The sequence below is a fragment of the Arachis hypogaea genome, chromosome 16, assembly GCF_003086295.3.
Source record: "Arachis hypogaea cultivar Tifrunner chromosome 16, arahy.Tifrunner.gnm2.J5K5, whole genome shotgun sequence".
In the NCBI taxonomy this organism is placed as follows: Eukaryota; Viridiplantae; Streptophyta; class Magnoliopsida; order Fabales; family Fabaceae; genus Arachis; species Arachis hypogaea.
In genome coordinates, this window is record NC_092051.1 from 39,619,204 (window position 1) to 39,691,292 (window position 72,089).

The 72,089-nt window shown below is 34.9% G+C and overlaps 1 protein-coding gene, 1 long non-coding RNA gene and 1 other non-coding gene across 5 annotated transcripts; 2 read left to right on the forward strand and 1 right to left on the reverse strand.

The window, feature by feature from the left end:
• Positions 1-10,508: 10,508 nt before the first annotated feature.
• Positions 10,509-12,998, reverse strand: LOC112759136 (uncharacterized). 3 transcript variants are annotated; one of them, XR_003179964.2, is made up of 8 exons: positions 12,537-12,998; positions 12,348-12,444; positions 12,032-12,059; positions 11,768-11,943; positions 11,414-11,511; positions 11,146-11,260; positions 10,885-10,986; positions 10,509-10,763 (listed from the first exon to the last, which is right to left on the reverse strand). It is a non-coding gene; the product is annotated as an uncharacterized lncRNA (long non-coding RNA). The 3 variants fall into 3 exon arrangements; XR_011873610.1 differs by having other exon boundaries at positions 11,711-11,943; XR_011873611.1 differs by lacking the exon at positions 12,032-12,059 and having other exon boundaries at positions 11,711-11,892.
• A 14,100-nt stretch (positions 12,999-27,098) lies between these two features.
• Positions 27,099-27,179, forward strand: TRNAL-CAA (transfer RNA leucine (anticodon CAA)). The gene has a single exon. It is a non-coding gene; the product is annotated as a tRNA-Leu (tRNA).
• Positions 27,180-61,765: 34,586 nt separating this feature from the next.
• LOC112759138 (zinc finger protein JACKDAW) lies at positions 61,766-64,253 on the forward strand. The gene is made up of 3 exons (XM_025807959.3): positions 61,766-62,505; positions 62,596-62,992; positions 63,073-64,253. The coding sequence occupies exons 1-3, from the start codon at positions 62,340-62,342 to the stop codon at positions 63,971-63,973; spliced, it is 1,464 nt and encodes a 487-aa protein (XP_025663744.1). The 5' UTR covers positions 61,766-62,339; the 3' UTR covers positions 63,974-64,253.
• Positions 64,254-72,089: the final 7,836 nt, after the last annotated feature.

Below are 72,089 nucleotides of genomic sequence, written 5' to 3' on the forward strand. Positions count from 1 at the left end.
GGGCACCCTACCAATTTGAAAAAAAAAATTTGTGTTGAACTTGCTTGAAGAATGTATTTTGGAACATGGTTTTTGAGCTAAGAACACAAGCATGTGAGTTTTGAGCCCAATTGTGTGGTTACATCTTTTAACCACTTATTTTCCATTCTTGTGTGCATCATTCTCTTTCTATGATTGTAATCTTTGATTTGTTTGATTCTATATGTCCATTATTCCATGTATATATGCATTTGTATGATTGAGGCCATCATTTCATTTAGCTCACTTACCCAAATAGCCTACCTTTCATCAACCATTGTTAGCCAATTTGAGCCTATTTAATCCCTTTTGTTCTTAATTTTAGTACATCACTACCCCTAAGTGAAAAACAATAAATGTCTTTAATTTGGATCTTTGATTAGCTTAGGCTAGTGAGGGTGTGTATCATTTGAATATGGGAAACTTGGGATATTGGTTGAGGTAAAAGTATAATTTTTATTTTTGTTGAAAATATTGGGAATTGGGTACATATTCACGCATTATATGTAAAACCATAAGCATTGATACGTTTGTATATACTTTAGAAAAAAAAACATATATATATACAAAAAAAAATAAAAGAAACAAAAATATAGAAAAAGAAAGCAATAAAAAGGGGACAAAAATGCCACAAAGTAAAGTTCAATAAAAATCAATGCATATGGGATGTTAATTAAAGAGAATGCATGAGTATGTGAAAAAAAGTGGGAATCATGGGTAGCTAGGTTGTGTATTAGAATTGTATAGGTTGTTATATGTATTTAGTGAGAGCTTAGGCTAATCAAAGATTCAAATTCCAAGCTCACTTGACCATATGCATCCCCACCTTGACCCTAGCCCCATTACAACCTATGAATAAGTCCTCATGATGAATGTATGCATGCATTGAATAATTGTTGATTGTTAGATGAAAAACAAATCTTGGAAAGCATGATTAGAGGAGAATTGAGTGAATCGACCCTATACACTCGAGCAACTAGAGCGGATACACTTCCGGTGAGGGTTCGATGCTCAATTCCTTGTTCCCGGCTTTCATGAGCGTTCTTCTTGCAAGTCTATTTGTACTTTATTTTGATATTCAAATTGGTAGGATTCATGAATCATCATACTACTTAGCCCTATATGTGCATATGTGTTCTTGGGGATTGATTTACGTTTAACCAAGTAGGTAGAATCATATTGCATTTAGTTGCATGCATATAGATAGGTGCATATAGTTTATTTGCATTGAATAAATGTTCATACCCGTTCCTTGTCCTTCTTTATTCTTAGCATGAGGACATGCTTGGTTTAAGTGTGGGGAGATTTGATAAACCCCGATTTTGTGGTTTATCTTGTGCTTATTTTGGGGGATTTTATCACCTTTTCTCACATTTATTCAATGAAATAGCATGGTTTTGTAATTCTCCCTTGATTTGTGCTTAAATGTGAAAACATGCTTTTTAGGCCCTAAAATTGATGATTTTAATTCACTTTAATTCCATTTTATGCCTTGATATGTTTGTTGAGTAATTTCATGTTCATAAGGTAAGTATCGGATGGAAAAAGTGAGGAGAAAAGCATGTAAAGTGGGAGAACTCATGAAGAAATGAAGGAACCGTAAAGCTGTCAAGCCCGACCTCTTCGCACTCAAACGACCATAACTTGAGATACAGAAGTCCAATTGAGATGGTTCCAGTTGCGTTGGAAAGCTAACATCCAGGGCTTTGAAATGATATAAATTTCGATATATTTTGCTTTGTGTTCAGGGGCACGCATGCGTACTTTGTGCGCGCGCGCCGATGCTGTCCGTGGCCCACTTTTATGAAATCGACCCCAGCGATTTTGTAACTCATTTTGGGCACAATCCAACCCATTTCTGATGATATTGAATCCAAGGATTGAAGGGAGAATAAAAAAAGTAGTCATAATTTATTTTTCATCATGTTGTAGGTTAGAATTCTAGAGAGATAAGCTCTCTCTTCTCTCTAGAATTTAGGGTAGTTTAGGTTTAATTTTCTTAAATCCAACTTTTAATTCTTGTTTTGATTTAGTTTTCTCTTTTAATTTCTTGTTGTTACACCTTTGTTCTTCTTAGTTTTCTTGTTAATTTCCCTTTTATGCTCTCTTTTATGTTCATGGATGCTCTTGTTGGATTTGATTTTTCTTTAATGAGATTTAATGTTTGATATTCTTTTAATTGTTGAATTGAGTTGTGAATTTACTTTTCTTGCAATTATAGTTGGTAGATTTTACTATTCTTGCTCTTTTATTATGCTTACCTTTATTACCCACCAAGTGTTTGACAAAATTCTTGGTTGGGCTTTAGAGTAGATTTTGAGCATTCTTGGCTTGGAAAGAGTGATTGGGTAATCTTGAGTCATAAAAACCCAACTTATGTTGGTGATCTAGAGTTGTTAGCTAATATTATTTCCATTGACGCTAATCTTTTGCTAATTTCATTAGTAAGTCAATTAGGACTTTTGGATTGAGATTAGCTAGTCTCATTAGACTTTCTCCCTATTTGTTGGAGTTGACGTAATGAGATAGATTCTTGTTTATAATTGTGGTATGATTGATTAATCTTGTTTGACTTTCTCCCTATTTGTTGGAGTTGACTAAATAAGATGAATTAATCATTGCATGACTATGATAGAAAGCCTATGATCTCAACCCTTGCCATGAATGTCTCTCTTTATTACTTGCTTTCTTTAGTTGTTTACTTGATTTACTTTTCTTGCCCAATTTACTTTTCTTGCCCTCTCATAAATCAAAACCCCCTTGTCCCCTCATAGCCAATAATTGACCACTTCATTGCAATTCCTCGTGAGACGACCCGGATTCTAAATACTCCGGTTAATTCTTATTTGGGGTTTGTACATGTGACAACTCAAATTTTTGATGTGGAAATTGTTTGTTGGTTTAGAACTATGCTTACAACGAAGTTCTTATTTCTAGAAAAGAAATTCTAGACCGACACGACAAATTCTTAAATCAGTACTCATAATATTCAGATTGGTTTTCCCCTTTTTTGCTTTCAATGGGCTTAGGGAGTGGTATCTTTTCAGTGTAGTAAATTTCTCTGTAGACATCAACCAGGAAGACTCATAGAAGAGTGTAAGAATGGTATCACCTAGGCTTGTTGTAATTATACTCTTGGGCTCCTTCTCTTTTTTCTAAGGTTGATACTAACTACTTTGTTTGGAGGTAGGTCTTCTTAACTGTGCAGTTTTCTCCATATTGATATACTTTTCAGCTCGCTCTTGAACCTCGTATAGAGAGGTCAAGTGCCTCTTTGAAATGGATTGTAAGAACAAACCTTCTTTGAGGCCGTTAAAGAGCCCTATGATTGCCGATTTAGTAGGTATGTTTTGAATTTCTAAGCATACTTTGTTGAACATTTTCATGTAGGCTCTTAGAGATTCGCCGACCTCTTGTTTGACTCAAAAGAGGCTTGGAACGTATTTGACTTTGTCCTTCTGGATCGAAAATCTTGTGAGAGGACCTCTCGCTAGATCGTCGAAACAAATGACTGACTTTGGAGGGAGATTGATTTCATGGTTGACTTAGTTAAAGTAGTTGGAAAGGCTTTGCACAGTGTTGCGTTAGAGATGTCAGCCAAATACATTCGACTTTTAAAATTACTTAGGTGGTGATGTGGGTCGGTCGTCCTATCATAGAAGTCTATGTCCGGACTTTTAAAATTTCTAGGGACTTTTTCTCATGATTTCTTCTGTGAATGGATCTTCACTCCACAATGATGTAGTTTCTCGATCAGCTCGGGATCTTCTCCCTTTAAGGTCGGATTCCAATCTTTCCAGGTTTTCCTCCAACTTCTTATGTCATCAAACTTCTCTTCATAGGGCATGCTCAGATTCACGTTGTCGTTCTAACTCAATTTCGAGCTGTTCCGAGCGACCTTGGTATCCATGAACCAATCCCATGAGTTATATAAGGTTTATTTTGATCCTTTAATTCTCTGGGTTGGTGGACTTCTGATTTTATTCTCCGTCCTCCTGAGTTTCTTTGATTCCTATTTCATTGAGGTATGTCGTTCTCTCAAGACGTGGAGGTATGAGGATTGCTCAATCATCATTGTTCTGACTTGGTTTTGAATCTAATGTATTATGTTTGTCTTTAAGATGGTCATCCGCCATGGTATGTTGTGAACTTCTAGATTCCCGACAACGGTGCCAATATTCTGAGACTTACCTAGAACCAATGTAGTTTGGGCTTGTACATGAGGTTTAGACTCCTTTAAATGAGATGCTCATTTGACTCCTCTGGCGAAGTGATGACGTCCGAGCACTTTGTAGAGGATGGGGGCTAGTACCTATAAAGAACTCTAATGCTTAAGTTAGTAAGAGTTTTAGGCAAATTTTTAGTGTAAATTGGGGTTCAAAGAATACCTGAGGGTGTTAGGATATTTATAGTTGTAGGTGATGAGCTAGTAACCACTTCTGAAGTGGTCCCACCTTTGGTGGTGATTAGTTACTCCCTTTTGTTAGAGAGGTTATTGAGATCTCCTTTCTATATTAGTATGAGAGATTGTAGGAGTTAGTTATTAAAACAAGTCAAGTTCAATCCATGTTGCTATGTCCGACCTCCATGAGGTTGGGTAGGGCGTAGTGGAGACCTGGACTCTTTCCTATGTAGATGGTTGATTGGGCTTTTCATCTTTTTTGGGCCTGGCCCTAGCAACGGGCCATGTATGAACACCTACCCTTCTCACTTTTCTTACATTAACAAGAGAGTGGAAAGTCTAAATAAGTCTACCAAAAAATCATCAGTACGTCTATTAGAGTTTGTTAGCTGGATTAACAAAGTCCAATCCTGTTAACCATTGGTATGGTAGAAGATCGATAGCATTATGTTAATATAGTCAATTAAATTCACTCAAGCCTATCAACATACATACAATTAAGGTGAAGTTGTCTTAATATATAAGTATACAAAAAAAATCAATGATACGCATATCAGAGTTTCTCAACCTAATTAACAAGGTTTTATCCTATCAATCACTGGTATTGTGGAAAGTTGGGTAGAGTTGTGTTCATTAGATTTATTCAACAACCTCAAACACAATCAATTAAAATCAATTATGTGACTCAAAACTCTTCTAGGACATAACCTTTAAGCCAAGACAAGAAAACTACTCTATATCAACTAAAGACATTTTATCAAATATTTAGTGCGCATAAACAAAACATAAAATTGCACATTAACTAAAATCTACTTCTAAAATCACTAAAATTACAACAAAACATATAAATTCAACTGAAAGAAGCATAAATTAAAAATATAAAAAAATCATTAATTTTACATTAAAAATTCATAATAGCAAGTATTCATATCATGAGATGAAATTAAGCATGAAAAGAGAGTGCAAACTAAAGATGAAATAAAGAAGTTGAACTATGAGCTTGATTCTTGAAAGTCTCAACAAATATTTAGAACAAAATCTAACCTGAACTATTAATACTAATTATAGAGAGATGAGAGCTTCCTTCCCTAAAAATTAGGGGTGTTCATGGATCGGATCGTATCCGCAGATCCGCGGTAAATATCCGCATCCGATCCGCACATTGATCGGATCGGATAGGATTCGATCTGCACTCTTTACGGATCGGATCGCGGATATCTGCTCTACATCCACATATCCGATCCGCGGATCCGCAGATCCGCATAATAATAATTAAAAATAAATATATATATATGTTTGGTATTATATTTACTTGTTTGTATGTTTTAGTTAGTAATTATTATTCATATATTGTATTATTTTATTTTTGTTAGTTAGGAAAAGTTTGTTTAAAAATATTTTAGGAATAAATAAGTTTAAAACTGTGAAAGAAATATTTTTATTGAATTTTTTACATAGAAATATAATTAAAAAGAGAAGGTTCAATTATGCGGATATATCCGATATCCGATTCGATCCGATCCGCACATTTGCGGATCGGATCAGATCGGATCTAACACTAAAAAACACGGATATCATATCCGATCTGATCTGATGGGAATTGTGCGGATCGGATCGAATTTTCGGCCATATCCGATCCGATCCAATCCGCGTACACCCCTACTAAAAATTCTATCATAAAACTATAAAATTTAAACCTAATAAAAATCTAATACCCATCCCCTTTGATTTGTCATCTTTTTTCCTTCAAAATTTAATGCAATTGGGGCCTTTTAGAGGTCCAATATGTTTTATTAATGTGACACATGAATGTATTACTGTGTACACAATATTACATCACTTGTGCAAACACCCACCTGCACGGCCTCCTTTCACATGTATGGTGCTTCATCGTGCGCATGCCTTAACTGGTCTGAGTTTCGTATTTTGTGATCCTTCTCTCCTTTTAGCATTTTTCTTTGCCTCTACTTGTCCCTAATTTATCCTGAAATACTAACAAACACATTAAGACACCAAATAGATGATTAAAGATTCAAATATATTCAAATTAAGGCAAGAATTGATATAATTTGTTACTAAGTACAATTGAAAAGAGAATCACAAATATAGGCAATTTAATACAATAACATAAATTTAATTAATATTGATAAGATTACTTGAAGTTTCACTTGGAGTGGTAGTCATAATAATCGTGGTCTTCATTTAGCCTCTTGGAGAGTTTTGACAATTCCAAAGAAGTTTGGAGGTCTTGCCCTACGAGAGTTTCCGATTGGTCAATTTTTCTTTGTTAGGCAAGCTAGTTTGGCAAATTTTGATTAATCAAGATAAGTTTTGAGTCAAAATTATGCTTTAGAAATATCTTCAGAAAAGAAATCTGTTTGCAATTAAAGCAATGGATTTCTCATCTTATATATGAAAGTCTATTGTACATATAACTTTTGTTTTAAAAGAAGGGTTCGTTTGGGAAGTGGGGCCTCTCTCAAAGAATTTATGGTTTGACTCTTGGTTGCATTCTAAGCCAGTAGGAGCGAGAATTGAGTTTCTTGATATTTATGAGTATGCATTGACTATTGAGGATGTATACTGAGATGGAATTTGGTATTTAGAGAGGATCTACTCTATTATTCATGGTGACTTAAAGGAAGGTATCCTTAGTTTAGTCTATATTTTTGCATCTGAAAGTGATTTGGGTTGGAGTTGGGAACATTCTTATTACTCTGCTAAATAAGGATACTTAATGCGCGTGTTCAAGAAAAGTTGAGGCTCCTAGTGTGGCTTTACCTTCATAATGCTGTTCCAACTCAATATCTACGTTTTCAGAGACATCTCTCCTCCTCATCCTTATGTACTCGTTGCAATCAACTGCCAGAGACAATATTTCATTGTTTTAGAGACTGTGGAGTGATGAGATCAGTTTGGGTTTCGATGGTTTTTTCTGATGTGAGATTTTTTATTTTCAAGAGGTGCATGATTGGTTCAAGCATGGCCTTCTCCTTGGAGATTGTTCCAAATTTGCAGCTATAGTATGGTCAATTTTTCAAGATATAAATAATGGTAATTTTCAAGGAGTTTTTGGATCCTCTAGGTTAATTGCTTACGAGGCTTGCTCATGGATAGTTGATTTTGACTGTGCATCTCAAATTCAAATGTGTTGTATCCAGGGTTTAAAATCCCTTTCGTGGTCTACCCAAACTTGGTGCTTGAAAGTTAAATTGTGATGGAAGTATGAACTCGGGGGATGATTGTGTAAGTTTTGGGTAGGTAATTTGCTATAGCTCCAGTCACTATGTAATGGGTAGCTCAGGAAAATCCTCTGAATCAAGTGTGATCAAGATGGAGTTGTGGAGTATATAAAAAGGATTGGCTTGGGTTTTGGAGACAAGTCTTAGGCTTCTTGTTTGTGAGATGGATTGCCCAAGAGTTTTTGAGCTGGTGAGTGGCTAGCAGGTTCTGCTCTGGCATCTTGATAAAGATGTGATACAATTGATCTTTGAGTTGAAAATGAGAAGGGATTGGGATGTTCATTTCGAGCTTATCTCAAGAGAAGCTAATGTCGTGACAGATTGGTTGGTAAAGATGAAATCTAGAAAAAATAATGCTGATGAAGTTTACCTTTAGAGCCTGCCGCCATAAGTAGTTCATCCTTTAATTTGTTGTTTCTAGAGACTTTTTTTTTTTACTTTTCTCTTTTTTTTCTTTTTTTCTCTTTCTTTTTTATTTTTTTTTTCTCATTGTTGTTCACCAAAAAAAATACAATAATGTAAAAAAATTTAATAAAAAATCTCCTAAAATGTTAACAATTAATCATTCAAAAATTGGATTTCTATCAGAATATATTCCCTCGATTTTAACTCCAACTACAATTATTAAAAAAATTCCAGAAAAAATTTTTCAACTAAATTATTGGTTGGAATCACCCCCTTGTTTCAGCTACATATTTTACGAAAAAAGTTTCAGACGACTAATATCACCACATTCTCAATAATCTATATGTCGGAGAAATATTTCTATACTAGAACTTGTTGAATTCTGTAGCATTTAGGTGACAAAAACATGTTACGTTTGTTTTAGACGACTCTAGTTTAATTATATCATCTAATATCTTAGCTTAATAAGAACTGTAATGTGGCTTTATTTAATTTGCCTTACTAGTCACCAAAAAAAAAAATTTAATTTGCCTTACTATCGTAATTTGCCTTACTAACTTAATGACTAAACGAGCACAACACATTAATGTCATCACTCGTTAATTTAATTAATATACTTATATAAGACACTTTTTACTTCTCAACTAAGAAATCTATCAAGTAATAAGATTAAGTTATTCTAGCTTTGTACACTCTATAGCTTCAATTTTCTATATATAGCGCATATATACATGATATTTTATAATCTCAAAGGTTGTGTTTGGTTGCTGTCTCAATTTAATAGAGACATGAACATAAATATACAAGATTACATAGAATACATTGATATTTTATATTTTGTTTAATAAATTAAAATATTAAACAGAACAGAATACATAATTTATAATTATAATAAAATATCAACTTTATTCACATTATTTCAATAGCACCACCATTTTCACTTTTTTCAGTCTTCTTTTAGAAGTATAAAAATCACCAATATCTTCAAATTAAATCTAAAAGCAACAAAATCCAAATCCAAACTAAATTTAATATGTAAAATTAAAAAAAAAACAAATCAATCTCATCCCAAAGGAAAAATAGTAGAAATGCAAAGGAAACAAGAAATCATAGGTTTACTATCACACTCTTCAATCTCTATGCATCAATTTCTATTTCACTCCAAAAACATCAATTTTTTTTACACAAATCCAAATCAAATTCAATCTTATCTCAAATGAAAAAAAATACAAAAATTCAATTTTTTAATAAAAAAATCAAACAAATGTAAAGTAAATCAAGTGACAGAGACGAAATCGGAGAAAAAAACAAAGGATGGAAGGAAGGAGACAACAAAGACACAGAGAGGATAGGAGAGGCAGAATCATAGATCTATGGTCGTTCCTTGGCGTTGAATCAGTGGTTATTCTCATCATTGCCATGATCTTGAAGAGGAATGAGAAGAAGAACAAGACACAAATCACACTACAAGAAAACAGCTCTATTGCCACGCTTTTAAAGCATGGCGAAAAGCTGAAAAAAGCGTAGCGATAATTTTTTGCCACGTTTTTTGAGCTATCGGCACGTTTTTTAAAGGGTCACATCTGCAAGCATGGTGGTTTCTCTATTGCCACGCTTTTGGTGACCTATCGCCACGCTTTATTTTTTGCCACGCTTTTGCAGATTGCCCCCCACTTAAAAAGCGTGGCAATAGCGAGAGATACGGCCATGCTTTTAAAGCGTGGCGATAGCGAGAGATACAGCTACGCTTTTAAAGCGTGGCGATAGCCTTATCAAATTTAAAAAAATCTTTTTTTCTGACTTTACCTTCATCACTGCACAATATAAATTTTCAGTCTTTTTTATTACCAAACCTATAAATATAGTATGCAATTTTTATTACAAGACAAATCAAACAGTAATTAGTGACATATATAATTTTTGCTATAATTATTTTATACATTAATACTCAAATACAAGATAAAAAAGATACTGGTATGCCAAGAAAAAGAAGATACAAGAGAAAAAAAAAGGAAAATAGAAGGACTTTTTGTTCATTTCCAGTTTACATTTACTATATCACGTCTTCATAATTTTGTGAAGAAAAACTGATAACAGGAAACAAGAAAGGTAGAATAAAAAGAAGAATGATAAATAACAACCAAATAGACCCAATATGTGAAAACAGGAAATAACACAATTTTAGACATAGAAAAATTGTAACCAATTAAGATTATAAAAGTGACCATAGAGAGCAATGCCTTTTAAAGAAATAATGAATTATTTGTTATTAATGTTTATTAAAAACCATACGGTATGAGAGGCAACATTTGCCTCTAGGTTGAATCCAATTCTTACTCTTTTAGAGAATATGACAAAATGTCCTAAAGAAACTCCAAATGTGAATAGTATCTGAACCATAAAATATAAGTGGCAACAAATAAAATAAGATGACAAGCAAATTAAAACAAAAATGCATGTATATATGTATCTAAAGAGTAAAAATATAAATTAATTGATAAATATGATTCAAGTAATAACTAACATGCCTAAAGATGAAACATACAATCAGGAACATCTGTCCTAGTTGGTACAGCAATTCGCAACAAGGCAATTTTATCACGCTAGCGTCAGTTCTCCTCAAGGAACTTTTCAAATGCCAATATCTTCTGTGGAATTCCTTTTATCATATCAAAATGATCAACGCCCAACATTACCTGATTATTAGATTATAACATAAAGTTATTCAAATTATGCACAATTATCAGCAAAGCAAACATGGAAATCAAGGAATGGTTGCAACAACTCCAAACTATTTTTGGCATATAAAGCTCTCACCTTTCTGCCTGAAAATCTTTCTTTCAGTTCTTTCATGTGCTCCTGGACTTCAGGGAGTTTAAGGAATCGAATAAACCGATCAGAATCAATCCCAAAAGGAAACTGAATTTTCAAACTCCCAAAAAATAAGAAAGTTGATCATGAGAAGGAAATTAGTGAGTAAATATTCATTTCTATTTATTTAATACAGGTGAACATTCTACAGAATAGATGATATTCTAGCTATGCTGTGAGATGTATAGAAAACATAAGAATTTTTACCGCAGCCACACGAGTTAGCTTTCCTTGATCTTCTATTCCTTCAGGTGTCCCTTCAAGCCCAAGAATGCGACTACAAGCACTTACAAAATGTCTAGCATAATCATAAGTATGGAATCTGGGATGCAGGAAGATGCAAATATTAAAATCACAATCCATTAAGTATGGAAGGATGACACATTAAGATATCGTGTATTTTCTCATCCTCGAGAATTATAAATTTAAGAAAAATTCAAAGTGTGTATGTGTGAGAGAGAGAAAAATTCATTACCATTTCAGCTAAAGCTTTAGTTAATGCTTTCTGCCCAACGCCGTCAGATACATTCACACCGGCCCACCCAATCCATCTAGTTTCATACTCCTTTACACCTTCAATAGAGAAAAAGACAAAAGGCTTCATATATAACCTTCACATTGACAATAGAAAGTTAGAAAGAATCTTATCATTTTTATGACCTGTACGAGATCATCAACAAAGGCAATTAAGTTGTAGGAAGTAAATACATAATAAAAGAATTAATTAACCATACTAAAATAACTAACGCAGATATGACAAACTTTTTCTTGCCTAAAAGTGCACTGACTAGGCTGCCAACACTGATCTCAAGGTGGAATGAGTCCTCACCCTCCCTAACAGCTGAGACAGGCAACCTATTAGCTACCACCAACAACCATTGTCTGCGTGGCCGTTCGTCCGGCCTTTGACTTCTACTGGAAATACTCTCGCAACAGCAAGTGCTTCAGAAATGTCTTCCTCATTGAGAGAATTAAAATTGTCACTCTCTATTAACGAGTCACTAACTGCTAGAGCATTAACAACTTCTCATATTAGATTATATTGTTCTAGTATGATTTTCAAATGAAAAAAAATATGGAATCCATGAATTACCTTTTTCAATGATTTGGAGTGCTTAGAACTAAAGAACCACACTCAGCAACGATTTTGTTTTGCATAAACACAAAAAAAGAGAGCAAAACTTAGTTGCGCAAATGAACCAATAAACCTTCTTAGATTTAACTACTATAATGACAGCAAAAGAACCACGTTCGACATTATCATATGAGGCTCAAACAATTATCATTTAAACTTCTCTAACTACTTACGAACTGAAGAATCAAAGAACTAAGAAAGCACAAATGAATCAGAGAATAAACAACATAAATAAAGAAGCACAAATGAATTTTGTTCAGATGAGAAGTAAAACCTTGCTAGTAACCATGTTCTTCGGGAACTTGACGGTACCTGCAGTTCTCTCCTTCCACCGGTTCCCCTCCTTGTCGAATCGGTAAAACTTCGTTTTCCTAAAATCAATTGGAAAAGAGTAATAACAAATAAAAGCACAGATTTATTGTAATATTCAACATAAATGATTAAATGGTGATCGAAGGTTTACTGAAAAAGCATGAGTTAGGGATTATAGATCGAGGATGGCATCTTCGTCCTCTTCGCTGGTTGTGATAGCAACCCCCTCGAGCTTGACAATGGAAGGGAGCGGCCCTGAACAACAAACCTTCTCCAATGCTCCGACGGAAGGGAGCGGCGGCGGAAGGGGTTAGAGGTTTGCAGTGACAGAAGGGAGCAGCAACGGAGGGAGCATCAATGGAGGGTTTGTGACCGATAGTGAGCGTTAAGGGAGTCACCGCCAGAGAGAGTCACCACCAAAGGAGGGTTAGGGGTTTAGGGTGGGAGTAGCGATGGTGCGAGTGCCAGAACAGGGAGCGCCGACAGAGGCATTGCAAGCGCCAGCGATGTTCTTTGGATTACTGGGGTCGTAGAGTGCTGGGGTTCTTTCGAAGAGTTTAAAGTTCTTTCAAAGGGCCTTTCTTTTTTGGGTGAATACAAAGAGTTCGAAGAGTTTAGGGTTCAAAGGAGAAACATAGAGTTTCAAAGAGGGTGTGCAATGTAATTTATATGCTTTTCGAAACTTTTTTTTCAACCTTTTGGCCACGCTTTTAAAGCGTGCCAAAAGAGTTGTAGAAAATGGCACACTTTTAAAGCATCACTATAACAAAACACTGTCACCACGCTTTAAAAGCGTACCTGTTTCTCTCTATGGCTACGCTTTTTAAGCGTGACAAAAAAAGCATGACCAAATCTTGAATCAATTGCCACCCTCATAAAAGCGTTGCCATAGACCCCTTTCACCACGCTTTTTAAGAGTAGCAAGAAAAAACGTGGCCAAATCTTTAGTCAATCACCACCCTCATAAAAGCGTGGCCATTGACCACTTTTGGCCACGCTTTTAAAGCGTAGAAAGAAAAAAGTATGGCCATAGGCATTTTTTTGTAGTGAGAGAAGTTGTACAAACTTTAAAGAAGACGAACAGCCAGAGATTGGAGGCTTGCGCCGACTCAACAACGGTAGAAAGCAGAGAAAGGCTACCTGCGAGTGAGAAGATGAAGAAAGAGTGGAGAGAAAAGGACTGAGAAAAAAATTGTACAAAATTCAGTGTCTCAAATTTTTATTCATGTCTCAATATTTTTGAAAGAGATGGAATACATGTCATTTATAGGTAGTTTTGTGTAACCGTGTCTTTCATAATTTTTTGTCTCACCAACAAACACCATACATATATCTCTGTGTTTTTGTCTTGATGGACATGTTCACCAAAACAAACGCTACCTAATACTCTTCTATTACTTCGTATACATCAACCATTAGACCTTTCGGATATAAAATGTCATGAAATCATTCATCCCAAAAGTTTAAGCTATAGGAGAAGATAACATTAATGATTATATCTCTAATATTTTCTCTCAAGCAAGAGCCTTTTTTGGGTTTGGTTGATTTTTGTCTTGTGTCTTCTTTTTTCTTTTTATTTGTCTTATGCTATTTTTTATATATATTTTTGAGGTTTTTCAAGAATCGAACTTTAAACCTCCTTTTAAAAATATCGTCATAAAATTATTTTTTTTAAAATTTAAATAAATAAAAAAAATAACATTAATAGTTATATTTCTAATTCGAACTAGAGATAGTGAGAAATATTATGTCCCCATAACATTATCTATCCATATCATAAATCTTTACTTGGTTTCACTTGCTAATTATATATATTCCACAACATGATAAAAAGGACCCATACAAGCTAATGACGCAATATATATTAATCTTAGTCACTTTTATGAACTATACAAATAATGTTTTAGGCATGTCAATGACTAATGTCATGTAGTAGTAGAGTTCATTGCAGGTGCGGAAGCCTAGTATTTGCATGTGGGAAGTCACACTAGCTGGTTAAAGTATAGTAGTAAAGTTAAGTATCTAATTATTTCATTTTTATATTTTATTGTGATTCTCACTTTAGAAACAATTTGTGCCCCATAAATATATATTTGATGAATGAAGAAATAGTACATGTAGTCCTCACAATAACTATGGTAATACTAGCTAGCTAGTACTATAGTGGTTATTAGTACTTAGTAGTTGAGAAGTGAGTGGGAAAATAAAATGGTCAATGATGCTTACTTGGGATGGCAAAAGCAGTGATAGAGTAAGCTAAGAGAAAGGGAGCTAGCTGGCTTTAGCCTTCTGTTAAGCTTAGTTCACACATACACACACAGTTAGTTGTTAGTTCTTAACTTAGCAAGTTGATTGATTATGTTAGCTTAGTTTGTTAAGTTTGTTAAAACACGTGTGGTTTACAATGGATAACAGCTGTGCTATAAATCACACAACTGAACCCATGTGACATGCTTCACTTTACCTTTTCAATCTTCAATACCAAATGTGCAGAACAACTCTGCTCTTCATTCTTTCTTCACTTTGCAACTCCTTTCTTCCCTAATCTTCTTCTTTGAATCTGATACCATTTCATGGTATCAGAGCTCACCTTCAATTTCAATGGCGAACAACACAGCGTCAACAGAAACTACATCACACCAATCAGCCATAGCCATGGTACCAGCTTCACCTCTTCGCTAATCTCTATGAAGCTCGATGACGATAACTTCTTGCAATGGAAAGATCAAGCGGAGTCCACAATCGAAGGTCACAATCTGCTTCATCACATCACGGGAGAACAAATTCCTCAACGGCTTGATGGATCTGGATGCATAACACCAGAATTTGCGATATGGAAAAGACAAGATGTGTTGTTGAAGTCTTGGCTCCTCGCTTCCATGACCAAGCCCTTCACAACTTGGACGGTAGGCTGTGTTTACTCTCACGAGGTCTGGAAAAAGTTAGATGACCATTTCTCTTCACAAATTAGAGCAAGAATTATTCAATTAAAGAACAAATTGAGTACGATCAAGATAGGAAATTCTGTTAGTGAGTATGTGTTAGGGACAATTGATGCCCTAGCCTCTGTGGTCGCAAGACCAGTGAGCATCACTGTTGGAGAGCTAGAATCATTGTTGTTGACTCATGAAAGCATGCTTGAAAGGTTTAGAAAGTCAGATTCCTTTATACAAGCCAATGTAGCACAGAGCACACAAGGATACTCACAGAACTTTAACAACAGAGGTGGATTTCGAGGTGGCACTCGTGGTGGTGGTAGGAACATGAGAGGCGGCAGAAGCGTCTATAATGAAAGTGGACAGCAATTTGGTCCAAACAGTTACAATTCAAGAACTCAAGGGGGAAACAATTCAAGATATGATGCTAGACCAGTTTGCCAAGTATGTGATAAACCTAGACACACTGCCAAGACATGTTGGCATAGGTATGAGAGGAATGATGATTCAAGAACACAGTACAATAGGTCAAGTGCACAGCCACTGCAAGAAATTCAAGCTAACTTAAGCAACGTTTTGACTACACCAGCAACCATACAAGACCAAAACTGGTATCCAGATTCGGGTGCCTCACACCACCTGACATCAGACCAGCAAAACCTGGGTGAGAAAAGCAACTATGAAGGCACAGATCAAGTCATAGTTGGGAACGGATCAGGTTTGCACATTAACCTTGTTGGAAACTCTTATTTTAAAACTGATTTAAGTAACAAAAATTTCCTGCTGCACAAACTACTTCATGTCCCTGATATTACAAAGAATTTAGTAAGTGTGTACAAATTCTGTTGTGACAATGATGTTTACTTTGAATTTTAATCTAATGGCTGCTGTGTAAAATCTCAGGCAACTAAACAGATTGTTATACATGGGGAGGTTGAATAGAAAATGTACAAGTTCCTCAACTTCACTCCATCAATAAACTCAGCTGCGTTTGTCTCAACTGTCTCTACATCTGATAATAACCAATTTCTTCTTTGGCACAATAGACTATGCCACCCTTCCAATAATATTGTTACTGCTGTCTTAAAGTCTTGTAACATTGTTGCCTCTTTTAATAAAAGTCCTTGTGAGTCATGTTGTATTGGGAAGTCTCACTGCCTCCCTTATCCTCTTTCTAATACTGTCTATACTGCTCCTTTACAGTTAGTCTACACAGATGTTTGGGGCCCTGCTCCTATTTCTGATTTGAATGGCAACTATTACTTTGTGAATTTCATTGATGCCTATAGTAGATATACCTAGCTCTATCTCATTAAAACTCGATCTCAAGTTAAATCAGTTTTTAAATGTTTCCAACAAATGGTTGAATTGCAATTGAACACTAAGATTAAGATGCTTCAATCTGACAATGCTGCTGAATATATAAGTTTAGCTAAAGATTTGCAGGCACAAAGAGCAATTCACAGGTTCTCCTGTCCCCATGAACACCAACAAAATGGCAGTGCTGAAAGAAAGCACAGACATGTAGTGGAGAAGGGCCTTACAATGCTTGCAGGTGCTGGGATGCCAACAAAATACTGGGGAGAAGTCTTTTCAGCTGCAGTATACTTGATAAACAGGCTGCCAAGTCAAGTGCTGCAAGGTCAATCACCCTTCAACAAGTTGTTTGCAAAACAGTTTGATTACACAAGCCTCAAAGTGTTCGGTTGTTTGTGTTTTCCTCATTTGAGGCCTTACAACAGGCACAAATTAGACTTCAGATCAGCACCCTCTGTATTCCTAGGCTATAGCACAATTCATAAAGGCTTCAAATGCCTTACTAAACAAGGAAAAATAGTGATCACAAGCAATGTGGTGTTTGATGAACACCAGTTTCCCTTAAAAAATGGACAGTTTAAACCCGCTCTACCAGAAGAAAGAGGCTCTACACCCCAAACTCAGTCAGTTCCAATCATTCCTCTTCTAAGAACCCTTTGATAAACCACTATTTAATGGTTTATCTTGTGCTCAATTGAGTGGTTTTTATCAACTCTTTACCCACTTATTCATACTATTTGCATGGTTTTACATTTGCCTTCCTAATTATGTGCTTTGATTGAAAACATGCTTCTTTGTCCTTAAGTTCCCTATGTTTAAATCCTCTCTTATTACCATTAGATGCCTTGATATGTGTGTTAAGTGATTTTATAGATTACAGGGCAGGAATGGCTCAGAGGATGGAAAGGAAGCATGCAAAACTGGAAGGAATACAAGAAGTTGGAGAAATTGCTAAGCTGTCCAGTCTGACCTCTTCGCACTCAAACGGCTATAACTTTAGCTACAGAGGTCCAAATGACGCGGTTCTAGTTGCGTTGGAAAGCTAACGTCCGGGGCTTCGGTTTGATATATAATATGCCATAGTTTCCCTGATGCTAGGCGACGCGAACGCGTGCTCTACGCGGACGCGTCGCAGTGGCAAAAATTAGCGTGGCAGATTTCTTCTCCAGCGATTTCTGGGCTGTTTTCGACCCAGTTTTCGGCCCAGAAAATACAGATTAGAGGCTATAAAGTGGGGAATCCATTCATTCATGATCATAAGCTCATAACACACAATTTTAGGATTTAGGTATAGTTTTTAGAGAGAGAGGTTCTCTCCTCTCTCTTAGGATTTAGGATTAGGATTCCTCTTAAAGGATTTAGGATTTTCAACTTCCTCTCAGGTTCAATACTCCTTTTACTTTGTATTTCTCTTTTACTTTCAGATACTTTAATGCTTTCCTTTAATTACTTATGTTGCCAAATTGGCTTATGAACTTTTCATGTAAGGATTTTCTATTATTAATGCAATTGAGATATTTCAGATTTTTATTTAGATTTTTATATTCTTGGTTTTAATTGATGAATTGATAAATTGGAGACACTTGAGTTATCAAACTCCTTGTTGATTGAAAATTGGAATTCTTCAAGAATTAATTCGAGTTTCAATAACTCTAGCCTTTCCCAAGGAAAGACTAGGACCTGAGGAATCAAAACTAATTCATCCACTTAACTTACCTTCATAGTTAGAGGTTAACAAGGTGGGGGTAAAATCCAATTCTCATCACAATCGATAAGGATAACTAGGATAGGACTTCCAAAGTTCTCATACCTTGCTAAGAGTTCTTTTTTTATTTTATTATTAGTATTTTATTTTTATTATCATTTAACATACTGGTTTCTTACTTTCAAAACCCCCAATTTACAAGACTCACAACCAATAATAAGAACACCTCCCTGCAATTCCTTGAGAAGACGACCCGAGGTTTAAATACTCGGTTATCAATTTTAAAGGGGTTTGTTACTTGTGACAACCAAAACGTTTCTAAGAAAGGTTGACTGCTTGGTTTAGTAACTATACTTGCAACGAGAGTTTACTATAACTTCTAAACCATCAATCTTCAGTTCTTTCACCCTTGCAGCTCCATCTTCAGCCTCAACAGATAACCTACAAGAAAACGCTAATGATACCTCACATACACCAACTTCTATTCAGCCACAGCCACCCAATCCCACCTCCTCCTTTCCTATACCATCAGCACCATCAGCCACACCAGTCCCAATCCCTATCTCAGACCTTGAAACTGTTCTCCCTTTAGCAGAGGAACCCCTGCCTGCACCACAAAATGTTCATCCCATGGTCACAAGAAGTAAGAATGGAGTGTTTAAGCCTAGGATCTTCTCTGCTCAACTTGAACCGAGATCAGTAAGAGATGCCTTAATAAATCCAGCCTGGAAGGTTGCCATGGATGCAGAGTATAATGCTCTTCTCCAAAATCACACTTGGAAGTTGGTTCCCTTACCAAATTTAGACAAAAATGGAATTGTTACCCCCGGATCTTGGGTAGAGACGGGCGATATTTTAGTGGGGAAATTAACGCCTCAAATGGTACAAGAATCCTCGTATGCCCCGGAAGATAGATTATTATGAGCTATACTTGGAATTCAGGTATCCTCCTCAAAGGAAACTTGTCTAAAACTACCTATAGGCGGTAGAGGTCGAGTTGTTGATGTAAGATGGATTCAAAAAAAAAGAGGTTCCAATTATAATCCAGAAACTATATAGAATATATATAAGATATCCTACGGATAATTCAAATCGAACCAATTGGATGTCCGACTCGGGCCTATATGACATGACCGATCAATAAAAATACTCTAACACTCCACCTTTGTCATATATTCCATACATAACACTAGCTAGATATCATATTCATGGAATACGATTCACTTTCAAGGTGGGGGAAAAATCCAATTCTCATCACAATCGATAAGGATAACTAGGATAGGACTTCCAAAGTTCTCATACCTTGCCAAGAGTTCTTTTTTTATTTTATTATTACTATTTTATTTTTATTATCATTTAACATACTGGTTTCTTACTTTCAAAACCCCCAATTTACAAGACTCATAACCAATAATAAGAACACCTCCCTGCAATTTCTTGAGAAGACGACCCGAGGTTTAAATACTCTGTTATCAATTTTAAAGAGGTTTGTTACTTGTGACAACCAAAACGTTTGTAAGAAAGGTTGACTGCTTGGTTTAGTAACTATACTTGCAACGAGAGTTTACTATAACTTCTAAACCATCAATCTTCAGTTCTTTCAAAATGGCGCCGTTGCCGCGGAATTGCAAACGTGTGCCTTATTATTGGTTATTGTAAATATTTGCTTTTTTCTTGTTTATTTGTTTTTATTTTTGTTTTTATTTTTGCTTCTTCGTAAATTAAGAGGTTATTGCTCTTCAAACCTTTTCAAAATTTAAATCTTTTTCAAATTTTTATCTTATATAATTGACTTTTTCAAAATTTAAATTTCAAAATTTAAAAATTCAAATTTCAAAATTTTCAAATTTCAAAATTTTCAAAATTCAAAATTCAAAATTCAAAATTCAAAATTCAAAATTTAATTTTCAAAATTTAAATTTCAATAACCTTTTAATTTAAATTTGTTTTTATTTTTATTTTTAATTTTATTTGCTATTATGAGTTCTCACCCCTTTCGCTTTGAGTTTGGTTCCAATGCTGTTGCAAGGAATGAAAATTATAACAGGAACATGCATCAAGGTCAAAACAATCAGAGATGGAAGGAGCCACGAGGATCTGATCAACCCTTTAGGCAACAACACCTTCCAAAATACCATGGACAACGACCATTCAACAATGCATGTCACGACAATAGTTATGGTGGACCCCTTCATGACAACCATCACCCACCAAATCACTATGGTCAAAAACCATTCCGAGGTGCATACCAAGATGATAGATATGATGGACCCCCATCATATGCTTATGAACTACCTCCCCAACATACCTTTGAAGTACCAAACTCACAAGCCCCTTTACACCATTTACCTCCATATGACCCTAACCCACATCCACCATACATTGGATAACAATACACTTATCTCTAACATCATTGGTCTCACCTCTACACTCCAAAATCTTATATCCGCATGAACCAACCCTCTACCTCCAATATTCAACCCTCAAGCTCTAGTGCACTTCCTTTTCAACCACATAATGATCTTTTCATCCCATCACCACCCTCCATGGGAGAGCACCGACATCCATCAATCCAAGAGCAAGATGATCTCAATTATGCTATTGATATAGAACAGGCAAGAAGGAATCAACTTCGCGAATCCATACTTCATAAGGAGCTAGAGGAGGCCCTACGGGTAAAGGTAAGAGAGACCCTTGAAGATGAAGGAGTAGTTGAAAGGAGTTGTCATGAAAAGAAAATCATCGAGGATGAGTATGATTTTATACTTAAACAACTGAACAAAGCAGCAATTATTAAAAAGGAAGAAGTGGTTGCAAACTTAAGAGATGTTGTACCTCCATTGGAAAGTCCAGTCACAGAGCCTCCTTCCCCGGTGTTTGATGTTGATGTTGATGTTGAGGAGAGCATACAACCTCCAAGGCAGATCATGGTTAAAGACTTAGTAGAGGTTGATCAAGAGATAGAGATTAAAGAAGAAGAAGCACAACCTCCCATGCCCTTGGTGAGCAATAAAGAAGAGATTGAATTGGAGGAAAGCTACCAAGAGGACAAGGTTAAAACTGAAGAAGCTTGCAAAGAGGTGGAAATTTTCAAGGAAGAGCTTAAGGGAATGGAGCTTGAAATCTCCGTTCCAAACTTGTTAGAGACCTCTCCCCCAAAGCTATTATCATCCAATACAACATTCAAGTGGGTAAAACTCTTATCCTTAACTTTTAATTTTCCACTTGAATATGGTTTACTTGAGACAGATGGTCAACTTAGAGCTCTTTGTGGCATAAAGAGTAAGAGGAAGATGGTCAGTGGTAAGAATTGTCCTGCAAGGTTCATTATGGTTGGAAGCTTTAAGTTTAAACGCAAAGGTTGGTGTAGAGCTCAATTGAATGGGTCTAGGAAGTTGTTTGGACGCTTCACTAAGAATTCTAAAGCTGAACCACCCGGATGGAATCATGATAATCAACTTGGAGACGGGTGTAGAAACAAGATTTGGGATCCCGGAGGCCATTGGAATTACAAACATTGGTGGAGATTCCTGGATGAGTTCAAGCACAAGCCACCATAACAGGGAGCTCACCAAATGTCCAACTTAAGGACTTTAACTAAAAGTGCTAGGTGGGAGACAACCCACCATGGTATGATCATTCCTGTTTTAGTTTTATTTTGTTTTGTCTATTTTTATATTATATTATTTTCATTGAACTTGAATACTATTCATAGCATTTGCATCAGCACTGCATACTGCATTAAAAAAATGCACGTGACACGGCAGCGTCGTTGACGCGTCTGCGTCACCAGTGCGTTTTGAAGAAAAGAATTGAACAAAGAGTCACGCAAGAGCATGGCTGGAGTCGTACCTTTGGCACAAATCACCCCACGTGACTGCATCGCTGACGCGTCCGCGTCACATGGGAAACATGCCCTCCACGCGTTCGCGTTACTCACGCAGCCGCGTGACCTGGAAATCGACGTCAGAAAGGGTGCACGACTGAAAGTTGTGCTAGAGTGGTGCTGGAATGGTGCTGAACGCACAAACCTTACCACGCGGATGCATGGCTCACGCGTCCACGTCATATCCCAATGATGGCCACTCACGCGTTCGCGTCGACCACGCGACCGCGTCACCTTGGATTTTGGCAATACTAAGTTTTGAACAGAGAGTTATGCGAGCGCGAGGCTGCCCTCGCGCCAGTAGCACAAAATGAGTCACGCGTCCGCGTGACCGACGCGACTGCATCAATTCATTTAAGTGCAAGTCGCGCGAACGCGTCTTCCACGCGTCCACGTCACTTGCGCCGCACAGCTTATCCAAATCAGCGCCAAAATCTTATCTTTTCTTCCCCAATCCTAATTTCTCCTCCCTCCTTTCTCACTTACTTCTTCTTCCCTTCTTTTCCTTCTCATTCTTCCTTTTCACCTTCATTCTATTTTACTTAATTTATTTGCATATTTTATTCATTGCATCTTAATTTTGTGCATATTTTTCTTTTTTTTTCTAAATTCATTATTTTACCTTTGGTGTTAATTTTCTTATTTAACTGTTGCATCTTCTCTTGAATTATTTTGGGTGCTTAGTGACTTGTTTTATTCTGGATAGGTAATATTATTTATATCAATGCCAATCTTTTAAACCTGTATTACTTTTACATTGACATGAATTTATATTATCTCTCCTTACCCACACTCTCTTCCCTATTTTTGCAAACTTTTGCACTCTTGATTTGCCATGTACTTCTACTGTTTCCTCACATACATGTTGTAGCTACCATGTAATTGAGACCCTCATTATTTGGCATTAACCAACCCATGTTTTATTTGTTTTTTTTTCTTTGTTTTGGGTTACTTTTCTTCCCTTTTTCTTTCAGGAGGGCCACCAGGAAGAGAACCGGAAGACGTTTACATGGGAGAGACAAACAAGTTCCTACACACATTCCTTGATGAGAAAAGCATCAGTTGAAGCAACCCGTCCACTTGCACATCTTAGCATGCACCGAGGACGGTGAAATCTTTAAGTGTGGAGAGGTCGATACCGATCTCCATGGGTTAGTTACTCTTCTATCTCAACACCAATGGTTTATTTTCCTTGTTAGTTATTGCATTTACAAATTTGATTGCATGATTATTTGATTTTGTGCATATTTTACCACTTGGTTGAAGTAATATTTTCTTTTTCAAGAAACCTTTTAGAGCATTTCACTAATTTGAATAAAATTTAATATTAAACTTGTTTGAAGAAATATTATACTGGAACATGGTTTAGAGCTCGAACATGCAAAAACCAGTGAGATTTTTGAGCCTATTTGATTGGTTGCATTTTATCAACCAATATTTCATTTTGGTGTGTTGTTCTCTCTAAAATTGTGATCTTTGTCTTGCTTAATTCTATATTTCCATGGTTTGATGTATGCATGCACTTATATGATTGAGGCCTTTGTTTCACTGAGCTTACATACCCATATGGCCTTAACCCTTCATTATCCCTTGCAAACCAATGTTGAGCCTATTATACCCCTTTGTTCTTTACTTTAGCACATCATTAACTCTAAGCGGAAAATAATAATGTCCTTAATTTGAATCCTTGTTTAGCTTAGACTAGTGAGAGTGCTTATGATTTAAGTATGGGAAAATTGGGTTTGGAAACATTTGGTTTGAGAATTGAGTATGTTAGAATTTTCTGAAAATGTGAAAGAAATGTTTAGGACATGATTCATGCATCCAATAATTTAATCATATGCATTGAGAAAAATAAAATAAAAGAAAAAAAACATATATAAAATAAAAAAAAAGAGAAGTGAGAAAAAGAAAAGAAAAAAGAGCAATTAAGCAAAAAGGGGACAAAATGTCCCAAAGTAAGTGGTGAAAGCAATGCATATGTACTGTACTTGAAATTAGAATGCATGAATATGTGAAAAACATGGTTAATGGATAGTTATATGTGGTATTATGATTACATGGATTGTCTAAAGTTAGGTGGAAAGTTTAAGTTTATTAAGGATTCAGATTTTAGTCCACTTGGCCAAATACAATCCTACCTTGACCCTAACCCCATTACAACCCTTAAAAGACCTCTTGATATGTGTATCTGTGCATTAAATTTATGTTGATTGTTAGATGAAGAGCAAGCCTTAGAAAGAAAGTTTAGTAGAGAATTGAGAGAATCAAACCTAAAACACTTGAGTGATTAGAGTGCATACACTCCCAGTGAGGGTTCAATGCTCGATTCCATGTTCCCTACTTTCATGAGCTATCTTCTTACAAGTTTACTTGCTTTTTATTGTATGATTTGATTTAGTGAAATCTGATTTATGTTTGTCTCGAAAAGCTTATTTACTTATAACCAAGTAGGTAGAAATATTTTGCATGTAGTTGCATTCATATAGATAGGTTGCATTTCATACATTCTATCATTCATCTTCACTCTCTTATAGCTTCTCTTAAGCTTAGCATGAGGATATGCTAATGTCTAAGTGTGGGGAGGTTGATAAACCACTATTTCATAGTTTATCTTGTGCTCAATTGAGTGGTTTTTATCAACTCTTTACCCACATATTCAAACTAATTGCATGGTTTTACATTTGCATTCCTAATTATGTGCTTTGATTGAAAACATGCTTCTTTGGCCTTAAGTTCCCTATGTTTAAATCCTCTCTTATTACCATTAGATGCCTTGATATGTGCGTTAAGTGATTTCAGAGATTACAGGGTAGGAATGGCTCAGAGGATGGAAAGGAAGCATGCAAAAGTGGAAGGAATACAAGAAGTTGGAGAAATTGCTAAGCTGTCCAGCCTGACCTCTTCGCACTCAAACGGCTATAACTTTAGCTACAGAGGTCCAAATGACACGGTTCCAGTTGCGTTGGAAAGCTAACGTTCGGAGCTTCAATTTGATATATAATATACCATAGTTTCTCTGAAGCTAGGAAACGCGAACGCGTGCTCTACGCAGACGCGTCGCAGTGGCGAAAATCAGCATGGCAGATTTCTTCTCCAGCGATTTCTGGGCTGTTTTCAACCCAGTTTTCGGCCCAGAAAATACAGATTATAGGCTATAAAGTGGGGAATCCATTCATTCATGATCATAAGCTCATAACACACAATTTTAGGATTTAGGTATAGTTTTTAGAGAGAGAGGTTCTCTCCTCTCTCTTAGGATTTAGGATTAGGATTCCTCTTAAAGGATTTAAGATTTTCAACTTCCTCTCAGGTTCAATACTCCTTTTACTTTGTATTTCTCTTTTACTTTCAGATACTTTAATGCTTTTCTTTAATTACTTATGTTTCCAAATTGGCTTATGAATCTTTCATGTTAGGATTTTCTATTATTAATGCAATTGAGATATTTCAGATTTTTATTTAGATTTTTATATTCTTGGTTTTAATTGATGAATTGATAAATTGGAGACACTTGAGTTATCAAACTCCTTGTTGATTGAAAATTGGAATTCTTCAAGAATTAATTCGAGTTCCAATAACTCTAGCCTTTCCCAAGGAAAGACTAGGACCTGAGGAATCAAAATTAATTCATCCACTTAACTTACCTTCATAGTTAGAGGTTAACAAGGTGGGGGTAAAATCCAATTCTCATCACAATCGATAAGGATAACTAGGATAGGACTTCCAAAGTTCTCATACCTTGCTAAGAGTTCTTTTTTTATTTTATTATTAGTATTTTATTTTTATTATCATTTAACATACTGGTTTCTTACTTTCAAAACCCCCAATTTACAAGACTCACAACCAATAATAAGAACACCTCCCTGCAATTCCTTGAGAAGACGACCCGAGGTTTAAATACTCGGTTATCAATTTTAAAGGGGTTTGTTACTTGTGACAACCAAAACGTTTCTAAGAAAGGTTGACTGCTTGGTTTAGTAACTATACTTGCAACGAGAGTTTACTATAACTTCTAAACCATCAATCTTCAGTTCTTTCACCCTTGCAGCTCCATCTTCAGCCTCAACAGATAACCTACAAGAAAACGCTAATGATACCTCACATACACCAACTTCTATTCAGCCACAGCCACCCAATCCCACCTCCTCCTTTCCTATACCATCAGCACCATCAGCCACACCAGTCCCAATCCCTATCTCAGACCTTGAAACTGTTCTCCCTTTAGCAGAGGAACCCCTGCCTGCACCACAAAATGTTCATCCCATGGTCACAAGAAGTAAGAATGGAGTGTTTAAGCCTAGGATCTTCTCTGCTCAACTTGAACCGAGATCAGTAAGAGATGCCTTAATAAATCCAGCCTGGAAGGTTGCCATGGATGCAGAGTATAATGCTCTTCTCCAAAATCACACTTGGAAGTTGGTTCCCTTACCAAATTTAGACAAAAATGGAATTGTTACCCCCGGATCTTGGGTAGAGACGGGCGATATTTTAGTGGGGAAATTAACGCCTCAAATGGTACAAGAATCCTCGTATGCCCCGGAAGATAGATTATTATGAGCTATACTTGGAATTCAGGTATCCTCCTCAAAGGAAACTTGTCTAAAACTACCTATAGGCGGTAGAGGTCGAGTTGTTGATGTAAGATGGATTCAAAAAAAAAGAGGTTCCAATTATAATCCAGAAACTATATAGAATATATATAAGATATCCTACGGATAATTCAAATCGAACCAATTGGATGTCCGACTCGGGCCTATATGACATGACCGATCAATAAAAATACTCTAACACTCCACCTTTGTCATATATTCCATACATAACACTAGCTAGATATCATATTCATGGAATACGATTCACTTTCAAGATGCCTTGGTGGTGAAATGGTAGACACGCGAGACTCAAAATCTCGTGCTAAAGAGCGTGGAGGTTCGAGTCCTCTTCAAGGCATAATATTGAGATCTCTTATTGAATTGGAATAAGTTCGGCAGCGCATCACGAAATCTTGGTGATCTTCTCTATCTAATGAATGGGGAGTCCGTTTTGAAATCGTCTGCCCTGCACCCCCCCGAGATATGCTTCAACAGGAATCACACAGGGGTAGATTGATACAATAGAAACCTCTGGTAAAATGCCCACAAGGAAGAGAAGCAGTAGGTAGTAGGTGGGTGTTTCATGTTAAGTATAATTCTGATGGTAGCCTCCAAAAATACAAAGCCAGGTTGGTGGCACAGGGCTTCTCACAAAGGCCAGGCTTCGATTTCACTGAGACATACAGCCCGGTTGTCAAACCCACCTCGATTCGAATTGTGCTTACCTTGGCCTTAAGTAAAAGTTGGACAATCAGACAACTGGACGTGAACAATGCATTCCTCCATGGTGATTTAACCGAGGATGTATACATGAGGCAACTAAGAGGGTATGAGCAAGGAGATGGTCAGCTAGTGTGCAAACTCACGAAGGCGCTCTATGGCCTGAAGCAGGCACCAAGGGCCTGGTACCACAAGCTCTCTACTGCTCTGCAACACCTTGGATTTAGAGCCATAAAATCTGATGTCTCTATTTTTGTGAGCTTCAAACAAAACTCTACAATGTTTGTGCTTGTATATGTGGACGATATAATAATCACAGGGGATTCAAAGAGGCAATTGACCAAGTGATTCAGCAACTAAATCACAAATTTGCTCTCAAGGATCTGCGAGATTTACACTATTTCCTTGGGATTCAGGTAACCAAGACTGATGCTGGTGGTCTAGTTCTATCCCAAGAAATGTATGTTAAAGACTTACTCAAAAAGGCAAATATGGAAAACTGCAAACCCTGCAACACACCTCTCCCATCCTCAGTCAAACTCTCTGCCTTTGGTGGTTCAGTCTTTCCCAATCCCAAGCTTTACAGGTCAGTTGTAGGGAGCCTACAGTACCTCACAGTCACTCGGCCGGAGCTATCTTATTGTGTTGGGAGACTCTCACAATTTATGCACTCACCTCTAGATGAGCATTGAAAGTTGGTAAAGAGGGTACTAAGGTACATCAGTGGCACAGCAAGCTTCGGGTTACATTTACACAGAACAAGCCCTCACAACATTGCAGCATACAGTGACTCAGATTGAGGAGGTGATCAAGATGATAGAAAATTAACTGGAGGGTTTTGTGTCTTTCTTGAAAAAAATTTGGTGTCATGGAGCTCAAAGAAACAAGGAGCTGTTGCAAGGTCCAGTACTGAAGCTGAATATAGGGCTATGGCTGACTTAGTTGCTGAGTTGATCTGGATAAAGAATTTCATGATTGAACTAAGAAGTCCACTTCAAGCATCTCCCTCAATATATTGTGACAACCTTAGTGCAGTATTGTTGGCGGCAAACCCAATCCTACACTCAAAGTCAAAGCATTTTGAGACGGACTTACACTTTGTTCGAGACTATATTACCAAACAAGCTGTTCAAGTCACTCATGTTCCTGGAACTGTGCAGTTGGCTGATGTGCTAACAAAGTCACTGCCCAGTGCTGCTTTTCTAGAGGCAAGAACAAAGCTAATAGTAAAAGACTTGGAACAATACAAATCCCTCTCTGTCAAATTCAAAGAAGAAGATTCAAATGAATCTGTGAGCACTAGAAAGAAAGTTGAACAGCAGGGATCATGATAGAGTAAGCTAAGAAAAAGGGAGCTAGTTGGCTTTAGCCTTCTGTTAAGCTTAGCTCACACATACACACATAATTAGTTGTTAGTTCTTAGCTTAGCAAGTTGATTGATTCTGTTAGCTTAGTTTGTTAAGTTTGTTAAAACACGTGTGGTTTACAATGGGTAACAGCTGTGCTATAAGTCACACAACTGAACCCATGTGACATGCTTCACTTTACCTTTTTAATCTTCAATACCAAATGTGCAGAACAACTCTGCTCTTCATTCTTTCTTCACTCTGCAACTCCTTTTTTCCCTAATCTTCTTCTTTGAATGTGATACCATTTCAAGCAGTTTGCAAGGGATCGGATGCATATATATAGCTAGCTAGGTTAGTTTCGCTGCCTTGTTGGAATTGGCAAATCAAAGAATTGAAGTTAATACGAGGATAAAAATACCGAATAATTTTTCAAAGCCAAGTAACCATGAATCCGTAACGTGAATCACGGTGATATAGCTACGCTAGCTATATGGAAAATTATAAATCCTGAAATTAAATTAAAACCACCTGGGTCAATGATTAATTATTATGGCATTGTCTTGGCTCGGCGGTGATCCAATTATCAACAATATAATTATGGAAGTGTGACTTTGAGGTAAGGCGTCTCTATCACTGGAGTAATCCTCAGATCTATCCTCAAGTTTATGTTTAGCTGGTTTCATTTTGAAACATCTTATTTTCATTCTCTGATCTCTCTCTTTCACAAAAGATAAACAATATATATCCGATTAGTTAAATTAGATTTTTTATTATGTTAAAATTACATATTAATTAAAAAATTGTTAACTATGTTATAGGAAAAAATAATTAAAATTAATTAATTTGTTAGTCTCCATAGTTTATTAATTTTTTAATAAGGTTCTTACTTTTAAAAGTTTGTAATAAAATCTTTATATTAATATAAATTTGTGATTAGATTTTTACAAGTTATTTTTTAGAAAAAATCACAATAATTCTAAATATTTATTTTAAAAATAGTTTATAATTCATTTTTTCATCAAATACAAAATGAAATATTTAAAAAATATATTTTAATAAAAAATAATTTAAACAGACTTAATTAAAATTTTTTACTTAAGATAAAAACTAATTATAAATTTTTAAACTATAAAAATTATAAGAATAATTAAACCTAAAATTTATTGCCACCCTCAATATGGCTATTACCACACTATTCTCATTTAAATATATTTTCTTTATATAAAATACTCTCTTTTTTTAATCAAATGCACAACTCTCATCCTCCTATTTCTTTTTTGGTTTTTATTAGTCATTTTGAAATTATATGAAGTCATTAAATGTTATATCAAGATATATTTAATCTAATAAATATTAAAAATAATATAAAATAAAATCGTTATTATTTAACTACTGTGTATTTAATCTAGTGAATATTATGAGGTGTTAAAAAATATTAAATATTATTACAATTTTTAATTTTAATAAAAAGAAAATAAGAGCACCCAGAAAAAGTAATAATATTCAATAAATATATTCAGTGTTTTATCATTAAAAGACTAAAAAATCTGTTATATAGAGATATAATATATGAATTACCCCTTAAATTGCATATGTGCCATTTTCGCTGTATGTATTTAATATTAAAAAATTAGTAACAGTACCAAAATAATAATAATAATAATAATAATAATAATAATAATAATAATAATAATAATAATAATAATAATAATAATAATAATAATAATAATAATAATAAAATATATGTTTGTCTAATGCATAACTTTGATATATAAATAAACATTAAACAATGTAATATTAGATATACGTATTAGATATTATAATATTTTAGAATATTTTTTGTTGTAATTTATTATTTACTTAATAATTGAAATATTATTAAATATATTTTTTAAAAACTAAAATAATAATAATAATAACTTTCTAATTTAACGTTCTTATATTAACTAGATCAAATATGAATTTAATTGATGTATTTATTGACTTCATAAAAAATATGTTATAGTGAAAGTTATAAAAAAAAACATGTTAAATACTAAGTTATACTTAATTATTTATGTAAAAAAAGTATATTAAAAATGATATAACTCAATAAAAGAATATGATAATAATAATTTTAAGTGTGACAATAAACTCTCTTTGATGTTGTATGTTATTTTTAGACGGTAAACTATTGATAACAGAAAGATTATTTTGCTGAAAAAATTAATCCTAAAAAATAGAATCGACAAATAAAATTAACTAATTTAAAAACTTGACAAAAATAACAAAAAAATATCATTTTTTTATAAGTAACATAACAATTTACTTTCATATTTTATAAACGACTTATTCATTTAATCTGATTCTTTATAAAAATATTTTACTAATTATTTAGAAAGAGTATAAGTAAAATTCAGTCTATATCTTTAAAATAAATTTAAAAATTTCAGTCATTCAAAAAAAAATAAAAAAAATACTTTGCATAAAATTACTAAATTTTAAGAATTAATTTATTTTATTTTATTTTTTTAATAATGTTTAAAAGAGATAGTATCTTCTAAAGTCAATAATACATATTGAAAGAATTTAATAACCCATGTCATATTAAAAAGTTAAACCCTAATCCATTTTTGTGGATATCTGTCTTGCTCCTATCCGTCCCTATAATTATTAAAATTTAAAAAATAAAATAAAATTTTAAAATTTATATAACTATCGTTATATACATAACATAAATTAAAATAAAATTTAAATATGATACAATATTATTAATTATTTTATTAATTAATTATATATATATATATATATACTGAAACTGGTAGGAACGGATTTAACCTAAATCTAATCCTGCTCCGTCCCACTTAAGAACTCGCCCCGTTAAAAACTCGTTCCAATGCGGGAGGCAAGTAATTTATTCATCTCGAACAGATAAAGGTGAGGTGGCTATTCACGGATTTGGATAATATTAAAATACATTAGTTTTTGTTATTTTTTATTAGTCTATTATTAAAAGTTAGAATTCTGGTATAATTATGAATCTAAAAATTATATTAGTCGATTTTTGAACCTAAAAATCTTCGTATTATCGATCATATTAAAAAGAAGAGTTGATTTTTTTTATCACATTTTTTAATTTTTAAAAATTTATTTATCGTTCATATTTTTTAAAATTATTTGTATCATATATATATAATTTTGAAGACTATTTTAATAATTTCCTTATTTTTGGATTGATGCGCACACACGTACATTATATCTCTGTTCAGAGTCACATGACACATGTAGCCCTAACTATTAGGACATTGATGGGAGCAACGAGACTGGGCAGGAGCCAAAAGTGCAGCAAAATAAGCTTTTAAGTTTTATGTCATGGCGTAACGTCGTGTTATGGTGCTACAGTGACTAGGGATGTCAATGGGGCAGGGCGGGGGCGGGGGATGCCTCCCTGCTCCCCATCCCCGCCCTCAGATTTGCTCCCCATCCCCGCCCCATTCCCCGCCGTGGGGGAATATTGCTCCCCATCCCCATTCCCCACAGGGCCCCATTCCCCGCGGGGACCCCATTCCCCATCTACATAATAGTTTTAACTAATTATTAATTTCCATATGAATAGAGCTACAAGTATCTATCTTATACAAAAACTGCAAGATTTTATACAAAAAGTCTAAATGATACGATGGTGACTTCTTTCGAAATAATACAATGGAGGGACGCAACGACGGGTCAAAGGAAAAAGCAGTGAACGAGGTGGGAGATGCGGCAATAGAGAGGAGAATGGACACGACGGTAGAGTTACGAAAAGGAACGCCGCAAATAGAAATTACGACGCGGTAAGGATGATGGCATGGTGAGGTGTGACGATGCGGTGAGAGGGTGACGAGGGGGTGGCTGCAGAGAGGTTGGATGGAGTATAGACAGCCTTAGGGATCTCTGAATTGAAGAAGGATTATGCAAATAAAGATTAGGAGTTTTGGGTTTCTGTATATATATATATATATATATATATATATATATATATATATATATATATATATATATATGTATGTATGTATGTGTGAGAAATGACTAAAAAACATATATGAGAATAAACTATTAAAGATAATTTAAGGAATTAATAAATTTCGGGGAATAGTGGGGACGGGGCGGGGATCCCCGCTCGGGTCCCCGCGCCTGCTTCGGGGGAATTTTGTCCCCCATCCCCATCCCCACGGGGAAAATTCCCCACAATCGGATCCCCATTTGGGGCAGTCCCCGCAGGGATCCCCGCGTCTCGGGGAATTTTGCCATCCCTCAGTGACTGAACATTAGGACCATACATATTCCCTCAGACATTGTTTAAATCACCGTGACGTCAGACGTATATACACGCTCGTGTACTGGCGGACACTCGTACTCACTTATACTAATAGTGAGGAAAATGCTCAAATTGGTTCAACCATGAGTCAAATCCGATTTTAGTACGTACGTTTTAAATTTATTTTTCTTGTTTGCACATAAACTCTCCTCTATCAAAATAGTCAATACCTCAAGACACCAAAAGACACTGAATACCTCCTCAAATGATTATATGCGCTAATCTTAATGTTTGTAGAGTTATGCTAAGTGTACACTAAAATTAGTCATTAAAGTTAGTTATCAATATAAAATATATGCTAGAATATAAATACACATTAAAAATAAATTAAATTACACATATATTTATACACAAATATATTAGTAGTTAAATTTACTGGCTGACTTTGATGTACAAATAGTATTTTTGTATTTTTTTTTATTGTGCGAAACTTGAATTTTTTTAATATGTGTGGATTTTTGTTTATTTGAATTTTTAGCAAATAATTTAGGGCATGTGACCAAAAAATATGAATATAAATAAATAAATGAAGTTTACAAGACTACCTAGTCTATCAAATATTGGATTTGGGTATAAGATTTTATATTTTTAAAATTCATGTGATAGACAAAAAAATATTTGATCAAAACGTAATTTTAATATTTCTATCACTCTTTTAATTTTAAATATGCTTTTTTTAAATAGTTATTATCCAAGGAGTACTGTACTTCTTATTTTGTTCAAAATGAATTATCATTCATCGAAAATGAATCAACATTATATTATAAGCTTATGGATATATATTATATACCTTTTGGTATATCTTTTTTCCTAAAAAAAGTATAGTAATACATTGTAAGATATTAATTACTACGGGAGAGCCAATCATATATATATATATATATATATATATATATATATATATATATATATATATAAAAACAAAATTTATGTAAATAAATTATATAATATAAGATGCATTGTAAAATTATACTGAAATAAAATATATTTTGAAATATAAAAAAATATGTGTAGTTTTTTATTAACGAAATGGCTCACGTCGATTATTCATATCATAAAATTCATCGACAATAGAATTTGTGTCAAATCTTTTAACAATTTTCTTCTCAGTGTAAATCAAAAGATAATTAGCAATTAAAAATTTTTCTATTTTCGTTAATCCTTGATATAATTCAGAAATTGTGGACAAATTATTTAATTTAATATGATTAGAAACAATAAATTTATAATACTGAGCTTACATTCTAATGTGAAATTTCTGTTAATTATTAAATTTATTTGGATAAAATCGTTCTACTATTTTACTTATTTTTTAAATATTAAAAATTATTAATATTTAAACTAAATTTTTATTATACTAAATTAAATACTAAATATATTTTTTAAATAAAAAATAAAATTATATAATACATAATAATTTTATATATTTAATAATTTATTATTAATAATTTTTTTAAAAAAATATCTAGGAGCACCAAGTCCTTCACTTATTCCTGTACATCCGTCCCGTATACACACCCATACCTATGAAAATAACCAAATTTCTTTCTTAAAAGAAAAATAGACTTAGCATAATTTTGTTTTATATGTAGGTGTTAGTATTTAATTTTACTAGTTTAGTCATTAAAATTAATTTTGAATATTAAGTTATTAATAATACTTTTTTTATATCGAAGAATGATATTTCTTTTTATTAATGAAAAAATTGAATTAAAAAATATTATGAAACCACTCATTCCAAAAGTTTAAGTTGATGAAAGAAGGCAACATTAATGGTTAACTCTTGACCTTTCGGACATAGAGTTCTGATACCATGTTATAAAACTACTTATTCCAAAAATTTAAACTGATCGGAGAAGACAACATTAATGATTATATCTCTAACAAAAATAAAAATATGTGTCTATAAAATTTGAATAGGGAGTCATTCTTAATTAAATAAAATTAAACAAAATGAAAATGATGATTTCCTAAGGTGTTGTCATGGATAATAGGAGAAAAGAAAACGATTTCATAGGTAATTTAGGTATGATAACCATAACCATCATAGATTATCATCCTACGCATTTTGATTTAAACATAAAAATCGCACTCTTTCTTCTATATTAAATTATGTTAATTACTTTACTAGTCTTTCTCTCCGTTAGTTAATATTCTTTCTCTAATATTTTATTTAATATTTTATTGTATTAATACAATAATCTTATTCATACTCTCATTCAAAAATATAAAATCAGGCACAAAAAAAAATAGAAGCCTACACAAGAGGTCAGTCCCTGTCTAACCTTATAGAGGTCGAGTGCACTAATTAACAGCTGTACAAAACTCAATTTATCCAAATAAATAACTACTTTCTCAAATATCTCACACTTATATAAACGGGAGATCTCAACAACTTTTTTAAAAGAAGAGAACGGTCATTCATCTTCAAAGGTAGAACTACTCTAAAAAGGTGGTTATCTATCCTACTATAAAATATATTGATACTTTCAGGTATATTCAGAACTTAATCTATTAAAAACATGCCTAAAGTCTTTACTAACATAAGTATCGAAGTCTTTTGTAGGTACTACACCCACATCCTCACGAGAAATTCGAATGATGGCACCTCAGCACCACTAGAAGTCGGACGTTGCCTGAAGGGAGTCTGGACCTCACGTTCAGACCCAAAAGCAACTCAGCTTTCAGGTAACCCTTGGAACATTGGCACTATTGCTGGGGAACCTGGAAGTCTACACCTACAAATGACGGAAAATTAATTCGAGGACGGTTATACGGTATCTGAATCAGAATTGGAGCCTCACAATGATGATCGAGTACTTGCGCTACCTCTACCACGGGAAAGAACAAATACCCCACGGGAAAGGTACATCAGGAAGCCCGCCACCATGGCGAATCCATTGAGAGATGCACCCACAGGAAGATGAAGAACCTCCTCATCCGACGGAGATCATGGGACTCGTACACGGGCATTGCGATTGATTAGAACAACTTGAGCAAGAAGCTGAACAACAACGAGAAGCGAAAAGAAAATTACAGAAAGAGGTACGACGACAAAGAGAGCTAGAGAAAAAGCTCTCGAAATTAGAGGCCAACTTTCGAAGCCAGAGAAATTGGGCTGAAAAGGAGGAAAATCCTCTTGGAGGGGAGGACCCATTCATTAAAGAAATCATGCATGCATGGGTTCCCAGAAACTTGAAAAATCCCGACATGGATCTCTCTGACGGAACGACCTATCTAAGACATCACCTTAGCGATTTCAAAAGTCAGATATACCTAGATGATGCGTCTGATGCAACTCGTTGCAAGGCCTTTCCGACAATGCTGACCAAAGAAACGATGAAATGGTTTGATAACTTACCGCCCAAGTCGGTGACTTGCTTTGATAACCTGACAAGGAAATTTCTGCCCCGATTTTCAATTCAGAAGGATAAAGTCAAACATGTTCCAAGTCTCTTAGGGGTAAAATAAGAGGTCGGTGAAACACTCCGATATTATATGAAAAGATTCAACAAAATTTTCTTGGAAATATAAAACTTACCTCCTAAAGCAGTGATAATGAGGTTGGTTAACGGCCTTAGAGAAGGGTCATTTTTTCAATCTATATTCAAACGAAACTTGACTTCCTTGTATGAAGTACAGGAGTGGGCAGAGAAGTATATCAATATGGAAGAGAACTCTCGACTTAGAGATCCCATTCCAAAGCCAAAACATTTCCTACCAAACTCGAGATAAGGAGAAGGAGATAAAGAAAAAAGAGGAATATAGCTTGGAGAAGTCTCGAAGATACCACAACTACACTCCACTCCGAGTCTCTCTTATTGATATTTATAGGGAGATCTATCACACTGAAAAACTTCCACCTTCTTCTCCGATTAAATACAAAAAAGGTGGAAGTCGGACAGCATATTGTGTGTATCACAAACTATATGGGCATTTTACCAATGACTGTTATGATCTGAAAAATGTTATAGAAAAGTTTGCCAGTGAAAGTTGACTAGAAAGATACCTCACTGAAAGGACAGATGACTTGGTAAAAGGAAAAAGAGGAGATGAAGATGGAAGTTGGCAAGATCGGCCACCACAAACCCTCGTTAAGCACATATACATGATAAATGGAGGATTTGTAGGAGGAGGAGTTACTAAGTCCTCACGTAAAAAGCATTTTAAAGAGGTATATCAAGTCGGAGAAGGCAGTGGAGCTCTCGATCTGCCCACAATCTGTTTCACCAAAGAGGATGCACAAGCGATGACACCTAGTCATGACGACCCTATGGTAATTACAATGATCTGTGCTAATGCAAACCTCCATAGAACTTAGTGGACCAAAGGAGTTTGGCCAAGATACTATTTAAGCCGCTTTTGACAAACTCGGATTAGAAGAAAAAGATCTAAAGGCTTATCCAGACAACTTTTTTGGGTTAGGAGATACGCCGATCCAACCTCTTGGTTTCATCTCATTATATACCACTTTTGGGAATAACATGAAATCAAGGACCTTAAGCGTTGATTACATTGTGGTAGACATGACATCAGCCTACAACGCTTTGATAAGTCAGATAACTTTTTATCTAATTAGCTACAGTCTTTTTTATGCCTCACTTATGCATGAAATTTCCAACTGTAGAAGGAATTGCCACTATAAAAGGAGACCAGAAGTTAGCAAGAAAGTGTTACAATGAAGGTCTCAACTTAAGAAGCAGTAAAAGTGGTATAGAAGTCAATACTATTGAGCTTGGCGGTGTCCGAGTTCAGGAAGAGCTACGTCCCCAACCTGAAGAAAAGATAGAAAAGGTGCAAATCAGAGATCAGGCAAAAAAGACAACGAGCATAGGGGCCAACTTGGAAGAAAGTCTAAAGGCACAACTCGTTGATCTATTACAAAGGAGTTCTGACCTTTTCACCTGAAAAGCCTCTGATATGCCTAGTATAGACCTGACCTCATGTCTCACAAGCTCACAGTTTATCCAGGTTCTTGACCTGTTCAGCAAAAGAGACGGAAGCTCGGTCCTAAAAAGAATTCAGGTCATGGAAGAACAGGTGCAAACCTTACTAGAAGCTCAGTTTATAAGGGAGGTAAAGTATCCTTTGTGGTTGGCTAATGTGGTCCTTGTAAGAAAGCGAAACGGAAAATGAAGGATGTGTGTTGATTGCACTGACCTCAACAAAGTTTGCCCCAAGGATCCATACCCTCTCATTCTCACTGAAGAATCTTCAGGAGTTAGATTCTATGATAAAGTCATCAATGTCTGAGCACAAAAAGAAGAACTTAACCTTCTCCTAGAAGTCCGAGAACAAGCTCGGATAAAAGAGGAAGCATTGAAATAGAGGAAGGCCTTAAGATACAAACAGAAAGTAATGAGGAGAAGTTTCACCAAAAATGACCTCATACTAATCCGAAATGACATCGGAGTTTAGAAGTCGGGTAAAAAAAAGTTGGCTGCAAACTAGAAAGGACTTTACAAGATTTTCGAAGTCTTAGAAAAAGGTTACTATAAGGTGTCCGACTTAAAAGGGAATGAGCTCCCAAGGTCGTGGCACGCATGTAATTTAAAGAGGTACTACAGTTAGAAAGCGCACATTGTCCCCTTGTGTACTCTTTTTCCCGACTTCATGAATTTTTTCCAACAAGAATTTTTCTGAAGGGGGTTTTAACGAGGCATCATAGCAAGGGTTAATGATTATAAGAAAAATCCTTAGTAGCAAACAAATTTATGTAAATCCATTTCTTTTATTAGTAATAAGGTATTTTTCGACCAATTTTTCCATTTCAAACACATTAATTTAAACTCGAAAAACCACAAAAATTATTGCTCAACCTATGTGGTCAACAAGATGAAGCGACGAGGTAAAAATTAGTGTAAGAAGTTATGTAAGCAATTTCTGGTCTAACCTTAAATGAGCTGGACCTAAAAGGAAGGGCAAGGGTAACTTGATAAGACCCGACTACTTAAAGTCGGAGTTCAAATAATCTAAGGAAAAAAAAAGAAAAAGGGTCAAAAAATGACCGACTTTTTTTACCGATGTCTTTTCTAACATCGTTGAAGGTTATCGAAACAGCCCCATCAAAGTCCCTACTGATGGAGGGAAATAGTCGGTTAGGATTTTCACAAATATAATCTCGTCGAAGTATAAATCCAAACTGATAAACAACCTTTAATCAAAGTTTAATTTGTTTGTCACAATGCAAACCAATAAAAACCGAGAGTATTTAAATCTCGGGTCGTCTCTCAAAAGAATTGCAGGAAAGTGTGCATATTATTGGTTATGAGATATTTTTGGGGTTTTGAATGATGAACAGGAAATCTAAATTGCAAGAAAGTAAAACTAACAAATAAGAAACTATAAATACTAAAAGTCACTCATGGCAAGGATTAAGAGTCAAGGTTTCCTATCTTGAATCATTGACTACAACATGGTAATTACAAAGAGTTAATTCCACTTAGTTTTCCTCTAACATCGGAGGGTTAAGTCAAGTGGACATAATTGGTCCTAGAACCAACTAATAACCCTAAATCACCAATGAGACTGGACATCAATGATCTCAAGGGACCTAAATCCTTAATCACAAGTCAAGAGTATAAAAATCTACTCTAAGATACAACCAAGCATTTTATCAAACACTTGGAAGGCATAAAAGGAAAGCTTAGTAAATTAACAAGAAATATAAAATCTACAACTACCCAATGTAAGGAAACCATAATAACAACTCAATCAAACAATAAGAAACATAAAACATAAATTGCATTCATGGAAATTAAAATCTACAAAAGTTCATAAATATAAAAGAGATAAAATAAAGGAAAGAACAATAAAACTAAGAAGCAAAAATGTAGTAATAAGAGATTGTAAAGAAACTAAATTAAAGCAACAATTAAACCTAAACCTAAGAGAAATCTAACCTAAATCTACCCTAATTCTAGAGAGAAGAGAGAGATTCTCTCTCTAGAATATGACCTAAAGCATGTTTCTAACTAGACCTAATTGCTCTCCCCCTTGTTCCTCTTGAATTAGGCTTGAAATAGCTTCAGAAATGAGTTGGATTGGGCTCTGGAGGCATAGAAATCGCCTCTAGCGTCTTGTATTAAATGAAGTCACGTGCTAGGACTTGTGCGTATGCACATATGTGCGTATGCATGCATGACCGTGCATACACATGATTGCACGAACTTCCAAATGTGCGTACGCACGAATCTTTGTGCGTACGCACAACCCTGAAAAGCTCCAAACTCTATTTCTTCATGAATTCTCCACTTTTGCATGCTTTTTCCTCACTTCTTCAATCCATATTTGTCTTGGAAACCTGAAATCACTTCATCAAACACGTCAAGACATCGAATGGAATTAAAGTGAATTAAATTTAGCAAATTAAAGGTCTAAAAAGCATGTTTTTACTCTTAAGCACATTTTAGGAAGAATTTATAAAACCATGCTATTTTAGTGAAGAAATGCAAGAGAAGTTAATAAAATTCACCCAATTAGAGCAAATAAATACCATGAAATGTGGATTCATCACATCCCCACACTTAAACAATAGCATGTCCTCATGCTAAACTCAAGAAAGATATAAGAAATGGGTATTAACATTTATTTAATGCAATTAAACTACCTATATGCAATACATGCAACTACTTGATCAAAATAAATCAATTTCCAAGAATATATATATGAACATAAGGGCTAAAGCAATCACAATCAAATCAAATCCAATAATTGATTAGAGTTCTTAGAAAAGAATTTACAACTTGTAAGATAAGAAATGATAATAGGTGGAAACATAGAATTGAGCAATCGAACCCCTCACTAGATGTGTATACGCTCTAGTCGCTCAAGTGTTTAGGGTTGATTCACTCAATTCTCCTCTAATCATGCTTTCCAACATTTGTTTTTCATCTAACAATCAATAATTATTCAATGTATGTATACAAGTATCATGAGGACTTATCCAAAGATTGTAATGGGACTAGGGTAAGGGTAAGGATGCATATGGTCAAGTGAGCTTGAATTTTGAATCTTTGATTAACTTAAACTTTTCACCTAACCTATGAAAACCTATTTAATTCAAATGCAAACCTAACTACCCATTCTTCACTTTTTCACACACTCATGCATTCATTTCATTTCACATCCCATATGCATTATTCTTATTACTTTACTTTGGGGTTAACATTGTCCCTTTTTTATTGCTTTCTTTTTCTCTTTTTCTTTTTCTTTTCCTTCTTTTTAATTTTATTTTTTTTTACTCTTTTCTATTTTTTTAAACTAAAATATATATATATATAAGAGCATTAATGCATATGGTTTAAACATTTAATGCATGAGTATGTACCCAATTCCCAAGATTTTACAAAGCTACAAAATATACTTTTATCTCTACCAATATTTTCACTTTTCCACACTTGAATGATACACACTCTCACTAGTCTAAGCTAATCAAAGATCCAAATTAAGGACATTTATTATTTTTCACTTAGGGGTAGTGATGTGCTAAAATTAAGAACAAAAGGGAGATTAAAATAGGCTCAAAATTGGTTAACAATGGAAGATAAAAGGGTAGGTATTTGGATAAGTGAGCTAAATAAAATAATAGTCTCAATAATGCATATATACATCAAATATTGGACATAAAGAATCAAGCAAATCAAAGATTGCAATCATAGAAAGAGAATACACACACATGAACAAAAATAGTGGTTATATGATGCAACCACACAATTAGGATCAAAACTCAATATTGTGTGTTCTTAGCTCAAAACATGTTCCACAATTTATAAATCATACAAGTTTTATGAAAAATATTTTAACTCAAATAAATTGTTGGAATGCCCTATAGATAAATTTCTTGAAAAAATTCATTGTTTTGACTAAGATTATTATATATATATATATAAATGTAATCAACTAAGAAAAAATACAATTAAAACTCTAAAATATATACAAACCAAGAAAATGCAACTAAGAATTCTAAATGACAATAATAGTAGAAAAAATAAAATGTGAGAGTGTTAGGATTATAATTTTTCACCCAAGATTGGCCAATTGGTCGGACGACCTCCCCACACTTAAAAGTTTGCACCGTTTTCAGTGCATACAAAGATGAGCAAGGGGGTACGGCGACTTCATGAATTACCACCTTCAACTGGTGGGTCAACCGGCTGCTGCTTGTTCTTTCTTCTGCTTTCTTTTATGCTTATGGTGAATCATCCTAAAAGATAGAAAATAGGATAATAAGACGAGTAAATGCAAAAGTAAGGAAGCATAGATTGTTGGAATGAGGTAAGAATCACTAAAATAAAGTAAGTTAATAAGGTTGTGACATTGATAAAAATAGTGTGTCACAACTACACAAAAGAAGCATGTACTTCACTTATTCTAGTGTGCTTGAGATGCTTTAAAGGACTTGTAGGTTAAGATAAACAAAAAAGTAAATAAAGAAGCATGAAAGTACTCAAGCAAGAATCAAGCAATTGTGAAATGGATAATGTATGGACATTGGTTGATGTGCAAGAGAACTTAATAGACCAAGAAACATATGAAACTCACACAACAATCAATGACACACCTTGAAGTTTGTTTTCATTACCTAATTGAGGTAAAGTGGGAAACATGGTTGCTATGAAACTTATTAAAAAAGAGATATAAGGTAAAATTCACATAGCAAGCATGGTCCATATAGCTTGAGAATTTCAAAAAGATGTCCCTAGGTGAGCTTACAATGCAATTTCACAATTCCACAATATCGATGCACAAACTTGGTGATGTAATTAAAAATCAACATAAACAAGCATCACCTAAGCACAAATGCATCAAATAGAAGCAAATTGCCTAATAACAGATAATTAAATCAAATCACATGGTGGTCACAACATGCAATTTAGAAATCCAAAAGCATCTTGAAGACAATGTCATAAGTACTTGGTATGCACAAAATTAAGCAGGAAGAATTCAATTCCAAGTAACCAATTATAACCTCAACAAAAGAATCAAATAATGAACATTCACAACAATGATGCTAAAATAGCATAATGTCAGTAATAAGCAGTAATATCCCAGCACAATCAACAAATCAAATCAATAATCCAACACTTATCACCAAAATCTAGCTTATACTAACAAACTAATCTACTAAAATAGAAAAACTAACTAACTAAATAATAAATGAAGATGGTGGTGGATGGTGAGTGATGATGAAGTGATGGGAGAGAAGAGAAGGAGAGACATGGGAAAAGAAGAATTGAGAAGGAAGAAGAAGAAAAGAAGTGGGGTGGTGGTAATAAAGCAACTGTGTGTACGCACACAGGACCGTGCATACGCACAAACGGTTAAAAATGGAGGGTGTGCACATGCACAAACATGTGCAGACGCTCTCGGCAAATGGTGAAAATCGGTTTGTGTGTACGCACACTAAGAATTTTTTTTCTGACCTCGCGTACGCGAGCTATATGTACGCGAGGGGTGCTCTCTGCCTAGGCCGTTCGCGTATGCGGACATGGACCGCGCACGCGTCTTGGGCCAAAAATTAAATGATGCGTACGCAGCAGTCTATCCGCATATGCGGGTTGGCCCATTTTTGCATGTGTGCGTTTGCACAGGTCGCATGCGTACCCACGGGTCAATGAAGCTAGGACAAGTGTGCGTACTCACAGAACACTATTTGCTCAAAATTTTAAGTACCTTGAGGGTACCAAACAGGACATTTAACATAGTATTTCAACCCCAAAACTTATTCTACCTAAAAAATATACAATTGACACTAAAATTCAAACAAACCAAGCCAAAATTCCAACTAAACAAAGCTAACTAAGAGAAACAAAATTCAATGAACAAAAACTAAAAGAAGAGAAAAGTTAGAAGGATGTTACCATGGTAGGATGTCTCCCACCTAACACTTTTATTTAAAGTCCTTAAGTTGGACATTTGGTGAGCTCCTTGTCATAGTGACTTGTGCTTGTACTCTTCCTTGAACTCCCACCATCCGGGGTAGGAACAATCTTTTCATCTACCACAACGTTATCGGGACTGATGAGAGCGAGAGAGGTCTGCCTCGAGAGCAACAACTTGAAATTAAGCCTTCAGATTTGCCACCATCTTGTCCATACCTTTAGCTACGGTCTCTTCAAGCTCCACGTATTTTTTATCGGAATTTAGTGATCTCATCCACCAAGTCGAGCTTCTCCCCAAAAACCTTGGTATAACTATTCTCGACCTTCTTCTTTAACCCCTCTAACATGGCTAAAGCGGCTTCTGCCTACTTTGCTTTAGCCCAAGCTTTGCCAAGATCGGAAAGTAGAGATTCTTTTTCTTTCTTCCACTCCTTTTTAGACTCAAGGATGCCACTTCAGCTTACAAGTTAGACAACGTGCGCTGAGTAGCACCAAAAGGAATCTTCTCCAATTCTATTGATAAGGCTGCGCATATACCAGCTGTCCAGACTCCACCTCGGGTAAGAAACTGAAGGTGACTCTTTATGAAAACATCATCTATGCTGATAAAGCTATGAGAAAAGATGTTCTTCTCACTCCAAGCAAGGACATCAAAACCCTGCTTATATATACTCCTCGGATTCAAAGTCTTGCATTTTTTGGGGTTCAGTTTTGTAATAGAAGGAGAGGACGAGCTATTACTTTGACCGAGCTAGAAGGAGGATGTAACAACCCCGGTTTTCGAGAACGCGAATCTTTTCTGAAAGTACGGATTTCTCTGGAAGATCAGTAAGGGAAAAACCTTTGATATATCATCAAGTATCTCAATCCTTATTGTCATTATGTCATCTTTAAGTTAGAACCTTTTCCGAGACAAGCTCGATAACGCGGTCACGAAGAACCTGGTTTTTGAACCGTATCGGTTAGAAGTTTTGATTTGGTTTTTTGTAAATAGTCTCAGTTTGATGAACCGGACTTGATTTATGAGAGAAGAGAGATAATAGGATGATATTATCATTATATTAGTATTAGAAGCTTCTTGAATAATATTATAAGGTTACCTGGTCAGTTTTAGTTAAAAACAGAAAATCGGTTTAACCGGATTTACGGTTTACTGGTGCAGCTTAGCACCAACACTCTCTGATGAATTTAGCAATACTAAGGCCTCATTATACATGTGCTATTCTCATAATAAATATGTTACTAGTGTCATTTATTCTAGTAGCTCAGAAAATAATTTTTAGAGATATTTTTACGAGTGTTCCGATACACCTAGTTTTAGTAGTTGTACACCAGAGATATTTTAATATTATTTTAATCCACCTCCAAGCCAACCAATCACAACTCACCTTACACCCCCAAGACCTCCAAGGCTGTCTCACTTCCTCATTTTGGCCGAAAATAACAAGAGAGAAAAGAGAGAAACTTTCATGAACACTTAATCTTCAAATCTTCATTTCTTCTGAACCAAAACTCAAATCAAAACTCCGATTTCACCAAAATGATCCTCTCTTCTTTCTCTACATAACCATGTAACTTATCAAGGCTGGAAATAAGGTGAGATGGCTGTCTCCCTCCCATTTCAATTTGGTTTTCAAGGAAAACCATGCAAAACATGTGTTTTCTTGATGTTCTTCCTTAGGAATCATGCTTAACTTGACTTGAGGGCCAAGAAACGTGAATTTCCAGTAAATCTAAGGTGAGATATCTCTTCCTAACATACTGAGTGAGATTTGGTCAGTTGAGAGTTTTTGGATTTAAAGTTGTTCTTGATGTGATTTAGGAGGAAAAAGTGCTTAAGGACCACCTGAAAGTTTAACCGAATTAGGAGCAGCAAAACCAGGTAGGGATTGACGAATTTAATCTTGATTGATTGTGTTTGAGTTGTGTGATTATGATATGGTTTGGCTGTGCTTGAAATTGATTGTTTGTATGAGTAATTCTTGTTGAAATTTTGGTGAAAATTTGATGAAATTCAAGCTATGAATATGTGTTCTTGTGGCTGCTTGGAAACGAAACCTAGAGCTTAAATTGAGGTTCAATTTGTGTTAAAATCATGTAGAAAAGATGGGGTTTTAGTGGCTGGAAATTTATTTTGAATTTTGGTAAAAATCGGTTGCTGAAAAGACTGAAAAACGGGTAAAAACAGAGAAAGAATTTGAAGAATATACGAAGAACACGAAGAACACTTTGAGTGTGATGAAGAACAATGAAGAACACCTTTTTGATTCATAAAAGGGCAAGGAAGTAATTAATTTGGTGTTTGGGGGGTTATTTAGTAATTTCTGAAAGTTAGGGTGGTAAAAGTAGAAATATTAAAAGTTACGGGTGGTAAAAAGTGAATTTTAAAGGTTAAAAGTAAAAGTAAGTTAATTTTCGAAAATTTAATGATAAAATAATAAAAAATAATAAAATATTAAATAACAATATTTAATTAAAAATAATATTTTAATAAAAATAATAAAATAATGCAGAAAAGGCAGTTTTCTGTAAAAGCTTTAGAAAGACAACTTTAAGCACAGAATCTCATAATTACTTTCATAAAACACTTAGGGAGTGGTAAAAACATATTAGTGAGGCAAATATAAATAAAAGATAAAAATTTGAAGAAAAGATAAAAATCGAAGAAAAAGTCTGTAAAGTTTTAATGACAGAAAAACAGACAGAGACTAGTGAACGAACTAGGGCAACATAGTTAGTCCTGGAATTGCGAATAGGGTTAGGTATTATATAAAAAGTTAAACTGTTTCAGTATAGACTTAATGAACCTATACTTGGGACAGACTAACTATTCATACCGAAATTTACATAAGCTTTAAATACATACGTTAAACAGAAAAATCAGAGCAGAGTAAAGAAACACAGAGAACAGAGTAACCAGAGCAGAATAAAGGGATACAGAGAAAAGAGTAATCAGAGCAAAGTAAAAAGACAAAGAGAAAAGAGTAATGTGATAAAGAGAAATGATTTGAATTAAGATGTTGTAAAAGTGAAAGATGTAAAGTTTGTACAGTATGATTGAACAGAGAAAGAAAGAGGTACTGCATAAGAATGTGAAAATGATGATGAATAATGAGAATGATGATGAATGATGATAATGAGAATGATTATGTGATGATTTGTTACTTGAGGCAACCCAAGAGATATTTATTTGTTGCTTGAGGCAACCCAAGAGATGTGTTTATTCATTTGTTGCGTTAAGGCAATTCCAGATATACTTGTATGATCATCTGCTGCAGTGAGGCAGTCAGATAGATAATGGTGTGATCACTGAGAACGCTTTCCTATGGTACAGATCCATATTTTATTTCTGTAAGGCAGAAGGGTTATTTCCTGCTACAGAAGTACCGTGACCACCTGTTCCATTTCTGTAGTGGCAGAGGGGTTATTTCCTGTATACAGAAGGTGTGTCGGCGTACATTCCTGCAGTGGCAGATGTGTTATTTCCTGCGTGCAGTGGACCCTGTGGTGGCAGAGGGGTTATTTCCTGTACACAGGGGTATAGCCAATAGGAAAGCCTTATCCAGACAGAGGTTGCTGGATAACATCGGGAGCGGGTTAGTAACCGACAGATGAGCTCATTACCTGCACTAGGGCTAGACATGCATCATACTTGGTTGCGCATTTCTTTTGTTATGTTTGTGGTATGAATGTATGCTTTCCTTGTTTGTATTCCATTCTCTGCGCTTGTGATATTTTCTTGTATTCTTCTGTTTGTGTTCTGCTATCTGTTTTCTCTATCTTCTCTACTTATCTGTGTTTTCTAATTACTGCTTCCTTGTATTCTGCTAATAGTCTGCTAAACAACATAGAATTAATGAACGTAACTAATAACCCCGATCCTACTAGGAACTCCCCAGTTCTTACCCCTTCTCTCTCCCTTCCCCCTTCAGATGGAAGTAAGAGTACCTTACCATAGTTCACTGATGACCGTTCGCAAGAAGAGGATTCTGCTCTAGATAGTCTTCTGAGTCTAGGGTGAATATCATTCTCTGATTATATGTAAATACTGTGAGACCAGCCAACGTCTGCACCCCTTCGTATGCGCACTTTAACCTAAATCCTGTGTACGAGATTCCTATTTTGTGGATACTTCATGAGGTACCAGAGAAACGTTCTGTGGAAAAGTCTGATCGTGCAGAGGAGTAGCAGATGATGTTCTATCTTTTGATGACGTTCCACCTGACTTGAGTTGTGAAAACTTAGAACGTACTTTTCCTCGCTTTAGTAGTTTAGAGGGACTAGGTGAGTATAGAGTCTAGGCTAGCCTAGGTGCCGGCTTAGGGACCTTTTGAACAGGTCAAGACCTGGGATGTTGTATGTATGTATATGTATATAGTTATTATCTAGCTATACCTAGGGGTGTTCTAATTAAAGGTCTATACTCTAATAAAGGCTGGATAACTGAATGTTGCTAGCTACTTATGATGTATTTATGTGTGGTTGCTTATAACTGTTTTATCTGTTATCAGCTGTGAGTTGGTTATGAATGAATCCGTCTATTAATCCAAATGTTTTCAAAAAAAAAAAAGTACCTCGCTAACTAACTACGCTTTTAACAGCGAATCAGGCTCATATAATAAATAATAGATAATATATAGGATGACAAATTGGTAGTACTCAGTTTCTGGTATGTCCTAGGCGTACTGAAAATTGGGTCGTTACAATTTGGTATCAGAGCAGTTCGTTCCCAGTAGAGCCTGGGGAGTGGACTGACTATGCTTCATTGCATACTCTGCTTGTGTGTCTCACGCCATTAGGGTATCTTTAGGATACATTTGGCATGAATGTCTATGAGTGCTCATTTTGGGAATGTTCGTGCCTTACTTGAAATATTAAGATTGATCACCTTAATGTTGATTGTTTGGTGCGGATAGGACCTTAATGACTGCGAATAGACATAGTTTAATCGAGTTCCGAATGACGAATCGATGCGAGGCACAACTATCCTCATAGCTATTATGATCTCCATGGTTATGGTTATGTTATATTTGGATGCTGTAAGGAACGAACGCTTATTTTACTTGTGAGGAATCTGGACACACAGCTAGGATGTACCCAAGAAAGTTTTTTCGGAATCTAGTGCGAACCCAGCAACAAGGTCGAGTGTTTGCCATGACTGCTGATGATGCTATGCAATCAGACGCCCTGATCCAAGGTCAGTGTATTGTCAAAGATCGATTTATAACTGTACTGTTTGACTCGGGTGCATCGCATTCCTTTGTTTCTTTAACTGTTGCTCGTGAGTTGGGACTAGATTTCTCTGAGTTGAACTTTGATCTGATTGTCCATACACCTGCATCCCAAAATGCTTTGACTATTTAGTGTGCCTGCAAGTACCATTCACTATTAGGAACAGAACTTTTATACATGATCTAATCTGTTTGCCTCTATGTGGTTTAGAAGTTATTCTAGGGTTAGATTGGTTATCTAAGTATCATGTTTTCCTTGATTGCTATGAAAGAACTGCTGTTATTCTGTCTGATAGTTTAGATATTAAACCATTTCTGTCTCATACTTTATATTGGAATTCTGTAAGAGTTGCATTAGACGGGAGTGATTGTGAGGGGTACGTTCTGTTAGCGGCTAGCTCGAATGATAGTGAACTAAGCTTAGAACGAATCCAAGTGGTGAAGGAATTTCCTGATATTTTCCCGGACGACATACCTGAGTTTCCTCCTCAGCGAGAAATAGAATTCAGCATTGAACTTGTACCTGGAACCGGACCGATTTTCATAGCACCGTACCGGATGTCACCACTGGAACTTGCAGAGTTGAAGAAGCAGTTGGATGAGCTACTTGGAAAAAAATTTATTCGTCCCAGCGCATCACCTTGGGGAGCTCCGGTGTTGCTAGTAAAGAAGAAGGATGGTGGAATGTGACTTTGTGTAGATTACCGACAGTTAAATAAAGTCACTATCAAGAACAAGTACCCACTTCCATGAATAGATGATTTGATGGATCAGTTAAAAGGTGCAACTGTGTTTTCGTAAGATTGATTTGTGATCGGGCTATCACTAGATTCGAGTGAAAGAGTCAGATATACCGAAGACTGCATTTAGAACTCAATATGGTCACTATGAGTATACGGTTATGTCGTTTGGACTAACTAATGCTCCTGTGATTTTCATGGATTACATGAATTGTATTTTCCGTCCGTACCTTGATCAGTTCATAGTAGTCTTCATAGACGATATTCTCATCTATTCGAAGACAGAAAGAGAGCATGAAGAGCATCTAAGGACTGTATTGCAGATACTAATGACTCGGAAGTTATATGCTAAACTATCAAAGTGCGAGTTCTGGACAGAGAAGGTGGCATTTTTGGGACATGTTATATCACAGGGAGGAATTGCAGTGGATCCTTCAAAAATTGAAGCAGTAGTGCAATGGGAACCACCTACGACCGTTACAGAAGTTTGGAGTTTTCTCGGACTTGCTGGATATTACCGGAGGTTTATTAAAGGGTTTTCACAGATAGCCTTACCTCTGACTTACCTTACACGAAAGAAAGTTCCGTTCGTTTGGACGGCTGAGTGTGATAGAAGTTTCAAGATGCTTAAGGAGAAGTTAACAACTACACCTGTATTAGTACTACCCGACCCACAGAAACCTTTTGAAGTATACTGTGACGCCTCTCATAAAGGACTTGGATGTGTGCTGATCCAAGACAAAAATGTGGTGGCTTATGCTTCCCGGCAGCTGAGACCTCATGAACGAAATTATCCGACACATGACTTGGAGTTGGCTGCAGTAGTGTTTGCTCTGAAGATCTGGAGACACTATTTGTATGGCGCTCAACTAGAAGTTTTCTCTGACCACAAAAGTTTAAAGTATATCTTTGACCAGAAGGATCTTAATATGCGACAGTGAAGGTGGATGGAGTTCCTGAAGGACTATGATTTTATGTTAAGTTATCACCCAGGAAAAGCGAACGTGATGGCAGACGCTTTGAGCAGGAAGAATTTGAATATCTCTTGGATGATGATAAAGGAAGAAAAGTTACTCGCGGAATTTGAGGACCTTAAGTTGGCTATGACTGAGATATCAAGTGGAGTCCGTTTGGCCCAATTGCATATAACACCAGATTTTAAGATTAGGATTCAGCAAGCACAAGCACATGATTCAGAAATGATGACGATGCTGAGACGGATGAAAGTAGAGGAACCAGAAGCTGTAAGACTAGATTGTAGCAGCCTCTGGAGATATAAGAACAGAATTTGTGTGCCTAGCTCTGGAGATTTACGGCAAAGGATTCTTGCAGAAGCTCATCAAAGTATATTTTCTATGCATCCTGGAGTAACAAAGATGTATCAAGGATTTGAAACAAATGTTCTGGTAGCCGGGCTTGAAGAAAGAGGTAGCTGATTATGTCTCAAAATGTTTAACCTGCCAGAAGGTGAAGGTGGAACACCAGAAACCATCAGGAACCCTGCAACCCTTGGAAATACCATAATGGAAATAGGAGCAGATCACTATGGATTTTGTCACGAGATTGCCAAAGACCTCAATAGGACACGATGCTATTTGGGTGATTATGGACAGGTTAACAGAATCAACACATTTTCTTCCGATTCGAGTTGACTATACTTTAGAAAGGCTAGCACGACTATATATTCAAGAAATCGTACAATTGCACGGGATACCTTCGTCAATTGTTTCAGATCGAGATCCGAGGTTCACTTCCAGATTCTGGGGAGCTTTCCAGAAAGCTTTAGGAACAGAATTGCATATGAGTACAGCATACCATCCTCAGATAGACGGACAATCAGAACGAATATCCAGACATTGGAAGACATGTTAAGATCTTGTGTGATGGATAACCAGGGCAGTTAGGATAGGTATTTGCCATTGGTCGAGTTCGTCTACAACAACAGTTACCAACAAAGTATCGGGATGGCACCATATGAAGCTCTCTACAGAAGGAGATGTTAAACACCATTGTGTTGGAATGATGACAGAGAAGCTAGTGTCTTAGGTCCAGACTTAGTGCAAGAAACTACTGAGAAGATAAAGGGGATTCGCCAGAAGATCCAGACCGCACAGAGCCGTCAAAAGAGCTATGCCGATAATAGACGTAGACCCTCAGAGTTTAGTCAGGGAGATCATGTCTTTCTAGAAGTAACTTCGATTACTGAAATAGGTAGAGCCCTTAAGACTAAGAAGCTTAACCCACGATACATAGAACATTTCCAAATACTTAAAAGAGTCAGTCTAGTAGCTTATCAAATAGCCCTTCCTCCTTATTTATCAAACCTTCATGATGTTTTTTTTATGTCTCGCAACTTAAGATATATGTTCTCGATGATAGTCACGTTTCACAACCAGAAACAGTACAGTTATAAAATAATTTGACATATCAAGCATCACCAGTTCAGATAGTAGAAAGAAGTGATAAGCAACTAAGAGGCAAGACTGTTCGCTTAGTCAAAGTAGCATGGGAACCAAGAGGAGAAGAAGAGCACACTTGGGAATTGGAAGATAAGATGAGAGCTGATTACTCGCATCTATTCTCAGGTAACTGAAATTTTGAGGGCAAAATTTTCTTTTAGGAGGGTAGAATGTAACAACCCCGGTTTTCAAGAACGCGAATCTTTTCTGAAAGTACGGATTTCTCCGGAAGATCAGTAAGGGAAAAACCTTTGATATATCATCAAGTATCTCAATCCTCATTGTCATTATATCATCTTTAAGTTAGAACCTTTTCCGAGACAAGCTCGATAACGCGGTCACGAAGAACCTGGTTTTTGAACCGTATCGGTTAGAAGTTTTGATTTGGTTTTTTGTAAATAGTCTCAGTTTGATGAACCAGACTCGATTTATGAGAGAAGAGAGATAATAGGATGATATTATCATTATATTAGTATTAGAAGCTTCTTGAATAATATTATAAGGTTACCTGATCAGTTTTAGTTAAAAACAGAAAATCGGTTTAACCGGGTTTACGGTTTACTGGTGCAGCTTAGCACCAACACTCTCTGATGAATTTATCAATGCTAAGGCTTCATTATACATGTGCTATTCTCATAATAAATATGTTACTAGTGTCATTTATGCTAGTAGCTCAGAAAATAATTTTTAGAGATGTTTTTACGAGTGTTCCGATACACCTAGTTTTAGTAGTTGTACACTAGAGATATTTTAATATTATTTTAATTCACCTCCAAGCCAACCAATCACAACTTACCTTACACCCCCAAGACCTCCAAGGCTATCTCATTTCCTCATTTTGGCCGAAAATAACAAGAGAGAAAAGAGAGAAACTTTCATGAACTCTTAATCTTCAAATCTTGATTTCTTCTGAACCAAAACTCAAATCAAAACTCCGATTTCACCAAAATGATCCTCTCTTCTTCCTCTACATAACCATGTAACTTATCAAGGCTGGAAATAAGGTGAGATGGCTGTCTCCCTCCCATTTCAATTCGGTTTTCAAGAAAAACCATGCAAAACATGTGTTTTCTTGATGTTCTTCCTTAGGAATCATGCTTAACTTGACTTGAGGGCCAAGAAACGTGAATTTCCAGTAAGTCTAAGGTGAGATATCTCTTCCTAACATACTGAGTGAGATTTGGTCAGTTAAGAGTTTTTGGATTTAAAGTTGTTCTTGATGTGATTTAGGAGGAAAAAGTGCTTAAGGACCACCTGAAAGTTTAACCGAATTAGGAGCAGCAAAACCAGGTAGGGATTGACGAATTTAATCTTGATTAATTGTGTTTGAGTTGTGTGATTATGATATGGTTTGGCTGTGCTTGAAATTGATTGTTTGTATGAGTAATTCTTGTTGATATTTTGGTGAAAATTTGATGAAATTCAAGCTATGAATGTGTGTTCTTGTGACTGCTGGAAAATGAAACCCTAGAGCTTAAATTGAGGTTCAATTTGTGTTAAAATCATGTAGAAAAGATGGGGTTTTAGTGGCTGGAAATTTATTTTGAATTTTGATAAAAATCGGTTGCTGAAAAGACTGAAAAACGGGTAAAAACAGAGAAAGAATTTGAAGAATATACGAAGAACACGAAGAACACTTTGAGTGTGATGAAGAACAATGAAGAACACCTTTTGATTCATAAAAGGGCAAGGAAGTAATTAATTTGGTGTTTGGGGGGTTATTTAGTAATTTCTAAAAGTTAGGGTGGTAAAAGTAGAAATATTAAAAGTTACGGGTGGTAAAAAGTGAATTTTAAAGGTTAAAAGTAAAAGTAAGTTAATTTTCCAAAATTTAATGATAAAATAATAAATAATAATATTTAATTAAAAATAATATTTTAATAAAAATAATAAAATAATACAGAAAAGGCAGTTTTCTGTAAAAGCTTTAGAAAGACAACTTTAAGCACAGAATCTCATAATTACTTTCATAAAACACTTAGGGAGTGGTAAAAACATATTAGTGAGACAAAGATAAATAAAAGATAAAAAGTTGAAGAAAAGATAAAAATCAAAGAAAAAGTCTGTAAAGTTTTAATGATAGAAAAACAGACAGAGACTAGTGAACAAACTAGGGCAACATAGTTAGTCCTGAATTTGCGAATAGGGTTAGGTATTATATGAAAAGTTATACTGTTTCAGTATAGACTTAATGAACCTATACTTGGGACAGACTAACTATTCATACCGAAATTTACATAAGCTTTAAATACATACGTTAAACAGAAAAATCAGAGCAGAGTAAAGAAACACAGAGAACAGAATAACCAGAGCAGAATAAAGGAATACAAAGAAAAGAGTAATCAGAGCAAAGTAAAAAGACAAAGAGAAAAGAGTAATGTGATAAAGAGAAATGGTTTGAATTAAGATGTTGTAAAAGTGAAAGATATAAAGTTTGTACAGTATGATTGAACAGAGAAAGAAAGAGGTACTGCATAAGAATGTGAAAATGATGATGAATAATGAGAAGATGATGAATGATGATAATGAGAATGATTATGTGATGATTTGTTGCGTGAGGCAACCCAAGAGATGTGTTTATTCATTTGTTGCGTTAAGGCAACTCCAGATATACTTGTATGATCATCTGCTGCAGTGAGGCAGTCAGATAGATAATGGTGTGATCACTGAGAACGCTTTCCTACGGTACAGATCCATATTTTATTTCTGTAAGGCAGAAGGGTTATTTCCTGCTACAGAAGTACCGTGACCACCTGTTCCATTTCTGTAGTGGCAGAGGGGTTATTTCCTGTATACAGAAGGTGTGTCGGCGTACATCCCTGCAGTGGCAGATGTGTTATTTCTTGCGTGCAGTGGGCCCTGTGGTGGCAGAGGGGTTATTTCCTGTACACAGGGGTATAGCCAATAGGAAAGCCTTATCCAGACAGAGGTTGTTGGATAACGTCGGGAGCGGGTTAGTAACCGACAGATGAGCTCATTACCTGCACTAGGGCTAGACATGCATCATACTTGGTTGCGCATTTCTTTTGTTATGTTTGTGGTATGAATGTATGCTTTCCTTGTTTGTATTCCATTCTCTGCGCTTGTGATATTTTCTTGTATTCTTCTGTTTGTGTTCTGCTATCTGTTTTCTCTATCTTCTCTACTTATCTGTGTTTTCTAATTACTGCTTCCTTGTATTCTGCTAATAGTCTGCTAAACAATATAGAATTAATGAACGTAACTAATAACCCCGACCCTACTAGGAACTCCCCAGTTCTTACCCCTTCTCTCTCCCTTCCCCCTTCAGATGGAAGTAAGAGTACCTTACCATAGTTCGCTGATGACCGTTCGCAAGAAGATGATTCTGCTCTAGATAGTCTTCTGAGTCTAGGGTGAATATCGTTCTCTGATTATATGTAAATACTGTGAGACCAGCCAACGTCTGCACCCCTTCGTATGCGCACTTTAACCTAAATCCTGTGTACGAGATTCCTATTTTGTGGATACTTCATGAGGTACCAGAGAAACGTCCTGTGGAAAAGTCTGATCGTGCGGAGGAGTAGCAGATGATGTTCTATCGTTTGATGACGTTCCACCTGACTTGAGTTGTGAAGACTTAGAACGTACTTTCCCTCGCTTTAGTAGTTTAGAGGGACTAGGTGAGTATAGAGTCTAGGCTAGCCTAGGTGCCAGCTTAGGGACCTCTTGAACAGGTCAGGACCTGGGATGTTGTATGTATGTATATGTATATAGCTATTATCTAGCTATACCTAGGGGTGTTCTAACTAAAGGTCTATACTCTAATAAAGGCTGGATAACTGAATGTTGCTAGCTACTTGTGATATATTTATGTGTGGTTGCTTATAACTGTTTTATCTGTTATCAGCTGTGAGTTGATTATGAATGAATCTGTCTATTAATCCAAATGTTTTCAAAAAAAAAAAAGTACCTCGCTAACTAACTACGCTTTTAACAGCGAATCAGGCTCATATAATAAATAATAGATAATATATAGGATGACAAATTGGTAGCACTCAGTTTCTGGTATGTACTAGGCGTACTGAAAATTGGGTCGTTACAGAGGAAGGGTTGGCTAGGGAGTCAGATCAGGAGTAGTCTTTAAAGATACCGAGGCACCCGAGTCAGATTTCGAAGGGGAGGAGGGATCGGTGGTTTCATCGACTTCTTTTAATTGTATGTTTCGAGCAACAACATTTTTTCTTATAGTCCGAAGTGTTTCCATCGCGGTTGACTTGGGAGTCATCTTATTTGCAGGACATTAAGGTCGGATCATGTTTGCCATAAAAACAAAGTCAACAAAGCTACGTTTGAAAATAAAAAGAAGACTACCTAGTTCGGATTGAAGTTGATTGGAATTTTCTAAAAATTTCTTAGTATTCAGATAAGGAGCTCATCTCCAATACTTCTGAAACAAACCAACTTCACTTTTCTCAACCATATCTAAGTTGTCCATATTATACTTAACTATTACAGGATGTTCTTCCCAATATAAAGGTAAAATAGGCTCATTTTCCTCACCTAAAAAGAAAGGTCAAATACCCTCAACAAAACGGATCTTGAAAAGGTAATTCTTAAAATCGTGAAAAGAATCATCTAAGATGGCAAAAAAATTTCTCCCCTAGATAGCTCTGAAGGAGACCCAGCCCTGTTTTTTAGAACTGAAAGGCTTGGTAAGGACAAAAAGATAAAAGAAGACCTTAAGAGAAGGTCGGACATCAAGTTTTCGACAAAAAAGTTGGTATATTTTCAAAAAACTCCAAGAATTGGGATGCAATTGGGTAGGGGCAATATTACAGGTCTTAAGGACCTCAATTTCGAAGTCGAAAAAGGGAAGGCTAACCCTTAACTTGGCAAAAAAGCTATCACTGATGCTCCGACCTCTCAAGTTGGGAGAAATAAACCCTCTCCTCAAGATTGGCAACCACAATCTCATAACTCCTCTCATCCTCTAGATTCGAACACAACCTATGATGTCTACGAAAGATTTCAATATACTCATTATCAATACCAAGGACAGGAGTAAGAACAGATATATTTACCTAAGTTAGGTCAGACGGGATTTTAGACGATATGTTGTGAATTATATGTAGACCGAGACATAAAAACTATACCTACAATACAACAAAAAAATTCATCACCACAATTCCAACAACAACAAAAATCAAGACAAAAGATCAAGAGGTCGGGTTGTCTTTAAAGATATCGTCATAAACCTCCCAGATGTAAAGAATAAAATACACAAGCATTTACGAATTCAAAAGAGGTCGGGTCAACGTCAACCATGAACATCATAAAACCCTTCCAATACACAACAGTTACGCTAAATCTCCAAAATGTGAAAATGATACCATCTTCCATAAGAAAATGACACCATTTAAGGACAATACAGAATAAAATCCCACATTTAGAATCTAGCAACAACAAAAGAAAGCAAATATATTTCCAGAATAAAAATTGCAATCAGTAGGGCAAAGCAAAACAAGAAAGCAGAACGCAAGAAATATAGCAGGAAAAAGATAAAACCAAACTGGAAAGAAGAAATGTGAAACAGAGCACTTCAACGATAAATGTACATACGATCCAAAGTCTCTATTGTATGAACAAAAACAACCAAACAAGAATTCAAGGTAAAGAAATCTTGAACACAAGAGGAAGTTGAAAGGGTTGAAGAAGAAGAAAGGGGCACAAACGTTTCAGAAGAAAAGCAAAAAAAGAAGAAAGAAAAAATAATGGAGTATTTATAAGACACTACAAGCAAAAGTGTCATTCGCACCCCGCATTAATGGCATGCACAGTTACCAAGGTAACCGTAGAAAGAATGTGCGTGATGTTACGAACAGACGTGACGTTTCAAAAGTACGTCGAGTATCTGGCCTATCCTAGAAAGGCAGTTTACCCGATGTGAAGTGTCAAATTCACAAAATGCTCGAGCCCAACCTCATAAAAGCTCATACTCAAGTAAGGGCACTGTTCATACCCTAGCCAAAAAATGTAAAACCATACCTAAAAAGAATGGAGGCCCGCACAAGAGGTCCATCCCCCCTACCTACCCGACCTCATAAAGGTCGGGCACACTAATAGCCGTACAAAGCTCAACTTATTCAAATAAGTAACAACCTCCCTAAATATCTATCATTCATTTAGAAGGGAGATCTCAACAACTTTCCTGAAAAAAAGAACGGTCATCCACCCTCAAAGGTGTAACCACTCTAAAAAGGTGATTATCTATCCTACTATAAAATACACTGATACTTTCAGGTATATTCAGAACCCAATCTACTAAAAACCTGTCTAAAACCTTTGCTAACTTAAGTATCAAAATCTTTTGCAGGTACCACCCCCACCTCCTCACGAGGAACTTGGACGATGACACCTCAGCACCACTAAAAATCGGGTGCTACCTGAAGAGAATCTGGACCTCACAGGCCCAAAAATAACTCAGTTTTAGATAATCCTCATAACAATACTACTTAATTATATACTGCCTTTTAGTTTCCACTCTTTTGTATATATAAATAATTCAATTAATATCAAATTATTATTTATTTATGTTTGTTAGAAAGTGTGTATTTCATTAATGTAAAAATAAAAGGAAAAATTTGAGTAAACAAAATATCTGTTAAAATTTGTTGCGTGTGAATAAGGAACCAAAAATTAAAAGACAATGTTAACGTAAACTTGTATTTTTAATATTAAAATGATGTTAAGTTATTGTTAAATATATTTATCTAATTTTTTTTAAAAGAAAGAGAAATGAGAAATTAAAGAAAAAGAATTATAATGAGAAAAAAAATGCTAAAGTATTATTCATGTGAATTGAATAAAAAGATAAATAATACTACATGATCAATAAAATTTATTATTTTTAACTAATATTTAACTAACTTTAAATACTAAAAATTAACTTTTAAATTTCTAAATTCTAAATCTTAAATTATAATAGTATAAAATTAAGGTATTGACTAATGTTGATAAAAATTATTAATTTTTTTAGCATTTGTTTGAAAATATTAATAAAATATATTAAAATATAAATATGAATAACAACTAATTACATAATTAATAAAAGAAAATGTAAATAATTTTATTGTCAAAATTTAAATATATAAAATACTAACCTACACATTATTTTGTACATTAACCATAGAATTTTTTGTTTAGTATTAGTGAAAGAGTGGTGAAAGATGTTTATGTAGCATGAATATTTGTTGGAGTTGAAGACAAGCAGGGAGGGGTCGCACATTTTGGGACGTTGGGCGGTGTAAGCAGGGGCCCCCAGGAGGAGGGGGACAGAGACAGAGGTATCACGGACGGTCCTATCACTATGCATTGGGAAAAGAGAAACACTATACTCTATAGTCTTATTCTTATGAGTTTTTTGGCCCCACAGTCCCCCACTCACACATGCATACAAAACACAAAACACAAAACACAGACAAACTCTCGTTTTCATCAACATGCTAACGAGTAAAAAGGACCCCCTCACTGTAATTATGGTTTAATCATTTCATACCTGATAGTCTGATACTTATCATCATGATGCATTCCCACTGTAAAGGCAAGTAACTTTTCTGTTACCCCTCCTCAACTTTTCTTCTCAATATCTTTCCTCCACCCCCTCATTTTAATCTTGATTTCTTTCTTCTTTCAAACTATCATAACCTTAATTTTCTTTATTAAGGAGTGCCTTTTGTTAATGTTATTTAAGACTTAAAAATATATTTAAAACTTTTCAAAACAATATATATATTTAAAACTTTTATAATGATCTTATGTTCTTGACAGCTAAACTTAAAAAAAAAAAAATATTGTTGATACTAATACACTATTAAAAAAAATATTACTTTTAATAATTATTTATTTTATTTTTAATAATAATAAACATATATAGTCGTTGATATATTTACCGAGAATTAAATAGCTGTTATATGTTTTGTCGTTAAAGTTTTTAGTGACAACTAAAATTTTTATAATTGTAAAAATATATAATTGTCATTATAACATATAATAATAATAATAAATATATAATTATCACAAAAATATAAATTAAATAAAATATATTATTATTATTATTATTATTAAAACTAAAAATAATTTTTGTTAGTAATAGCACTACTTTTCAGCTCTCGAGATTTTATATAAAGGGTTAACTATTAAATTGGTCCTTTACATATGAGTATAATTTTGTTTTGGTCCTTAAAATTTAAAGTGTTATATTTGAATCCAAAAATATTTTATTTAATTTTAATGTAATTTTACTGTGAGATCAAAATTAAATAATTAACGAAATATGCTACATGATAGCAGTACAAGAACAAGATTGATAATTTGGAGAACAAGTACAAACTCCAAAGACACAAAATTAACCGTAGATGCATCAATATATTTATTTATCATTCTCCTTAATTCTATAAAAAATATTTCATTTAAATTGTAAGAAAAATGATAAATAAATATATTGATACATGCACAGTTGATTTTGTAATTTTAGAGTTTGTACTTATTCTCTAGATTATTAACCTTATTCTTATACTACTGTCATATATATGATATTCTGTTAATTATTTAACTTTGACTTTACGGTAGAATTACATTAAAATTAAATAAAATTTTTTTAAATTTAAAAATCAAAACAAAATTATACCCAAACATAACAACCAATTTAATACTTTACCCTTATATAAATTATTCACCTTAAACTGCCAAAGAAACTTTATTAATACTCCAATAATTGATCACTTCTCAATGGTATTGCTTTTAGTATATATCTTTAAAAGCCTTATTATTAATAGCAGTAGTAATTTCGTCTTTCAAGCCAACATTGTTGGAGTGTGTGTTAATATGACCCTACTAATTAATTAATTTATTAAATTTAATTAAATAATTTTTTTAATATGTGTCTGCTAAAATTATTATTAGCAAAACTTAAATTTTATATATTTTCTATAATTTTTTTAACTACTAACCTTAACATATACTCTTATCCTGAATGAAATAAAAAACAGTAGAATAATAATAATACTAGTAATACTACTCCCCCATTCTATACATTAAAATTACTTGTTTACTAGACAGAAAAGGCAGTCCTCCTCGAACACACAAATCGGTAAACTCTTCAACAAATGTGCGTGTTGTGGTTTGTGATTGTCCTGAGAAAAATAGAAATTACTTATATATATATATATATATATATATATATATATAGTCGTGTGTCTGCTAGTCCATGTCTGCGTATGCAAGTTGCATGTGAACTGTAAAAAGAAAGAGAGTGTGGTGGCCCATTAAAATCCACAGCTGAACGAAGATATATGATGGCAGTAAAACATGATGTTCAGAAAGAGACTAGGCGCGCGTAACAGTTAACACAAAAGAGAGAGAGCTACGTTTAGTTATCTATATACCCGTTCTATAATCTTAGTGATCGAAGTAAGTAAAATCAAACAAAAGAGAGAAAAAACCAGGCCAACACGCTTTGGAAGCTCTTGTGTGCATTAATACTATATACACACGACTAACCACTTAGTTTATTAATATTTCTGGTGAGTCGGTTCAAGTTTTTTTCTTCTTCCTTGTTGTCTTTTGGCTGAAAAATCAAGCTGCTCCAAAAGAATTTATGTTGATTGTTCCTCCTTGGCTGTGCTCTAAAAACAAAAACTCGTTTGTTTTCTTCTTAATGGTTTGGTTTGTACTATCTGAAAAACCCTCTTTTGAAAGTTTGCTGTTTGCTTCTGCAGACTAGTCTCATTAGCTACTACTACTTTCTTCAAATATAGCTAGTTATTATCAATTTATATCTAATGTTGCCCGGTGACCCCTTTTCGCTATCCACTTCTCTCGCTGCTGCTGGGTTCACCCAAGACCAAAACTTAAACTCCATCGCAAACCCTAACCCTAAACCTAAACCTAATAGTAATCCCCCTCCAGCCACCAACAAGAAGAAGAGAAACCTTCCAGGAACACCAGGTAATTAACAATAATCAATCAATCAGATTCATTTAAATAGCATATTGTTATAGATGAAATGAGCAAGTTGGTTGCATTATAAACACACAGATCCAGATGCCGAAGTCATTGCTCTTTCGCCGAAGACGCTCATGGCGACGAACAGATTCATCTGCGAGATATGCAACAAAGGATTCCAGAGGGATCAGAATCTTCAGCTGCACAGGAGGGGACACAACCTGCCATGGAAGCTGAGACAGAGGACGAACAAGGAGGTGAAGAAGAAGGTGTACATCTGCCCGGAGAAGAGCTGCGTCCACCACGAGCCGGCGAGGGCGCTGGGCGACCTGACAGGGATCAAGAAGCACTTCAGCAGAAAGCATGGTGAGAAGAAGTGGAAGTGCGAAAAGTGTTCCAAGAAGTACGCTGTCCAATCTGATTGGAAAGCTCACTCCAAAACCTGCGGCACCAGAGAATATAAATGTGACTGTGGCACCCTCTTTTCCAGGTTCGTAACATGAAATACGCAAATACATACTAACTTCAACAAAGTCTTTATTTATTAAATGTGAAACTATGAATATATAGGAAGGATAGCTTTATTACTCACAGAGCATTTTGCGATGCATTGGCTGAGGAGAGTGCGAGGCTGAACTCGGTATCTACGTCGACGAATCTGAGTTTCAAGAGCGAAGAGGCAACAACCCAGCAGGGAGTTCTGAATAATAATGTTGGGGGCGGAGTTGGATTTCGATTTGATTTCAATAATGAAATGGGAATGGTTGGTGCAGAACAAGAACAAATTATGAGGCCAAACTTGTCACTTTGGTTGAACCAACAACATGGAAACAACCGTCATCAGATTAATCAATTTGATATGCCATCATCATCAAGCTCTCATCATCAAGTTATGCACATGCCTATGCCTATGTTGCCTAATGATTTTGGAATGCTTGCTCCCAATTCATCAAAGGTATCAGAAGAAGGTGGGGGATCAGATCATAATTCAGGTTTGGCATCTATGTATTCTGAGAATCAAAGCAAGCAATCATCAAAGGCACCTTCACCTTCAACTTATTCTCCTATGTCAGCCACTGCGCTTCTTCAGAAGGCAGCGCAAATTGGGTCCACCAACAACCCTTCAACTTTCAGTGCAAGTTTTGGGCTCATGACCTCTTCATCTTCCATTCAAACCACTACTGCTAGTAATGCAAACCAAAACCAACAGGGAAGAAGAATTGATCAGAGTATTAAGCAGCCAGATCAGTGTTTTAGCGCATTAATGCATTCGTCACAAAGTTTTGATGATCAGTTTTTGAGTAATCATCATCCTGGTTCATCAAGTGCTGCAGGGCATAACAATAATTTTACAAGAGACTTTCTTGGCATGAGTAGAGGACCATTCCTACCCCAAGAGCTAGCAAAGTTTGCTTCCGTAGGCTCATCAATGGGTTTGACCCAATTCACTACTAGCGCAACCCATCAATGAACATGTCATCAAGTCCTTAATTTCATCATGGATGGATTCATGGATTATTATTATTAGCCCAGTTTTAGATGATCATGTGAATTATATATCGGATAGTGTAAAATGTGCATGACATCAAATTTTGAGGCCTATGCTCTTTTTTGTTTGGGAAACAATATAGCACTTTTGTGTTGTCATATGGTCGAAGAGGGTAGCATGGGGGACCCACTGCATGTTTGAGATATGAACTTCCATGTTCTTCTCCTTGAAATAATAATAATACTAGTTACGTTGTTGTTGTTGTTGTTGGCCTGTCTTTCTGTCTTAACCTTGTTATCGTTTTCGGCTTCTCTATATTCTTTGATTTAGGGAAGAGGATCAATAAGATATTACGTATAAAATAATGAAAAATCTCAAGAATGCTACTAAACATAGTTGACTGTGAGTCAAAGCTAGGTTTCTCGCGTCAACCATGGTAGTTAAAACGAATGTACGACAAACTTATACAAGAAAAAAATGGAGCTACAATAAAATCATAAAGATCAGTAATGTAAATTTTAATCATATAATTTTTAAATTTTGAATATATAATTTAAAATTTTTAGATATATCATTTTTTTTGTTGAATTTTATATTATTTTTAACAAGGCCGTAAGAAGTAGTAATAGTAAACACAAGTACATGCATAAGTATTAATTATAAACTTAATTAAACCATATGTCCGATTCAGTCTACATGCATTATATTATGGAATGATGACTGATAATTCCTCCAGAACTGTTTGAAAATTGATTCATTTCTTACCAATATCAACTACTCCTTACTAATGTTTGTTAATGATAATATTAATAATTCAAGGAAAGTTTAATAATAAGATTAAGAGGTAAGGCTTTATACGTCTCTTGGTGGCTCTTCGGATAGATATATCAAGTGCCATGCACATAAGTTTTTTTAATATTATTTTTTAAAATTTTTTGTAATTAAGTAGCCAGAATCTAGCTGCTAGGTTAGCTTTATATTAGACCCTAGTTAATAAATATCACTAAATCGATTATATATATTATTTTAGATATTTTTAAAATAAAATATATTAGTTAAAGGTCAGAATTTATTATTTTTAGTCATTCGTTAGTTATTAATGTTTAAAAATATAAAATAAAGTATGTTGTTGAATTATTAAATTCTATGAAGAACGGACACTTCGCTGAGTTGTCGTATCCGCGTGTCAGACATATTTCGGACACAACATTCACCGATACTCGTACGACACGCGTGTCTGCTGTGTCCAACCGTGTCTTAATAAAAAGTAAAAAATTCTTCTCCGGACAAGCTTGAATACACCTAAATACCATCACGTGTCAGCGTGTCCAGTTTTATTCTTAACATATATTTTTGAAATAAATTTAGATATAGTATATATTATTATTTATTAAAAATTAAAAATAATTAAAAAATTAAGTTATATTTTAATATCAATAAAATATCAAAATATCATTACGATTTATCTAAAAACTACTTTATATTTTATATATATGCGTGTCCCTATGTCGATTTTAGAATTCGCGTGTCGGCGTGTTTCGTGTCGTGTCGTGTCCCATGTCCATGTCAGTATTCGTACATCATAGACTAAATTAAAAGAATTAAATTGATGACAAAATAATGACAAAAAATAATTATTCGGATGATTTCTTAGTATTTCTCTTTTAAAAATTAAATATTATTTCACACGATGGAGATATCAAATATTTATGATAATTAACAATATTATTAAGGAAATATACGAAATCAGTACCACTTGATCATCAAGCAAGCAACTATATAAATATTAAAGAATTTCTTCTTAATGTGGATCGTAGGTCTTAGCCCTTAATTAGGGCACAGGTGGTTAGGGATCGCTACTTAAATACGCAAAAAGGGAATAACTAGTTAGAGATTTTGCTTTGGTGACATATAGAGTTATAGAACCAAGCTAGAAGGCAGTAGTTGAACCTTGAATACATGCACAAAACGAGAGACCCTACCCGGAAAGGTACTATAGACCCTTTTTTTATTGACTAACAAGATTTCTACCTTTTTATTGGTACTTGTCACCACCAGCTTATTGAGACTTGAGTAGGGTACGGTGTAGCAATTTCTTTGGAGTTTGAAACCCTTCTCAGAAATATTTGCATATTTTTATGTTGCCATTGGTAAGTATATGTCAAGTTTATATATAGTTAGAACTAAATGATACCAGTCTCGATTTAATTAAAGTTATAGGTAATGTTTTAAAGGAGGTTGTTTTAATGGTTTTTTTTTTGTTTTCTTGTCCAATAATGGAATTTCGACCAACTTAAGTTTTAGGTTATTTTGTTCAAGACCTACTTTTCAGGAGTACAAAACTCTTTTTATAAATAATAGTTAAATAAGTTGAAGGTTTGATAGGCTTTGAGAAAAAAGAATTTTAAATCAAGACATTCTTTTTAAATTAAAATGCATAACTTAGTAAGTAGAAAATTTTTTTATTTAGTTTCTTATAACGACACTGTACTACAAGAATTTAACAAATTAGCAATGAATTTTTGCGAGAAATATTTTTTTTTCATTAATCCGTCACTAACTTGTGAGGAATTAGTGACATACTAATGACAAAATTAATGAGCGGTCATAAAATATCCGAACTTGAAAAAAGCGACTGATTAGCGAGAGATTCACAAGTAAGTTTGTTTTTCGCATATTAACTTTTGTAGCTAAAAGAAGAGCGGGAAAAATTTTCTCACTAATTTGTCACAAATTAATTAGCGAGTGACAATGTTCTAGCAAATCAGTCACTTAGGGGTTCAATCGAATAAAAGTAAAATAGCGAGAGATATTATTGTCACTATTCCGTCGCAAGTGTTTGATATACAATTAGCGAGAAACAATTCACCCACTAGTCCGTCGCTAAATAAACTTTGTGCAAAAAGGCTAATTAGTGAGGAACAATGTTACTAGCTAATCCGTCACAAAGACTTGAAATACATTTTGTGATGGACAATTTCCTAACTAATTTGTCACCAAAGTTTTCATTTTTAGTTAGCAACTAGTTTCTTGCTAATTTGTTGCATAATATTTTGACGGAGAAAAAATGTGGGTAAAGATTCTCACAAAAATATCGCGTTACAAGTATAGTTCTAAACCGACAATTAAACCTCAATCAATGTTTAAATTGTTTGTCACTTAAGCAAACCCAATAAAATTAACCGAAGTATTTAAACCTCGGGTCGTCTCTCAAGGAATTGCAGGGAAGTATGTTTATTATTGGTTATAAGATTGTATCCTTTTGGGTTTTGAGTTTAATAAGCAAGGAATGTAAATAACAGGTAAATAAACTAACAAATAAGAAAAGTCCTAGCAAGGATTGATAATTGAAATTTCTATCCCCATTATCATAGTTACTTGTGATGGTAATTGCCTTTTGCTATCACTTAGTTAACCTCTAACAATTGAAGGTAAGTCAAGTGAGCAATTCAACTTGAGTTCACAAGTTCTAATCAAAGACTAGAGTTAGTGAAGCTCAAGCCAACTAGCAACTTTCAATCACCAACCAATAAGAGTCTTTGACAATTCAAGAGTCTCCAAATTACTCAACCTAAGCCAAGAATACCAAAGATCTAATTTAAAATCCTACCAAATATTTTATCAAACACTTGGTAGGCATAAAATAAAAGCATGATAAATTAACAAGGAATATTAAATCTAAACAACCAATTGCAAGCATCAATGACTAACAATTAAAGAGAGTAACAATAACCATGAAAAACATAAATTGCATTAATATGAAAATTGAATCTAACATCAAGAGTTCATAAACTAAATTGGAAAATAAATAAAGCAACAAGAGAAAATAAACCAAGGTTCTGAAAATTGGACTGGACCGGCCGGTCGAACCGGTCCAACCGGGAACCGCCAATAATTCCGATTCGATTTAATAGGTAAAACCGGTAATTTAAAAACCGTTCCGAAACTGTTGAACCGGTCGAGAATCGGCCGGTCAGACCGAACCGGAACCCGGCCAATTTTTACTTTTCTGCCAAAAAGTCACCGTTGGTATTAGAAGAAAAGGGTAACCAGCCTTTCGCCCTTTCGGTCTCACTCAGTCACTCTCACGCATTTGCTTCCCTCTCTCAAACCCTAGCCTCATCACTCTCCTTCTCCTTATCTGATAAACTAAGATGCTAGAATAATAGAATGTAGAATAGAAACTAAAATAAAGCAAGATGAAAATCTGAATTGGAGAAGAAATAAAGCTAAAAACCCCTAAAACCTAGAGAGTAGAGGAGAGAGTCTCTCTGATAAACCCCAATTTTGTGGTTTATCTTGTGCTTAATTTGGGAGATTTTATCACCTTTTCCCACATTTATTCAATGAAATAGCATGGTTTTGCAATTCTCCCTTGATTTGTGCTTAAATGTGAAAACATGTTTTTTAGGCCCTTAAATTGGTGATTTTAACTCACCTTAATTCTATTCGATTCTTTGATGTGTTTGTTGAGTGATTTCAGGTCCATAAGGCAAGTATTGGATGGAAGAACTGAGGAGAAAAGCATGCAAAGTAGGAGAACTCATGAAGAAATGAAGGAACCACAAAGCTGTCTAGCCTGACCTCTTCGCACTCAATCGACCATAACTTGAGCTACAAAGGTTCAAATGAGGTGGTTTTAGTTGTGTTGGAAAGCTAATATCTGGGGCTTCAAAATGATATAAAATTTGCCATAGTTGCTTTGCGTTTAGGGATGCGCACGTGCACTGTACGCGGACGCGTTGATGGATCAGCGTGGGTCCACTTTAAGCAACTATTTGGGGGCGATTTCTAGCTCATTTTGGACCCAATCCAACTCATTTCTGATGCTACTTCATACAGAATTCAAGCTTGGGCAAGGGGGAAGAAATTGTTTGGAGTGTTTTTGCATCATGTAGCTTAGTTTCTAGAAAGAGAAGCTCCCTCTTCTCTCTAGAATTAGGGTTCCTAGGGTTAATTGCATCATAGATCCATGTTTAATTCTTTGCTTTCATCTTGTTTCTTCTATATTTTCATACTCTAGTAGTGTAATTCTCTTATTCTATCTTGTTAGTTTTACTTTTATGCCTCTTTTATGTTCATGCACTCATGTTGGATTTGGTTCACATTTAATGAAATTTGATGTTTAATGTTCTTTTGTTGATGATTTGAGTTGTTGATTTACTTTTCTTGCAATTGGTAGTTGGTAGATTTATAATTCTTGCAATTTATGATGTTTACTTTTATTGCACTCTAGATATTTGATGAAATATTTTCTCTAGTTTTTGAGTAGTTCTCTTGACTCTTGGCCTAGGTTAAGGGAATTGAGTGACCTTGAGTCATTGGGTCTCATTGAATTGGTGATTTGAGAACCCTTGGTGATCAATGTGATGCCCATTGATATTAACCCACTACTAAGTTAATTAGTAGATAGGTTGGGACTTATGGGTTGATGTGATCAAACCTATTTGACGTACTTCAAACTTAGGAGTAAACATTACGTACTTAAGGCTTTTGGGAAGTAGACTTAATAGGTTGGTACCTCATAATTATCAATATTTGGTTTGTTAATAAGGATGGTGATCTTAATTTTCCATGTCTTAGCTAAGAGTTCTCTCCATTATTTTATTAGTTCTTGCTTGATTTACTTTCTTGTCATTTATTTTTCTTGCTAATTAAAAATCAAACCCCCTTGTTCCTTCATAGCCAATAATCATACACTTCATTGCAATTCCTTGTGAGACGACCCGAGGTTTAAATACTTCGGTTAATTCTTATTGGAGTTTGTACTTGTGACAACTCAAATTTTTTATGTGAGAATTGTTTGTTGGTGTAGAACTATACTTGCAACGAGAACTTATTCATTTTGAGAAATATCTATACCATTGAGAAAATCTCGCACATCACTCTCTCTCTAGAAAACTATATCTAAAACCTAACTAATATGAATAAATGTAAAGTGAATGATTGATTCCCCTTCCAGCTCCACTCTGCAGCCTCTAATCTTCACTTTCGGGCTTGAAACTAGGCTAAAAGTAGCCCAGAAATCGCCCCCAGCGAATTCTGATATTTGTAGCACGTGACGCTTTGTCACGCGTACGCGTCATTGATAAACCACTATTTTATGGTTTATCTTGTGCTCAATTGAGTGGTTTTTATCAATTCTTTATCCACTTATTCATACTATTTGCATGGTTTCACATTTACCTTCCTAATTATGTGCTTTAATTGAAAACATGCTTCTTTGGCCTTAAGTTCCCTATGTTTAATCCTCTCTTATTACCATTAGATGCCTTGATATGTGCGTTAAATGATTTCAGAGATTACAGGGCAGGAATGGCTTGGAGGATGGAAAGGAAGCATGCAAAAGTGGAAGGAATACAAGAAGTTGAAGGAACTGCAAAGCTGTCCAGCCTGACCTCTTCGCACTAAAACAGTCATAACTTGAGTTACAGAGGTCCAAACGACGCGGTTCTAGTTGCGTTGGAAAGCTAACGTCCGGAGCTTCGATTTGATATTTAATATGCTATAGTTTCCTTGACTCTAGGTGACGCGAATGCGTGCTCCACGCGAACACGTTGCACTGACGAAAATCAGCATGGCAGATTTTTTCTCCAGCGATTTCTGGGCTGTTTTCGACCTAGTTTTTGGCCCAGAAAACACAGATTAGAGGCTATAAAGTGGGGGAATCTATTCATTCATAATAATAAGCTCATAATACACAATTTTAGGATTTAGATGTAGTTTTTAGAGAGAGAGGTTCTCTCCTCTCTCTTAGGATTTAGTTTTAGGATTTAGGATTATTTCTTCTTCATCACAGGTTCTATGTTCCTTTAATTTATGTTTCTCTTCGACTTTTATTTACTCTGTTACTTTAGTTGCTCTATTTCACCTGGTAATTATTTATGCTGCCAATTTGACTTATGGATTCTTATGTTTAATTTGATTTAATACAATTTGAGATATTTCAGATTAATGAATGCTTTTAATTTAATTTAGATATTTTCTTCCTTTTGGCTTTAGTTAAGTAATTGGTAACACTTGAGCTGTCAAATAAAGCAGTGGTTGAAATTGGGAGTTGCTCCAATAACTCTAGTCTTTCCATAGGAATTGAATAGGACCTGAGGATCAAGCTAATTAGTCCACTTGATTTACCTTCATAGTTAGAGGTTAACAAAGTGGGATTAAAATCCAATTCTCATCACAATTGATAAGGATAGGACTTCCAGTTCTAATACCTTGCCAAGAGTTTATTTTATTATTACTATTTTATTTTTCTTATCATTCAACATACTGGTTTCTTACTTTCAAAACCCCCAATTTACAAGACTCATAACCAATAATAAGAATACCTCCCTGCAATTCCTTGAGAAGACGACCCGAGGTTTAAATACTCGGTTATCAATTTTAAAGGGGTTTGTTACTTGTGACAACCAAAACGTTTGCAAGAAAGGTTGATTGTTTGGTTTAGAAACTATACTGGCAACGAGGATTTATTCTGAATTCTAAACCATCAATCTTCAGTTCTTCAAAATAGCGCCGTTGCCGGGGAATTGCAAACATGTGCCTTATTATTGGTTATTGTAAATATTTGCTTTTTACCTGTTTATTTGTTTTTATTTTTGTTTTTATTTTTGCTTTTTCATAAATTAAGAGGTTATTGGTTTTTATTTAGTTATTAAAATTTTTTTTTTCAAAAAAAATGTTCTTGGTGTTCATCTTGATCTTCAAGTTGTTCTTCGTGTTCATCTTGACCTTCAAGTTGTTCTTAATTGTTTTCTTAGTTTTGATCTAAAAATTTTAAGTTTGGTATCATTTTATTATTTTTATCTTTCCTCATTTAATTCAAAAATATCTTTTCTCTTTATTTTAATTGAATTTTCGAAATTTGCATAAATTTTTTTTTCAGATTTCTATTTTAAAATTTTTATCTTATCTTATCTTAGTTTTAAATTTCAAAATTCAAAATTTTTTTTCCAAAAATCATATTTTTTTCAAAATCTTATCTTATCTTATTTCAAAAATCAAATTTCAAAATTCAATATTTAAACTTCAAATTTCAAATTTCAAATCTCAAAATTCAAATTTCAAAATTTAAAATCCAAATTTCAAAATTCAA

Bases quoted from the DNA above. Each gene is read 5' to 3' on its own strand.
- LOC112759138 (XM_025807959.3), top strand. From the start codon at position 62,340: ATGTTGCCCGGTGACCCCTTTTCGCTATCCACTTCTCTCGCTGCTGCT. The intron at 62,506-62,595 runs GTAATTAACAAT...ATAAACACACAG, and splicing joins AAACCTTCCAGGAACACCAG to ATCCAGATGCCGAAGTCATT. The intron at 62,993-63,072 runs GTTCGTAACATG...ATGAATATATAG, and splicing joins TGTGGCACCCTCTTTTCCAG to GAAGGATAGCTTTATTACTC.